This window comes from Podarcis tiliguerta (genome assembly GCF_965153285.1).
Source record: "Podarcis tiliguerta genome assembly, chromosome: 3".
In the NCBI taxonomy this organism is placed as follows: domain Eukaryota; kingdom Metazoa; phylum Chordata; class Lepidosauria; order Squamata; family Lacertidae; genus Podarcis; species Podarcis tiliguerta.
In genome coordinates, this window is record NC_139536.1 from 46,743,709 (window position 1) to 46,814,541 (window position 70,833).

The 70,833-nt window shown below is 44.0% G+C and overlaps 3 protein-coding genes and 1 long non-coding RNA gene across 8 annotated transcripts; 2 read left to right on the plus strand and 2 right to left on the minus strand.

Moving 5' to 3' along the window:
* Positions 1-2,022: 2,022 nt before the first annotated feature.
* Positions 2,023-16,434, minus strand: ABCB10 (ATP binding cassette subfamily B member 10; the record flags this gene model as incomplete). 2 transcript variants are annotated; one of them, XM_083433902.1, is made up of 13 exons in its annotated part: positions 2,023-2,389; positions 3,029-3,063; positions 4,383-4,426; positions 5,503-5,683; positions 5,962-6,041; positions 6,427-6,636; positions 7,842-7,937; positions 8,771-8,906; positions 10,167-10,313; positions 11,589-11,723; positions 13,207-13,409; positions 14,263-14,463; positions 16,080-16,434. In XM_083433902.1, the coding sequence occupies 13 exons, from the start codon at positions 16,432-16,434 to the stop codon at positions 2,128-2,130; spliced, it is 2,085 nt and encodes a 694-aa protein (XP_083290028.1). In that variant the 3' UTR covers positions 2,023-2,127. The 2 variants fall into 2 exon arrangements, with proteins under 2 accessions (XP_083290028.1, XP_083290029.1); XM_083433903.1 differs by lacking the exon at positions 16,080-16,434 and adding an exon at positions 15,582-15,851.
* Positions 16,435-17,135: 701 nt separating this feature from the next.
* LOC310674583 lies at positions 17,136-25,278 on the plus strand. The gene is made up of 3 exons (XR_014509654.1): positions 17,136-17,227; positions 23,804-23,918; positions 25,144-25,278. It is a non-coding gene; the product is annotated as an uncharacterized lncRNA (long non-coding RNA).
* On the minus strand, positions 23,987-36,202 carry TAF5L (TATA-box binding protein associated factor 5 like). Of its 2 annotated transcripts, XM_083433904.1 has the most exons (6): positions 36,070-36,180; positions 34,588-34,695; positions 33,710-33,854; positions 30,452-30,556; positions 28,995-29,719; positions 23,987-25,945 (listed from the first exon to the last, which is right to left on the minus strand). In XM_083433904.1, the coding sequence occupies exons 3-6, from the start codon at positions 33,849-33,851 to the stop codon at positions 25,145-25,147; spliced, it is 1,773 nt and encodes a 590-aa protein (XP_083290030.1). In that variant the 5' UTR covers positions 33,852-33,854; positions 34,588-34,695; positions 36,070-36,180; the 3' UTR covers positions 23,987-25,144. The 2 variants fall into 2 exon arrangements, with proteins under 2 accessions (XP_083290030.1, XP_083290031.1); XM_083433905.1 differs by lacking the exon at positions 34,588-34,695 and having other exon boundaries at positions 36,070-36,202.
* On the plus strand, positions 36,128-53,604 carry URB2 (URB2 ribosome biogenesis homolog). Of its 3 annotated transcripts, none has more exons than XM_083433877.1 (10): positions 36,128-36,570; positions 37,574-37,710; positions 38,677-38,853; positions 40,177-43,540; positions 44,539-44,699; positions 45,708-45,818; positions 47,198-47,431; positions 47,919-48,009; positions 48,756-48,895; positions 52,970-53,604. In XM_083433877.1, the coding sequence occupies exons 2-10, from the start codon at positions 37,585-37,587 to the stop codon at positions 53,165-53,167; spliced, it is 4,602 nt and encodes a 1,533-aa protein (XP_083290003.1). In that variant the 5' UTR covers positions 36,128-36,570; positions 37,574-37,584; the 3' UTR covers positions 53,168-53,604. The 3 variants fall into 3 exon arrangements, with proteins under 3 accessions (XP_083290003.1, XP_083290002.1, XP_083290004.1); XM_083433876.1 differs by having other exon boundaries at positions 36,491-36,706; XM_083433878.1 differs by lacking the exon at positions 36,128-36,570 and adding an exon at positions 36,698-36,790.
* Positions 53,605-70,833: the final 17,229 nt, after the last annotated feature.

Here is a 70,833-nt window from a genome sequence, read left to right on the forward strand (position 1 = left end):
TCAAAAGTTGAAATATGCAGCAATGCATTAAGTTCTAAACCAAGAAGTGAGTTAACTGATGTATACAGTTTTATGTAATCTGATAAAATTTGCAAAGTTAGAAAAAGGACTGTTTACTAGTATTTTAATAATGTTGTTGTTGTTGTTTAGTCGTGTCCGACTCTTCGTGACCCCATGGACCAGAGCACACCAGGCACTCCTGTCTATTTTAATAATAAATACAGTTAAAATTCAAAGAAGTCAATTCCTATGCTTTTGTTTATTTTTTTGTAGTTTTTAGAATGCATAGTATTATTAATTTTGTTCTCTTTACTTTGACAATCTAAGGCTGCAAGCCTAATCCCATTTACCTGGGAATAAGCCCCATGGAATTCAATAAGGTTTACAACCGAGTAAATATAGTTTTCCTCATGAAAATACCAATATTTAACACACACCTAAGCATAAACATGTTTGCTAAGTTATACCCATTTTATATTTCATGACATATTTCCAGTTTTGATGGTGGATAATACTAAAGTGGCTATGACTGCAATCCCATGCACAGTAAACTGGTTTTATTTATTTATACAGTTTTATTCTGTGTGACTTAAACATACAGTGGTGCCTCGCAAGACGAAATTAATCCGTTTCGCGAGTCTCTTCGTCTAGCGGTTTTTTCGTCTTGCGAAGCAACCCTATTAGCGGATTAGCAGATTAGTGCTATTAGCGGTTTAGCGGCTATTAAAGGCTTAAGGGATTAGCGGATTAGCTGCTAAAAGGCTATTAGCAGTTTAGCGCCTTAGAAAAAGGGGGTGGGGAGCGAAAAAAAATCGCAAGAATCGCAAGACATTTTCGTCTTGCGAAGCAAGCCCATAGAGAAATTCGTCCTGCGAAGCGCATTGAAAAACGGAAAACCCTTTCGTCTAGCGGGTTTTCCGTCTTGCGAGGCATTCGTCTTGCGGGGCACCACTGTATCTTTATAAACATATGAACAAATAAAGCTGCCTTATATGAAATGAGCCTACATTAAGATACTTTTGGGCCAAGTGAATACTCTTCCCACCCCGGACTTTTTTGGTGCCAGGTGAATGCTTCCCTGCCCCGGACTATTTTGAATGTTTTTTTTTATGGGGGTGGGGCACTTTGGAACAGATAATGTATACTGGGTTTTAAATGCTGCTTGTTCTGCTTTTTAAGCAAGTGACAGAATGATTTTTAGGGTGCAATCCTAAAGTGGAGAAGAGATTACAAAGGCAGTTTAAAATGTCATCCAATGTCCTGTTGGCATCAGGACAGAACTGAAGACAGAGGCTAATCAGTTACTAGCCTCAGGATTTAATTAAAAAAATATTATCCAATTGGGAAGAGTGAAAGTTTTAGATACACTCAAGAACATGTCTAAATCCTGTCAGTAGGGCAAATATTCTAAAAAAAACCAAAACACTTGAACAAGTTAGGATGGAATTTCTGCCTTCCCCATTTTGTTGGGCTTTTGACCCCTATCAGTTCTAGCCAGGATGACCAATGGCTAGGGATGACAGGAATTTTAGTCCAACAACATATGGAAAGCCACAAGTCCCCCATCTCTGTCATAGGTCTCTGTCTTCCAGCCCAACTAGTAGCAGCTTTTCTATGATTCCCCCTTCAGCTTCCTGTGCTACATCTTATGCTGTACCAGAGGGTTCTCCAACTCCCAGGAACAAATTTGGAGGATGCGAGGGTCAATGGTGGGAACAGGGAACTGGTGAAACTTTCCCTCTGCTCTGATCCACTTTGTTCAATGAATGGATCTCTGTTTCCAACCCCATAACTTTAAAAAAATTCAGAACTAAATGTCGTTTTAATTTCCAACAATGGAAAAATCTGTGTGCTGCCATAACTTAGAAAGCAATGAACATCCATATGATAGTCATCAATCAAAATACAAAGAATTTACAACCTGAAAACAGCTCAGTATTGGGTATCTTCAGAATATAGTTAGTAGTTCTGAATAAAAAGTTTAGCACAATCAAGTTTTAAAATATTTGAAACACGCTGAAAAAATATATATAACATTTATTGTACATAAACTGAAACATAATTTAAAATTCTTGGAAATGTGATACATTTCGATACTCTTTCATAATTTTAAAAAATATTTTTCTTTCAGGATTTCACATTTAATGCAAAACTTTCAGGAGACTGGATAAAAGACTGTTTCTTCATTAGTTTGCTGAAAAGTCCATCTGGGTTTGCAAGCAGTGTTTCATGCTTTCCACACTCAATAATTCTACCTTGGTCAAGAACTGCAACAGAATTAGCATTCTGAATGGTGGACAGACGATGAGCAATAATGAGGACAGTTCTCCCTTCCATGAGCCGATCTAGTGCTTCTTGGACAAGATATTCATTTTCAGCATCCAAAGCACTAATTCAGGAATAGATTGAAGGGAAAAGATGTGATATATTCCCCCACTACACTCTGAGAGCTATTACTTTAGTACAGACTAGTTGTCTAACCAGCTTGCTTCCATTTCATTTAAAAATCTGCCACAAATACACTTAAAATATTGTTATTTCACAAAGTCCACATTCTGTGGACAAAATAATATCCCATTATTTATTGGAAAAGATAATCTTAACCCATTTTGTCTTCAGCAACACAAAGCACCTTTTGACAGATCAGTTCCTACTGAAATTTAATTAAATGTGTTCATTTTTAATCAAATTTATTTTTAATCAAGTTTCAAAATGCAAGGAGCACATCTGAATGGGAGCTTCCTAGTAGGAGAGAAGGAAGTGTCGCAGAAAGAAAGACAGCTCCTCTGATTGTACAAATGAGCACAGCTTATCCTGCGCTGATTTTTGTGATCTCCTGGCCTGGACTTGCTGAAGCATTCCACAGATGTGGTCAGAAACTGTTGGAAACATCAAGTCACAGTTCCTTCCAAACTGCTTTGAAGAAAAATACATGGCCTGCTCTGGCATAAGGTGAGTAGTATAGAAGTATTAAAAGGTCAGTAGTAGAGAAGAAATGATCACTTCTGGGGGGAAATGTTTTACTTACCTCGTTGCTTCATCAAGAAGAAGAATTTTTGGATTCTACAGAACAAAATGAACTTGGTTTTACTTTGACAGTTTTTTTAATTGAAGGTTGTGTTAATGTACATACAATGGAAAAATAAATGGAACATTAGGGAGAATACTTCAGGTCTCTCTTCCTCTATACAAGTGGAAAGCAACTATGAGATCACCTTTATTAACAATGAACTTTTCACTGGTTTCTGGTGGAATTGCTACATAAGCATAGATATGAAGCAGTTAAGTTTGCTGCTTCAATTACATGAAGAATATAGGGAAGAAGCAAACACATTCAGAAGAGCAGCATGCCAATGTCATTCTATGCAAAAATTTGAAATTCCTTGGAGAGCTGACATAAACAATACATATTAACGTATAAGGATGAACTGGAGTAAACATGGTAGCTTTTAATATGCACTATTAGATTATTAAGATTCCTCTAAAGCACAATTGCAAAAATGGCAATGTATTAGTAAAAGGTAAAGGTAAAGGTACCCCTGACCATCAGGTCTAGTCGTGACCGACTCTGGGGTTGCGCGCTCATCTCACTCTATAGGCCGGGAGCCGGCGCTTGTCCGCAGACAGCTTCCGGGTCATGTGGCCAGCGTGACTAAGCCGCTTCTGGCGAGCCAGAGCAGCACACGGAAACGCTGTTTACCTTCCTGCTGGGGAGCGGTCCCTATTTATCTACTTGCACTTTGCGGTGCTTTCGAACTGCTAGGTTGACAGGAGCTGGGACCGAGCAACGGGAGCTCACCCCGTCGCGGGGATTCGAACCGCCGACCTTCCGATCGGCAAGTCCTAGGCTCCGTGGTTTAACCCACAGCGCCACCCGCATCCTCAGTACTCAGTACTAAAACAACAAAAATGTTTTATCACACACTAGAAAAAAAAGATTCTGCTATAAAAGTCCTTTCCTCAAACTTTTTTTTAATTTTTATGTAGAGACTGGAGTTTGTATCTAACTAAATTAAGAGCTATTACCAACAAACAGGAAGGCATTTTACATTATTCTAAAGTAATCTGCAAGCTAACCCTCTTAAAGTGCTAAGCAAAGGTACTACACCTTTGACACCTTAATCAAAATTACTACCTTCCCAGAGCAAAAATGTTGCTCCTGGAAGAGCAATCTATTCCAGACAAACCTGTAGAGCAGGTTTCAGATGGAAAAGTAGCGCCGGACAATTTGACTCTATAGTAAACATCATATAATGCCACAACTGTAACACATTTCCTATTCCTACTACCTCAGTTAAGAAAAGTCTATTTGACACATAAGTTTTCGCTTGTTGTTCTTTCAAGATATGGATATGAGAAAAGCCAATTGGTTTCTGTCTTACCTTGAGAAGAGCTCGAGCAATTGCAATCCGTTGCTTCTGCCCACCTGTTAAAAAATGTAACATTAAAATATTTTTTTTCCTGTTTTTTTCTCTTTATGAAAATTCTTAGTAAAACGCAGGAGGATTAATTGCTCTCCACTAATTCCGCAAGAAGAACTACATTTTAAAGCTTTCCAGAGGAGTAGCTGTATGAGTGAGTTGCAGCAAAAACAACAGTCTTGTGACACCTTAGAGCAGGGGTCAGCAAACGTTTTCAGCAGGGGGCCGGTCCACTGTCCCTCAGCCCTTGTGGGGGCTCAGACTATATTTTGAGGGGGGGGGGAATGAACGAATTCCACAAATAACCCAGAGATGCATTTTAAATAAAATCACACATTCTACTCAAGCAAAAACACGCTGATTCCCGGACCACCCGTGGGCCGGATTTAGAAGGTGATTGGGCCAGATCTGGCCCCTGGGCCTTAGGTTGCCTACCAATGCCTTACAGCAGTTATGGCCAAATTTGGCCCTCCAGCTGTTTTGGGACTACAATTCCCATCATACCTCACCACTGGTCCTGCTAGCTAGGGATGATGGGAGTTGTAGTTCCAAAACAGCTGGAGCGCCAAGTTGCCTTAGAGATTAACAAATTTATAAACGCATAAGTTTTGGGGACTAGGGTTCACTTCATCATTTAATGTAAATGAATCGTAGAATCATAGAGTTGGAAGGGATCCTGAGGATCATCTAGTCCAACCCCCTGCTTTGAAGAAACATGCAGCTGTCCTTTAAGGGGATTGAACCTGTAACCTTGGCACTATGCTCTAACCAACTAAGCTATCCTGCTGTAAGAATAATTTATTTCTTTGTTTATAATATAGTGCTGTCCTAAGTTGCAGGTTGGATAAAGGGAAACTTGTAAACAGTCAGGTCAGAGAGAAATAGAATGCATAAAGTACAGACAGTGGCCTGGTTTGTCACGCTAAGCCAGATTATCAGTCAGTGCAAATGTGTAAGCATGTGGACCCATGGAGAGGAGATCATGGCCTCTTTGCTCCTCCCTGGGATATTAACAAAATTAAAATTATATTTTAAAAGCACATATATTACACAATGCATTTTGAAAAGTTTGAAGTCATACCTGAAAGAAGAACACCTTTCTCCCCCACTAAAGTGTGGAATCCGTTTGGAAAGTTTTGGATAAAACTAGCAGCATTTGCTATCTCAGCAACTCTCTCAATTTCTTCAGTAGTTACTGTAGAAGGGTCCTCTGCACCATAGGCAATGTTTTCAGCAATAGAGCATGAGAAAAGAACTGGTTCCTAACGTGTAAAATACAACATTATTATATGAGTTTTTTTTATATCTGAAGTCTTAATATTTGCTACCAATTGCAGTGGTTAAACATTTTGTACAGCAGTGGATCTATTCCCTCTATAGGAATATAGGATGTATTCCTATATTCTATAGGAATATAGAAGGAAGGGTTCTCAAACTTTTGTCCAAAGCTTAAAATGGAGCATTGCAACAAGAATCTACCTTTCACAAGGAGTGCAGCAATTAGGATAAATATACAAAGAATCACTGCTTCTCTTCTTACCTGACTTACTGTTCCGATTCTATTCCTGAACCAGAGTGGATTTAACTGACGAACATCAACACCATCGACAGTGATGCTTCCTTGAACAAGAGATGGTTGTTAGATAATATTCTAGGAACAGAGGGAGAAATAGGAGGCTCAGCAGAATGAGAAATAATAGCAGAGGGAATGGTTAAGTGACACAGGTTACTGTATGCATGGCCTTGGCAATTATATCCTGACTGGAACAGTCTCCTCCTGTCACCTACTAAAATCACATTTATTTGCCTATGCTTTGGAAGACTTGGATAAGGTTGCTCTGGATCTTAATAATTTGTAATAGTCTGAAGACCCAGGAGGCGGCCACCTTGCTGAAGCAAAGCAAATTCTGCACATTGTGAACAGGAAGCCAGCATTTCTGCATTCTATTCTGAATGCAAAACTGCATCCAACACAATTGCTGACCTAGTACACCCTCATTCTTACCTGAGATTGGATCATAAAGCCTAAGCAGGAGAGAGACAACAGTCGATTTGCCAGAGCCACTTGGGCCGACCAATGCCATCACAGAGCCCGATGGGATGCTAAGGGTAAAGTCCTGAAAAACCAATACTTCTGGACGAGCTGGATATGCAAACTGGATATTTCTGAACTCCAGAGCACCTTTGAAAGCATCCTGGTTTAATACCATTCCCTCTAAAAAAAAATTAAAAATTAAAATTGCAGTAATATAAACACATTTATGACAGAAGAGGAACCCAAAATTTGTCCAAGTAAGATGCAGCTATGTGCATTACATTCAGTCGCGCCATCAAAAAAATCAAAATAAGGGGCACAGGTTATCTACTGTGATTCTTCTTAGAGTTCTACAGATTTGCTCATTTTTAAATGTTATCTATAAGGCAACCTGGACCAGTCTGATCAGAGGAATTGGGCATGAGCCTTAGCTGTGTTCTTTCTGGGAATTAAGTACCTTAGCATTTGCACATTCTGAAAATCCCCAGTGGCTTATTCTGCTTATGGCCTAGCTGGACTAGGTAGTTATTCCCACTTTCTCCCAAGGGAATAGCAGCACCAATAGCAGCACCAAAGACAGAGAATGGGTCACACAATAGGAACACAAGAGCTGGGCTGATATGTTTGGTTCATTCTTCTCATATATTTGGAGGGATGAGAGACAATATACACATAAGGCATGGGTGGGGAAAATGCCTTCAAATTTTGTGTGGGGGTGGCTTCCCTTACTATAAACACAACATAGCTAAGGATTTTCTGTTTTTTTACCTTTTTGAAAAGGGTCTCACTGATCACAGTTGGCAAGACTTTTGCATGTTTTCCTATAGTATATCCTCTTCCCATCTGTGCCAGATCCCTATGGAAACACATAGTGTTGTTTCTATGGGGATGTGGCACAAGCAGGAAGAGAAAACATGGCTAGAAAATTTAGGAGTTTTTCAGGCTGCAGTCGGAAGCCAGTAAGGCTTTTTTTAAAAGTGTGAAACACAGAAGACAAACCACAGACACCTTGTCTTAGAGTACGGAAAACTCACACATATTAATACATTTGCAGGAATTGCTCTTGCCTCTCCCTGAAAGCAACTGAAAACCCACCCTTTTTTTAGAGGTGGGGTTCAAATAGCTCTGAAAAAATGTGGAGGGAATTTCAGTCCCCCACTAAATGGAACAAACACACCAAGGGAAAAAGGAGCATACAGAGTCAGGCTAGAGGTAATCAGCAACATCCCTGGGCAAGTCACAGAATTATAGCGTTGCAAGAGACCCGCGGGTCATCTATATATATGCCTGAAAACCAGCCCTGATGGGAACTTCAGCTGTAAGATGGTGTTCCGGGTTAGAGAGCTCACACCACAGCTTAAACATTTATGAAACAGAGAACCTACCATTAAAAGGAAGTTGTGGCTTTCGATCCATAAGTTCCCACAGACGCCCTCCTGCACCTAATCCTTTCATAAGCTCAGAATAGAAAGAGCTTAAACCTAAACAAGAAAAAGTATTGTTATGTACAAACAGGAACATGTAGGACAGGTAGTTTGTCTTGAAATAGAGTGGCATAACCTCCATGCCTGAATCCTTATTCTAACTGCTTCATGGCTGCTCAGCCTGAAAAACAAGTTTTGCATGTTTGACAGAATAAACTCTGCCAACCTGCTTCTAAACAGGAGATTTTAAATAGCTAGCATGTACAGTACACTTAAGTAAAATTGAAATCTTAAGACTAGGGCGTTTTTGGCAGAGAGCAGTCATTCTGCGAGGGCACTGCCTTTCCCTGTCTTTTGAATATGGTACACCAGCACTGGAAAACTATTTTTTCCTTTTAAGTAAAGTATACTTTAAAGAATACTTTAAAGGACTTTTCAAAAGAATCACCCTGCTGGATCAGGCCGAGCGTCCATCTAGCAGGACGTGAGAGCAATTCTTGCTATTCCCCAACAGTTGGTGTTTTGTAATATACTCTGTCTGATCATGGAGGTTGCATATAGTTAACATGACCAGTAGTCTGTCGACACATTCTCCATGGATTTGTCTCAACTGGTGGCGATCACCATGTTTTGTGGCAGCAAAATTCCATAAATTACTTGTGTGTTATGGAAATAAGTGCTTTCCTTTGTCTTTCTTGAATTTCCTGCCAATAAGTTCCATTGGATAACCCCAGGTTCTGGTATGGTGAGGGATAAACACTGTTCTTTACCCACTTCCTTAACACCATGAATGATTTTATAAACACTTATCATGTCTCTACTTCTAAACTGAGGTTTGCCTATAATATTTTTAACTCGTTATTTTTAAGCATATATTTTATGATCCATACCTCCAATGCTTATGCCAACCCAGAAGGCGTACATTAAGAAAGAAGACAGTTCACCAATAGTCATGTGGGCACTGCCCATCAGTAATCCTCCTTTGTACAGAACAGAGAGCACAATCAAATTCCCAGATAGCCCAGTCTGAAAAAGAAAAAGTAACGTATCTTCCAAGATAATCCAAACCTTCATAGCAGCATCTTCTAAAATTCTCTCATGTTTGAGAACATTTATCTAAAATCTTAATGTCATTTATTGTATTTTTTTTGGGGGGGGAGCATCTACGGCACCCATATTGCCAAAATTAAAAAAGTGAAGACATAAATTATTTCATCACATTCTTCTAAGAGAGTCAATTGGACACCCAACATTCAGTACAACATTCAGTACATGAAGTCTATTACGTTTGGAGTGCATCTTTAGGAATGCAACGATTATCTTCAGTACTTCCAAACTTTTTAGAAGGTCTCCAAAGAAAGCCAAATAAATATTAACTTTAAGCCAAAGGAGCCCGTGCTGGCAGAAGGCACTTCCATTCATGCAAAGGATTCCCTGCCCCCCCCCCCCCGCTGCAGTCCTAGGTCTATTCTTCTTGAGGTTGTTGGGACCTGTTGCAGGAAGAGTTTGGTGAGACCACAGATCAGTGGCAGAGCATCTACCTTGCACAGAAAAGGTCCAACATGTCTCCTGACAAGCCTCAGAAAAGCTCCTGCCTGAAATCCTGGAGAGCTGCTCCCAGTCAGTGCAGGAAGCACAGAGTTAGATGGACCAATTGTCTGGCTCACAAGGCAGTTTCTTATGATCCAATCCATTGCCTGCTCTACCCACCCTGGGACTACGTCTTCTCTTATCAGATAGGAAAACATACACCATGTAGATGTCTTCAACCAATTTTCTTAATACTGTATACTGTATACTAGATACTGTATATCTGTAGTCCCTGTTTACATTACACGAACAAGGAAGCTCACGACAGGCAGAAAGGTAGTTTAAAGGGGAAATGCTGCCATACTCATGCAGTATATATCCTGAATTTCCACTGAATGAGCTCTGATATCCACTCTCCCCCCACCAATGTTCCTATTAAAATCAGGATAGATTGGAAATTCTCTGGAGCAGTTAGTGGCCGAGGTCTCCAAAGAGTGCCTTGGTCACAGTTACTGCTAACAAGGAAAGCTTCTGTAAACAGAACAGAACAGAAGAAAAAAAGTGGTACATGGCCTGAGGTGCAACTCCCAGCTAGATGTGCAAATAATTTTCTGTAGGGGTGTTGTGATACGCTATTTACAGATGGAAAATCTGAGAATGAAGGTGCCTATATCAAAGTAGCAGTATAAATATTCAAGGGAAACCCAGAGACATTACAGAAACATTGTGGATTCCTCACCTTCTTCATATACTTACTGCTCCAAAGAATCCTGCTCGAGCCAACGCTTCCTTTTTGGCTAACTGTAACACACGGTCAACTTTGCTCCTGTATTTCTCCATTTCTTTCAATTCTTGCCCAAAAGCTCGAACTGTTCTCAAATTTCCAATCCGCTCTTCTGCTAACTGCAGTTAACATTTAAAATATATATAGATATAAACCAGGAGGCTTGAAGTTCAAGTGCCCCAAACCAAAATAATAGTAAATGTGACCCCTCTAATTCCGTGGTTCCCAACATGAGCTACACGCCCCACAGGGGGCCAATTTGATTTTTAAGGGGGGGGGAGCAATTCAATAATGAGTTATTAACAGTGGATGGCCTTTTAGACTTCCTCCACATGAATAGAAGTTCACTTTTTGAATAATAAGAATTCTATGTCGTGGGGGGGGGGCGGGGTGCATCAGGATTTTAGAGATGCTTAGGTGGGGCATGGCCAGAAAAAAGTTGGGAACCATTGCTCTAATTGCTTTTAAGTACTAGACTAAGGTACTAGACGTATGCTAGAAGTATTTCACATGTGATGCCATGGTTTAAAAGACATACCTGAACTTTGGCCTCTTTGTGTTCCTGTGTAAAAGGGAGCTGGAACATGATCTAAGGCTAAGCCCCAGTACCACATGGGGCTGGGGAAAAAAGCACTGTACACAGGCCACAGAGGGCAGTTATACAATGGCCTAGTTCATGGACTATTCACGAAGAGTCGGACACGACTGAACGACTAAACAACAACAACAGTTCATATTAAGCTGTAGTTTAAAATAGGTTAACAAGAACAAGCAGTGAGCTGATGCCCCCTGCTCAATAGTGTCTGCTTTGCTCCTCCCCTGCTTCTGTCTTTGCCATCCCACAAAGGAAGCAAACCAGAGGCTGGTTTTGCATTATGTGTGAACCAGCACTGATAATTTCTCTCCAAACAAGCCACACGTATAGGTGTCAAATGAGCCAAGCAGGCACTACTGAGCAGTATTCACCAGCATGCTGCTTGTTCTTATTAAGGCATCCTTTATTTTCAACTATAGTTTAACATGGCATCTGAAACAGGCCAACAACACAAGCTCAGTGCACATCCACCCACACAAAATGTTGATGCAGGCTTTCATTTCCTTAACCTTGTTGTTACGAGGCAATATACACAAACCCTACCATGACACCTACAAAGAAAAGTTACATAGAAAAAAGGACTTCACTCTCAGTTAAAAAGGGGAATAGAAAGCTTGCAACATCCCTGTTGCTTCATCTTCCACAATCCATGCCTGATGTTACCTCGTTTTCCTTAACTGAACCTTTATCAGGAGACAGCTGAGAACGAGTGGGAAATGGCTGAATAATGGCAACGTTCAGAGTGATATAACCTCAACACTAACTTTCAGTATTTTTATTTTAACATGTCGTAACTGACCTGTGTTGATTCTGCAAGGGAATCCTGTGTCATTCTAGTCAGTTTTCGTAAATATCTTCCATAAATAACAGCCACAAAAGCCAGAGGTGGCACCACACTCAGAACAAATGTGGCAAGTTTGGGAGACACAAAAAACTAGAAGGAAAAGAAGTAACCTTGAATCAATATTTTAGTACAGTTAAATAGACTCTGCTAAATCTATAAATTAAAGACATGTTAACACAATGAGATTTCCTTTTAACATTTCCCCCCCCCCCCATTTAACTGCACTCTACTACAGCAACAAATGAATTCTGTCCACTCCAAAAAGAAATATAGATTATTCACAAGCAAGATGGGGAACAACTGCTTGTTGTTTTTATCAACGACTTGGATGATGGACTCAAGGGCATCCTGATCAAATTTGCAGATGACACCAAACTGGGAGGGGTGGCTAACACCCCAGAGGACAGGATCACACTTCAAAATGACCTTGACAGATTAGAGAACTGGGCCAAAACAAACAAGATGAATTTTAACAGGGAGAAATGTAAAGTATTGCACTTGGGCAAAAAAAATGAGAGGCACAAATACAAGATGGGTGACACCTGGCTTGAGAGCAGTACATGTGAAAAGGATCTAGGAGTCTTGGTTGACCACAAACTTGACATGAGCCAACAGTGTGACGCGGCAGCTAAAAAAGCCAATGCAATTCTGGGCTGCATCAATAGGAGTATAGCATCTAGATCAAGGGAAGTTATAGTGCCACTGTATTCTGCTCTGGTCAGACCTCACCTGGAGTACTGTGTCCAGTTCTGGGCACCGCAGTTCAAGAAGGACACTGACAAACTGGAACGTGTCCAGAGGAGGGCAACCAAAATGGTCAAAGGCCTGGAAACGATGCCTTATGAGGAACGGCTAAGGGAGCTGGGCATGTTTAGCCTGGAGAAGAGGAGGTTAAGGGGTGATATGATAGCCATGTTCAAATATATAAAAGGATGTCACATAGAGGAGGGAGAAAGGTTGTTTTCTGCTGCTCCAGAGAAGCGGACACGGAGCAATGGATCCAAACTACAAGAAAGAAGATTCCACCTAAACATTAGGAAGAACTTCCTGACAGTAAGAGCTGTTCGACAGTGGAATTTGCTGCCAAGGAGTGTGGTGGAGTCTCCTTCTTTGGAGGTCTTTAAGCAGAGGCTTGACAACCATATGTCAGGAGTGCTCTGATGGTGTTTCCTGCTTGGCAGGGGGTTGGACTCGATGGCCCTTGTGGTCTCTTCCAACTCTATGATTCTATGAAATATTTCAATCCCTGCTGTTCAGGGATACATTTAGAGCCATACTGCACTGTTATCACTCACTACAGACAAATGACTCAAACCCCACCCAAGTTGTATGCTCCATTTGCATCACAAGTCACAATAGAAGGTAGAATTAAAACAAAACAAAAAATATATCACCAGATATATTTAAAGGCATTCTTAGTACAGTATATGTGTCCTGTATCAAACAAAACAGCTTCACAGGTAGACTCCTGATCTTTGCAACCTCATCCTAAACACTCTGAGCCGGCAGAATACACACACAGAGAGACAGAGAAATAAACAGAGAGACAGAGAAAGAAACAAGAGGCACATACCATCATCCCAACTGCAACTGAAGCCTGAGCGCCAGCTCTTAGCCCATCAGAAAGGTTTTCGGTGACTGAACGACCCAAGAGTGCAGTGTCTGAAGATAAGCGATTAATCAGCTCTCCAGTGCGGGTTTTGTCAAAAAAAGCTACTTCTTGTTTCAAGAGAGAGGAAAACATTGTTGCTCTCAGCCGTTTCACAATTCTTTGTCCTAGGAGGGTTAAGAAGTATGACAATTCACTGAATAGATTTCACATATAAAAAACAAATTAGCAACTTCACTAATTGCAAGTCATTTTGCAACAGATCTTGTATAATGAGAAGAAAATGTGCTTGGACAGAATGGTGTGCTTGTGTGTGTGCATATAGGGAGAATGGAGGATATGGGTTGTATTGTTTGCTACTGTTAAATATTTGGATCAAAAATTAATATTCATTTAGAAGATAGAGTAGTTTCTGCATAACTTAGGAGAAGAAGCTTATCTTTAGGCAGAGAAAGGCAATTCATACTATTACAATGTTCCAAAGAAATTTAATTGTGCATTTCAGAGTACTGTACATTGTGAAAAGCAAAGGTAGTTCTACTGACCCACACAGGGGGAAATCTCCAAAACCTATACTGTAGTTGGGTTGGGCAAAACCTTTATTGGCACCAACAGAAAGTCTGTGGATCCATCAATGGCCCTGCTCTGCTTCCACCCTACAATGCCCTGTTTGGGGGCCTTACATTGGCTGCTTCCAAACCACCAATCCTTTGGGCTGGCTTGGATGAACCCAGGGGAGGGAGACCTCCGACTGTTCCTAACCCCTTCCAGTGGAGGGTAGCAGGCTTCCAGACTGGATGCTGTCAAACAGCTGTTTTCATACCTTGGAGCATATACATTTTCAGTTCGTATAATAGGAAAGGAACCCAGAGACCAAAGGGTGGGGAATCTGTGGCCCTCCAAATGTTTGTGGCTTACAACTCCCACCATCCCTAACCACTGGCTTTTAAATATGCAACTATCAGTCTGGAGCTTCTTTCAGCCACTTAGAAGATCATTTTAGGTATTCATTCCAATTACCTGCAATCTGCATGAGGTAGACACGGATTGCATTGGCAGCAGCACCACATAAAAATATTCCACTCAGCAAGGCACAGAGGTTGGTTAGGTTGTCAGCAAGTTCACCAGTGGGATTTGTGTAGATGACATCAATTACTCTCCCCAAGAAAAAAGGAGCAGACATTGTGATGACACTGGAAACTGTCAGAAAGCCAACAGCAGCTAGGGGAAAATATAAGCCGTTTAATAAATGGGGGGGGGGAATGATACAAGGATTATAAAATTAACATTTTATAAAATACTTCAGCTTCTTATATTTTAGCAGTCTAACTGGAGAATTCTTAGTATTAAGAACATAAGAAGTGCCCTGTTGGATCAGACCAATTGTTCATCTAATCTAGCATCTTGTTCTCACTGTCGCCTCCCATCTCCTGGAGTTTCCAAAAACTAGTACTCAGAAGCATTCTGTCCACAATAAACATGGATACTTTGTGAAATACTTATATGAGACATCAGCTTAACATCAGGTGCCTAATTTAAAGGGAATCTGTACAGCAGATATAAATTAAGATAAAGTGGCATTTGAAAGGGTTTCCTCATAGTTAACCCTGATGGACCACAGCCAGTCCAGGATAACATGTAACAACTTGTCACTGCACGATATAATCACTCAGGCTACACAATATTACGTTGCACTGACACTCACGGCCAGACTTTGGTAATATGGCACCCTGAGCAAGGACAACATTTTGCGCCCCCTCAATTTTGAGTAGGTACCCGTATAAATATAGGTGGTTGTTGTTGTTGCTGCTGCTATTGTTCCCCCTCGGCTTGGCACCCTGTGCTGGGGAACTGCCCGCACCACACTAAATCCAGTGCTGCTCCCACTGAAGGTGGGGAGAAGCAATACAATGACGCTGCCTAGACAACAAGGCCGACATTCTCTGCCTTCCTACAGCATATTGCATAGTACGTTGCCCACTTGTAATACATGGCAAAACTTCTGCATTGATCCAATTTTTGTAGCATGCACTTTTGCATCACCACTTCGAACAGAATATGGACACACAGAAGTATGTTCCGCTAAAAGTAATGCAGTACTGTATTCAGATGTTCATCCCATGGCACACTATACTTTTAAAGCATCTTCAGAACACATTCTTTCCCTCAAGGAATACTGAGCACTGTCGTTTACCCCTCAGAGTTCCCCACCTCCCTTTGCAAAGCGTCCCAAACTACAGGATCTGGAACCTTTGAGGAACAGACCGTGCTTTGCACACGCTCTAAAGGCATCATGCTTATGCAGCCATGGTGGAAGAAAGAGAATGAGGACAGCTCACTGTTGTAGGATGGCCAGCTAATATAGAAGTGGATCGACCCAGCTTCCTGCATTTCTGGACTCTCCCTGGGTGCATGGCTAGAGGGGTTGTCACGATGAGCTCTTGCACATCAAAATTTACCACCACATCCTTGTGGATGTGTCAGAAAGGGAAAGAGAACACAACTGTAGGACCTGTGGAGCGGGGAAGAAAGATTAAGCGCCAGAAGTCCGGCGTTTCGGAGAGATAAAAAGCTACATAGAGTCAGTTCTTTATGGTGGGCATTTGTGGGGTGCAGCAGGGGGGTAGAAGAGAACGACCTCATGGGGGGGGGGAGCATTTTCTCAACTCTCAGCCATTTAGTGGGTGGAGGCCAATGAAGTGGGAGAAAAAGAGAAAAGGAAGAGCCAACGAAGCCTGGCAGGGCATGGTAGTAGCAAGGAGCGCCCTTGGCGCCCCAGAGCCCTCCGGGAGGCGAGCAGGGAGACGGTCCCGGGGCAGCAGAGGAGGAGGAGGTACCTGTCAGTCTCCAGCGCTCGGGATATGCCAAGGCCAGGAGCCTCTTGGCGTCCGAGACCTCGGCGGCGGGCCCAGCAGCCGGGGGAAGCGCGGCTCCCGGGGGATCGCCCGCCTTCTTCCGCGAGGTCCCCGCCGAGGCCGCCCACGAGGACGCGGCGGAGCTGGGAGCCGAGTGCAGGGAGCCGGGCGAAGGAACAGCAGCGTCCCGCCACCTGCCCGCCGAGGGCGACGCGGCCCACCCGCCGCCGCCACCGGCCGCCGCGGCGCCTCTGAGAGGAGCCGGAGTCCAGGGCCAGCAATGCAGGCGCCGGCGCCGCTGCAGCAGCAGAGGGAGGCGGGGAAGCAAGCCTGCCATGGAGCAAATGGCCGGGGGCCGCGCGGAGGTGGCGGCTGCTGCTTGCTGTTGCTGCTTTCTTGCTGCGGCGCCCGGCGGGAGAGAGCAAAGCAGCGCCTCCTCACAGGCTGCGCCGCCGGCGCTGCCCCATAGAGCGCGGCCCGCCTAAACGGGGCCCAGCCCGGCCCCTCCTGCTTCTGCTGGGCGCTGATAAGGCTCTCAGCTGAGGCGGCCTCCGACCATCCCCAGCCGGCAGAAGCGACCCGCCCGAGCGATCGCGGCGTCCGGCGGCGCCCTCTACCGCTCGCGGCCCGGACCAGGGCGTAGAGGCCGCCGCCGCTGCTCGTCCAGCCTGTGCCGGGAAGACAGGGAGCCTCGCTGAGAAGCCCGCCTCCCGCGCCCCATGATCACCACGCTGTTAACGAAAACGGGGAAAAAACAACAACACACTATCACTCTGCCAGGTTTTCAGTTAAGGTTCCTGAAACACGCTAAGTGGCTTTCCCCCCCTCTCACAAAAAGCTTATTGGAACATGTGCAGGGTGCTGCTCTCCCCGGAACTACACTAAACCAGGTTTTGGACTTGTGGCTGCAAGCCTATGTACACTTGGGAGTGAGAGAGTCCAGGGAATAAAACTGATCTGCATGGTTGTTGTTTTTTACACAAAAGGAGGGTAGGAGGATTTATTGGTTTTCGATTTTTTCTTGTTTTTATTATGTATTTTGTGTTCCTATCTCTACTTTCCAGTGAACCCAGTAAGCATACATGGGTTGTAAAAGCCAAGAAGTTTCCATCACTGTGTACAACTTCCAGGTAAGTCTGTGTCTAAGGTGAGGTTCCTTTTTAGGAATGTCCTGTCATTTTGGCTCAGATCTTCAACTCAGCCATATGGCTCTTGGGCCAACCACTACTACTAAGCCTACCCTACTTGGTAGGTTTGTTGTCAAAACACCAAGCAGGTGCATAAGCGGATGATAGATCCATGTACGCTGCCTTGAATTCCTTGCAGAAAAAGCGAGATATAAATGTGGTAAATAAAATTATCTCTGTTTGGTACAGTGGTACCTCGGTTCTCGAACGTAATCGGTTTCGGAAGACCATTCGAGTTCCAAAATGTTCGAGAACTGAAAACTCAATGCGGAAGCCTCAATTCAATTGAGAAAATTGAAAAACATGCAGTGGAATCTGTTCGACTTCCAAGGCGAGATAAAAAACAGAAGCATTTATTTCTGGGTTTTCGGCGTTTGGTTGGGTTACGAAACATTTGTCAACAGAGACGTTCAAGAACTGAGGTACCACTGTATGTAACTTGTTCAGTGTTCTGATGCCTGCAACCTAAGAACTGGCTGATAAATTCAGATCAATACAGAAGATTCATAGAATTGTAAAGTTGCAAGGGACCCTGAGGGCCTTGTAGTCCAACCCCCTGCAATGCAGGAATCTCAACTAAAGCATCCATGACAGATGTCCAGCCAACCCCTACTTAAACACCTCCAAGGAAGGAGAGTATCACCACCTGGGGGAGTTGGTTCCACTGTCGAACAGCTCTTACAGTCAGAAAATTCTTCCTGATGTTTAGTCAGCATCTCCTTTCTTGTAACCTGCATCCATTGGTTCAGGTCCTAAACTCTAGAGCAGGAGAAAACAAGCTTGCTACATCTTCCATGAGACAGCCCTTTAGATATTTGAAGATGGCTATCATATCTCCGCTCAGTCTTTTCTTATCCAGGCCCTTATTCAGTTCTTCCTCAGTTCAATACTTAAGGCTGGCAAGTCACAGAAATTTAATTGCCATTTTGACAGTCCATTTTTATCCATGTTTATTGGGAAGCAAGGTATGCAGAGGATTGCATCCCTCAGAGTACAAGAGCCTCCTGTCAAAGTATGAAATGGGCATCTGGGCCTACTTCTGAACCTGAAGCCTTGGGCAGGTTTCACCAACCTGGTCCCCTCCAGATGTTTTGGACTACAGTACAACTCCTCCGTTCCAGCCAGCCCCTAGGCAATTTAAAAGATGGAAATCAATTAAAGAGAAGCATACAGCAGGCTCAAGTTAACCTTCATGCCCTGCTTTTGTGAACTTTTCAGAAACATCTGTCTAGTTACTGTTAGAAACAGGATGCTAACTAAATGGCCGCTCTGTTCGAGACAGCTGGGATGTCATATTTTGAAGATTTTATACAGCCTCTGTTTTAGGCTAGCCCCTCCTTTATAAAATTCCCGGTCTTCTCTGATCTCTACCAGCAAGTTCCCAGAACGAACATTTCTAAGGCTATGTCTTGGAGCTATTAGGATAAGAAAGGATTTCCAGTGTATAAACTGGGTTCATTGTAGAGAAGACAATAATTAAATTTCAAAGACAAATAGAGAACCACAGAGCCTAACTTTATATAAAAATTAAAAAATGATTGCATTCCTTGCATGCACCATTATTTATTTCTGATAAATACTAGTGTTAAGCAGCATTGTCCATTTTTTTGTGTGGGGAGGCAGAAGGCATGATTATTTCAAAACACCGCAGCAAAGGTGTACTTCTAATCCTGCCTGTTTTCTTTGAATTTTATATATGTACCTCTGTATGCCTGCACCACTCTCATTCCATGCATGGAAAATTCATTCAACTAGAATCAGGAAACAGAAATGCTCTTAGAGCCTTTACTCCTTGTTAGTGCATTTTTGTGTGTACTTCCCCCTTTGGAAGAGTAAGATGCAGCCAACTGATAATTCAAATAAAGAAATCACAACCCTCTTGAAGCTGGAAATGGGAGGTCTTAATTCAAAGCATCTGGACAGGAAGGGACAAACCAAAAATCTGGCACATTTCCCTTTTCTTTCTGAAATATTGCCAATATCATAGTAATAAAGAGTAAGGCCCGTGGAAGAAAGCACTAGATTAGGCTCCACTGATTAAAAATCCCCCGCCAGTCTATTATAATTGAGATATATATTTGATTACAATTCTACCAGCTTTCCCCTTCTATGGTTTTAAGGATGATATTTTCTGGACTCCATAAATTATTTCAATATGCTGTTTGTCTTCTGAGCATATATAGAGTTTTACTCCAAGGAGAACAGGTCTTTCAAAACAGAGGTCCTGCTGACATGCTCCTTTGTGAAGAGAATCATGTAGCAACAACCAGTGCTTTCCCCCCTAAAAAATGTTTAGGGGTACTCTCATTTTGACTCAAGGAAACCACCATTTTATAGTTCAGATCAGGAAACATAAATACAGTAAATGGACAAAAGTACAAAGATTCACAAACTGTTTAGGGGTATGCATACCCCTGCATTCCCCCCAGAAAAAAGCACTAGCAACAACCCATTTATGAAGCCCATCAGGGGGCTACTCAGTTGTGTCCATCCTTTTTTTAAAGGGGTTTTAAAAAACACGTTATCCTGATAATTTGCTTTGCTGCATCAGCATTTATATGTGCCAACAAATCACTGTCATAATCTTCCATCTTAAGAGTAGTGCCAAAATTATGTTTGGACATACGACATGTTCAAGCATGATGCCCCCATGCCAATAATAGCCAATGTGGGTAGAAATGAAGGAACTAGAGGTGTGCATGTCACAATATGCTTGGGGTCACCCGTGACAGAGTCTTGCATCCAAAGCAAACAAAGCAGGTATCTTCAACCTTTACGGATCCACGACCCACTTTAAACCCATATATTTGTACAGTGGTAGGGCTCCAGCTGCAACCCACCTTAGGTCAAGCTGCAACCCACTAATGTGTTCTGACCCACCAGATGAAGACCAGTGTCACAGAGGACATTCTCCTGAAGGTGAATGTATGCTTTGGGAAGCCAGGAAGATTGTTGTTATGGCCTGGCTTGGCTTTCGTATTATCAGTGGTAACAGCACATACTGTCATTCTGAAAGCACAGTTGCATAACTCGGTACGCAACATGCATAATACAGTGGTACCTCGCAAGACGAATGCCTCGCAAGACGAATGCCTCGCAAGACGAAAGAGTTTTTTGTTTTTTGAGTTGCTTCGCAAGACAAATTTCCCTATGGGCTTGCTTCGCAAGACGAAAATGTCTTGCGCCTTTTTCTTAAAACCGTCAATGCATTTCCTATGGGAAACCGTGCTTCGCAAGACGAAAAATTCACAAGACGAAAAAACTCGCAGAACGAATTAATTTCGTCTTGCGAGGCACCACTGTAAATCAAGCCCTATAAAAGCACATTTGCAATTAACAGCTTGACTTTCTGTTTCGGGGTGTGTGTTGCACCTTATAATCAGGAAAACTAGATGGCAAAGACTTGGCAGTGGCTGTAAAATTATAGTTGGTTAACAACCCTACTTTCAATCTACTGTAAGGACACCAACACCTCCCCCCATCCATATTGCAATTAAAAATTATAGTGTGTTTTTAAAAAAATATAAACTCTACAATATATTAAAACAGATTATGCAAAGATGCATGACTTACATAGTATTGAATGGAGTTTGGTCTCAAGGCTTGGTTGTTGTAAATTGGTACGAAGGTAATAAAATTGTGCAACTGTCAACCTATGCCAGCTACAACAGCAGATTTTGCAAGGCGTTAACTTGTGTACGTATAAAGCATAGTACATTATACAGATTTAAGAACAGTTATAAAGCCCCTTAGCTTAGAATTGCTTTCTTCTTTTGCTTGAAAGTCTTAGGTAGACCACAAACTGTTCAGTACCTGAAAATGCCAGGTTTTTTCCTAATGGATCAACCAATACATAATTTTTTACATGTGATAACTAAAAGGGAAAGGAAATCAATTTCCCACCTACAAAGCCTGTTGAAAAATGCTTACCTTGCTCCACAAATCTTTGCATGCAACCAAGGGATATGCATGTAGAACTCTATGTAAAACAGGCGATCAGCATGATGGGAAATCATAATTGGCATAGAGACTTGGTTTAAACATTTCTTATCAGTATAAATATGTTCACCCTCAACTACTGAGGAGTTTCTGTACCTGGAGGGCTATTAGTTTGTGAGTAAGCTGACAGCCATTCCTACTATGTGTGGCTTCTATCCAAAAACATTTTTTTAATTGCAGCTGAAGAGTAGTCTGGTGGGACAGACCCTGGCAGAGATTATTTATGCATTTAATGACACCATCACACAGGAGTTCCGTAATAGTACAGTTTTAGAGCTTGGCTCAGTACAAGCAATGTGACATCCAATACAATGGCAGCCATTTTATGTGCCTTTTAAAAAAACAGCATTAGCAACCCAGCTGCAACGGGGTCAAATTAGGCCCTAAATAGTTTGAGAATGTTTTCTCCAAGAAACAGAACATGAAGCTCAATATCCAAAAAAGGTATATCTTGAATGTGACGAACATATAATATTTGTGTGTGAGAGAGAGGTGGGTGGGGAAGAAAATACCATATTTTTCCATGTATAAGGTGCCCCCATGTATAAGACGACCCCTATTTTTCGAGCCCAAAATTAAGAAATAAATATTTTAAACATTCCGTGTATAAAACGACCCCCAATTGTAAACTTCAAGAAGACTGACTACCCGGAGAGACAATACCCCTGTGACTCAGGACAAATAGAAACGGTAGAGCAGGCATAGGCAACCTCGGTCCTCCAGATGTTTTGGGACTACAACTCCCATGACCCCTAGTTAACAGGACCAGTGGTCAAGGATGATGGGAATTGTAGTCTCAAACCATCTGGAGGGCCGAGTTTGCGTACGCCTGCAGTAGAGCATGTCCTCCAGTGCCTGCATTACAGAGACATTCGTAAGTACCCAGGGCACACAGGGCAATTCTATACCTCCCTGCTGCTCTCAGATACCAATCTTGCTACAACATACGATGTTGCACAGCAGCGCTCAAAACTTGTCGGAGGATGACCTGTGCCACAAACCAGATTTAATGAACATATCAGAGTGCTCTGTAGATTGATTGTCTTTTATATAAAAACCTTTTATGCTCCTCCACACCCACTCAATGCTCCTGTCCCTTCTTTTAGACTCTTTTAAATTCTTATAGCTTTTTATATTTACCTTCTGTTTTAATACCTTTTAGCTTTCCAAAACGCTTTTCAGATTTTAAATGACTGTCTATGACCTTAATAGGGGCGCGGGTGGCGCTGTGGGTAAAAGCCTCAGCACCTAGGGCTTGCCGATTGAAAGGTCGGTGGTTCGAATCCCCGCGGCAGGGTGCGCTCCCGTTGTTCGGTCCCAGCGCCTGCCAACCTAGCAGTTCGAAAGCACCCCCGGGTGCAAGTAGATAAATAGGGACCGCTTACTAGCGGGAAGGTAAACGGCGTTTCCGTGTGCGGCTCTGGCTCGCCAGATGCAGCTTTGTCACACTGGCCACATGACCCGGAAGTGTCTCCGGACAGCGCTGGCCCCCGGCCTCTTGAGTGAGATGGGCGCACAACCCTAGAGTCTGTCAAGACTGGCCCGTACGGGCAGGGGTACCTTTACCTTTACTATGACCTTAATAGAGATTTGTATTGTACTGAAAATATTTTAACATAATTTGGAAAGGTCACAAACGGTAGTCTAACTTTCCAGAGCAGATTTACAGGGGGTTGTATGGATCTGATGGGGGAGGGCATTGCTGAAGATGGCCTCCCTCCTCTTTTTGTTGATAGAAGCCTGCTGTTAGAGCAGCAGCAGTTGGATACTACCCAGTAACTTTTGCCTGATCCTTTCTATTAGAAGTTAGAAATAATGTGATGCAATTTATATTGTTGTTTCTTTTCTTAAAGCCAGCAACCAAAGAAATTATTTTTAAAACGTTAGTAGCGGCTTGCAAGATTTGAACCAGCTTGCTTCCCAGTGCCAAACAGGAAAGCAAACACCAACATACTGCTAACCAACCTTACTGTTAAGAGCCGGGTGATCTGCTATGGTTGAGACTTGGGTAATTTTTATCCCTGCTATGGCACTCTGACCTCCCCATTCCATGTGCCACGAAAAGGAAGACTGCTCCCCTAACCAAGTGGGGTGGGTATGCCTGGAAATAGAGGGGCCACAGCTTGGATTAGGCCTGTGTGTTTGCACATCACCAAGTTAAAAGGTTGCGTTTTATCAGGTTTCCGCTTCTGGTTTTTCCCCATATTTTAACAGCAAGTATTTTTTTTCTTGTGGTACTGCATTTGTAAATTCTTGTAAACTGCCCTGAGTAGGGCATAGGCATTAGAAAGGTGGTACATAAATGTTTATATAAGAAATTACAATAAATGTAGACCATTTGATCAAAATTTGATTTAGAACAGAAACACTCTAGGCTGAAATTTTAACTCAAGTACCTGTTTTTTTGGTGTCCACTGAGAACTTGGTTTTAACATTCTAAGAAAGGGGACTGAAATGCCTGGCTCTAACACATTCATGTGTTAAGAGTACCACTTACCTGCTATTTAAATTATGCTTGAGCCCGTAGACAGACACTGCTTCTGTAAAAACTCAGGGGACTGAGAACATCAGTATCATGCACCTGCAGGAGAGCTCACCTGCCTGGCTCATGCAGCAGACAGGTGCAACCCACAAGGTAAAAACTTTTTATCTGTTTATGGAAGTCTAAAGCCCATTCAGTTCCACGCAGAGATACTAAACCTCTTTAAACTAAATGCTTTAATAGAAAAAAACCAAAAATACAAAATCTCTTTCCGGAAAGCAGAAATATTCAGTCTTCTTAGAAGGACAAAATTTAAGAGTATGCTTTCTCCAACCCCAGGTTTTGCATGCTCACACACTTGTATGAAAACTTCATGAAACAACTTAATAGTTCAGTAATCAGTGGAAAACATTGGAAGTTGGCAAAGCTGCATCTTCTCACAATTAATAATTTAGTAATACTATTTTTTTCACATCGCCTGCACACCTTTGCCCATATTTATCTGCAGAAAGTATTTTTGGTGAGGTGAAATGTGTCCCTTTCTATTAGGAGTCCAAACATGCTACTATAAAGTCAGCCATATTTTGCTAGTTCTTTTCGGAAGGCAAGCTAGTAGTTATCACCCCAGCCATCTAGTATTCTGCATCACCATCACAGTGCAACCAGATTTTGGGGGGGAAGCCCACAAATTTCTGATAAAGAAAGAGCTAAAAACATTATATCTAATGGAAGATACCAAATCCAAATTGCATCTTTTTGCAGCCACTGTCACATTCAAATCACGTTTTTATAATTCAACGATAAAAATAAAAATACTATGCCTTTTATATTAGCAAGCTGGAAACCTGCCTCAATGTTATTTCAAACATTATTTTAATGTTACTTCTGTTTGGGAGCAACCCTATAACAAAATACATTTTTCTTTCCAAGATGATGGCAAAGATTCTTGTGCCACAGAAACTTCGGTGGGGAAGTAAGTAGGTGGAGCTGAATAGCTAAAAGACAGACATATAAACTCCCGTAACAGTTAAGCAGGACATGCCCGTTAATTGCAACACATTCAAGTCAATGATCTGAGTTGCTTGGACTGAGTTTTGGCTATCCCTTCAGAAAAATATGATGTGTAGTTGGTTCCCACCCACCCCCAATAGCTTCCTGCCCTTGCAGTGAAGTTCTCCTGTTGTTCTCCCTTTCCTATCTTTTTTTTTGCAACAATACAAGACATCTTCAAGTACAGTATTTCCATCATTCTGGACATGTCCACCAATGGGAAAGAAAACATTTTTTTTCACAGTCAATTATATATAATCTTAGTTTATAATAGACTCTGGATTTCAACAACACACCCATTTTTTTCTTTTTCTTTTTTTAAAAAAAGGTTAATGTTCCTGATTCTCTTGTGCAATTCCAGTCACTAAAAGGAGGTTACAGGCCATGAACTGTACACTCAGTACATTATTTATCTGTCCAGTATATACACCAACCAGTTCACTGGAAGAACCATCGACGGGAGCATTGCAGTAAGTGTTTCGAATATCCCAAACCCGAACAGAATTATCCATTGATGCAGAAGCAATCAAGCTACTGTCCGGACTGAAAGTAAGGCTGGTGATATTATCCGTGTGCCCTCTTAGTTCTTTGTAAAGCGTGCCAGATGCCAGGTCCCACAGCTTTAACCGCTGGTCTTCACCTGCTGAAGCCAAATACTTACCATTTGGAGAAAACGCAAGCGACAACACAGGGCCCCGGTGACCTGTAAACAGGCGCACTGTGTTTCCTTGCTGTGTGCTCCAGAGACGCACTGTTTTATCTGTGGATCCTGTTGCCAAGTAGTTAGAATTGGGGTGAAACTTAATGCAGTCCACGTCTGCCAAATGGCCTGCATATATCCTCAGTGGGTACGTCCGATCAAATGACCAGAGTCTTCCTGTGCGGTCATGGGAGCCGCTGGCAAAGTACAAACTACAAGGACTAATGTCCAGATCCCACACAGGGTAGGCATGCCCTTGGTACAACACAGTGTTTGTGAAACATCCAAGGTCCCAGTATCGGATGGATGTGTCTTCGGAACATGACAGCAGTCCTGAACTGTCCGACAGAAACCTTGTGCTATACACTGGTCCGCAGTGCCCTCTTAGTATCTTCATTTCTGTTCCCACGTTATTATCATCATCCTCACCCTGCAAGGAAGAATAAAGAAGTCAAGTTTGTCCATCTCTTCAGAGGACATATCGGTGAACATTTGAGATCTACACTCAAGAGTAGCAATAAGAACATACAAGTCAACAGAGGGAAAATTTCTGGGACCCCCAAGGCTTCACCAGCTTTAAGGGCAGCAGCAAACTATAGAATAGGAAACAAATTGGAATTGCAATATTTAGATGTTTAGGACTACCAATTTACCCAAGATGGTAAATATTCTATTGCAAGTAATGAAGGGCAAACTTATTGCAAGATGGTATAGACGGCAAAAGATACCAGTTAAAATCAACAGCAGTGCAAATCAGTGCCACTAAAATTGGTGGATTGTAGACTGGTGCCACTCTGTGAACCATTGGCTGCTGGTCCCTGCCAACTATGTCATGACCCACCACCACCATCATCTTAGTAGTTGCTTTTATAACAAAACTAACTAAAAGTGGCAAATTTTCTGGGACTGCTCTACACTGTTCCCAGTCTGCAGAAAAGAAGGAACAGGACCAGATAAGACCCAATTAATATTTTAAAGGACAATGGAAGGCTTGCAGTCCTGCTTATTATACAAGCAGTCTAGGATCTGAAACCTCCCCTTTAGGTATTAATGGGGTCCCTACCCCGTGAACAACTGCAGAAGCACCTAAAATCAGTGGTTATAGTAGTTTTACCACCAGCGCTGTTGCTCTAAAAATGTTTTAAAACTTTTCTAAGAGACATCTCCGATTGCTGCAGCCTTCTTACTCCATCCACAAAAGCTGCAGCTGGTATTCACTGAGAACTGTGTACAAAAAGCAGTAAGCAACTAATATTCTGCTTCTGGATTAGATTAGCAGCTGGATGAATAGGCATTAAATTACATTCAGAATGGCAATAGTCCCGTATCTTTGCCTGTAGATTCAGGCTGGAAATACTATGGCAGAAATAGTTATTTACTTAATTTTTCTGCAGTTTCATCTTTTCAGAATAAGATTTGTAAGTAGTGCAAGCACCAGCGAACCAAAGCTTTGCAGCAGCCAGGGTGAAATAAAATACCCCTTTACTTTCAGTGATTTTTCAAGACAGTAGATACTGTACAACTGGTGGAAAAACTACATATCACTGAACACTGAGTGTAAATGTCTTCTATAGTTACTGTGGCTCAGTTATTTTTCTTAGCTTCAGAGTTAATGGTTTAAATTTATAATACTATTGTTAGTTATTTTATAGTGCTGTATCATTTAAAAATTAGAAAGGTGCAAGATGAGAAATCTGTTAAAAATGGTAAAGTCTTGTCTTGACTGCAGGCACTGCATTCTAATTATAATTTTAGAAATGTACTCCTTACTGATCAAAAGGAAAGAAACTCCATCTCTCTCTCTCTCTCTCTCTCTCTCTCTCTCTCTCTCTCACACACACACACACGCACACACACACAATCCCTATTCCAACTAGGTTGCAAAAACAACTTTTTTTGACTGCAAACTACTGTGCAGAAACGCATCACAGCGATCCAGGAGTGGCCAGAAAAGAGGATGGAGTGGGGTGTAGCGGACTTATGTGCCCCGCTATTGCACTTGATGCCTTGGAATGCAATCCCTGTGCTAACTGGCGGTTGCCTGTACTGTACTGCAGAATATGAACACGTTGTTATACCAACTGGAAGCCCAGCAGCATATAATATTTGGGAGGGTTTCTCAGGGGCCACAGAATCGTGTAGATTTTTGATTCCAGCAGTGGACTGGGGGACCTACTCTTGGAGAGAGAAATCTAACTGAACAAGCCTCCTACCTCTGCTTGCATTAAGCGGTTCCCCCCTCCTTTTTTATGTTGAAACAGCTCACAGATATGCTGGTAGAAGATGTGAACCTATAGCCACCCAGAGCGGGTGGGGAAACCCAGTCAGATGGGCGGGGTATAAATAATTTATTATTATTATTATTATTGGATCCAAAGCCCCTCTATTCTGCTAACATGTTCCAAGAAGTGAGGAAAACTGGGGGTTGTACCCAAAGCTAGTCATCCTCAGAGTAAAACCACTGAAATTAATGGACACTGCCAACATAGGTCTATTAACTGCAATGCATCTACAGTGAGTAGAATTTACTTGCCCTTTGTCCATGCGGTGTTCTCCTCCAAACTACGGCTGTCCCACACTTTCCCCCTTTCATAGATTTAGAGACTCCTATGCTTTGAAAATCCAAATGCTACATCAATTGCACAGAGAATCTCTGGATTTAGAGAGGAGAAACTGTAGGACAGCAGTTGTTGGAGAAAACGGTAATTAAAGCATACACAAGGGGTTTACAATCTGCATTAAGCCAAGGTATCAAGTGGGTTCTGCCTGGGAGCAATGGGAGAGAACTGTTTTTTTTTAAAACAACAACAACAAATGGCTATAGAAAGCCAAAGGTAAGAAGCCGGGCCACTCCACCTTTTGACCTGCTGGCAGGAAACAGAAAAATGTGGTTTATCCCTGCCCTATCACCTACAGCATCCACTAGCTATCCTTAGAGGCTTATATGCGCTTACATACAGTTTTCTCCTTGCCTCATGCAGTTTGAACCCCATGATTACACACCTTGGAAGTCAGGGTGCATTAATGTACGTGCATTAAGGATGAAGCAGCTGTCCATAGGAAGGCCCTGGAAATTCCTAGCAAAGACGTAAATACATGTTCATTATAATAATAGCTGTCAACTTTTCCCTTTTCTTGTGAGTAATCCTATTTGGAATAAGAGAATTTCCCTTAAAAAAAGGGAAACGTTGGCAGATATGATTCTAATGGTAAGAAGCAACGAAGGGCTGATCTGTCACATTACAATCAGCACAACGAAGAACAGCGACTAACCCTTGCCTGAATCTTTACCCAGCAAAAGTTGTTGCTCCTTATCACTTTCACCTAGCAGTTACAGCTGATGGGCAGAAGGAGGTAGTGTGTTTTTTTCCTGGCTGGAGGCTACAGCAAGCTTTGAGGATCTCTCATGTAAAAAATCATTGCAATAAGAACATAAACCAACTCCACCCAAACGTATACTGATAGCAAGATACTCTGACCTCCTCATCCAAGATATCACAAGCCAGGTGGATTCGGGAGACGTCTACCAGATGGGGCTCAGATTTCAGCTTCTTGGACCGCAAGCTCCACAGCTTTACACAGGAATTGTCAAAGCCAGCTGCAAGCAGCTTGCTATCTGGCGAGATCTCTGCAGTGTTCAGCAACTGTTCAGTGTTATAGAACGCATAGAAACAGATGGTGGTGAGCGAGGGCGGTCCATCTTTGACTCTTTTAATGCTATCCTGCAGGATGTCCAGGGCTGCCTCGTTTTGCAGGATGGAAGCAGGCATGTCGGTGGGCTCCAGGCCATTGCTCTCACTGCGTGAAGAGCCACCACTACCATACAGCTGGTAGTCCATCCTCTTGGCTGGCTGCACATCTAAGTGAATGTGCAAGGAGAGGACTTTGCAAAGAGCATTGTTATCGTCACTCTGGAGGTAGCGAAGGAGGAAGTTGTAGCTGTCTTCTTGAAGGCGGATGACATATTTGTTGTCTAGAAATGCCCGGAGCTGGAAGTTGGATAGGATGTCTTGCATGGTTAGTGTGGTCTGTAGCTGCTCAATGATCTCTTTTTGGCTGGCATTCTGCAAGAACATCCCATGAAAGCGACTATAGAAGCTGTCCACTGTGCTCTTCAGGCCATTTTGGACCATGTTAAGATGGAGGTAGACAAAGAGGGGATACAGAAGAGGCATCACTTCATGGCTGTGCTGGGAATCTGAATCTAAACATAAACACATAAAGAGAGAGAGGGTTCACGTTCTCGGCAGATGTTTTTATGAAAGCAAGATAAAACATATTCTAAGGGCACTTGTGGCTTCTCTTTCTGCACATCACATGCCATTCAGTGCAACTTTCACCTCATCAAAGGATATCCAGCTGCTCTGAAAGTCCTAAAAGACCGCATTTGCTTTGCTAAGCCACACTTCATTTTTAATTAGGCATGGGGCTCTCCCTCAAAGAAGAGCTTTAGAATACAACTAGCCCATTTCTGTTAATGCATCATTTAGGAACACATACATTTAGGGACATGGTGTTGACCTGGGAGTGGAGGAAAACACACAGACCAGCAGTTTGGGAAGTACCATAACATGCTATGCTTTCTCTTCTTTTTTGTACTGGCTTGCTTGTTTTCTGCTTTTTGGCCAAAGTGAATCCCAATGGTAATTTCAAGAGTACATCTGAATATATTATTCCATGTCGAATGTAAAACTACCATACCCCATTCAGCCACCTTCCTGGGACCATTTTCTGACTCTATTCAGGAATAACCATCAGGGCCAGCATAACCCATTCATGAGAGTGAACTTCAGGCATTATATTTACAAAATGGGAGCCTCTCTCCCATGCACCAAGGATGCAGAATTTGTAGCTTCACGACTGAGGACGCAAAAGCCATTTGAAAAGACCCAGTGAGGGTCAGGGGAGATATAGCACATATGTTAATGAAACTCACCTGTAAGAAAGTTGCGTAATCGCCCAAACTGTACTTCATATTGTTGTGGCTCTGCTAGGCAGGGTGCAGCAGAGATAATGTTGGCACTACCTGATTCAGACTGAACTAAGGGAACAAACAAAGGTTTTAAAAATAGTTTCTATAAAGCACTGGAAGCTGCAACACAACACACCCTTGTTCTTACACTGAAACACACAATTGACAGATAAGTTTTTTTAAAGTGCCAAATCACCAACATCATTGGAGCAAACAAAATGTTTGTGCTAGATGATCAAAAGTAATCCTACACTTGCTGCACATATATTAACTTTTACATTCAAGACAAGATTTGTGAAGTCACTGAAGCAGTCTAGTACTGCTTGCCTCCCTCCCTCCCATAGACATCTTGTGGGCCAGTGCGAGAACAGAATGCTGGACTAGATGGGTTATTGGTTTTATCCAGCAGGCTTTTATTATGTTAAGTATTATTCCTCCACTTGTTCATCTCAATACCACAAGCAACAGGGCTACAGCTGCTCAAATATTTTATGTTTGTGACAAAGGCATTTCTAGACAAATATCTTCCCTTTTAAATCACACACTGGAAATGGGGATACAAGTGAATATGTCGCCATTTTACTTGCATTTTGCTGCGACAGGAGTGAATTCATTACCTGTAGGTGAAATCACAAACCAATGCCACAGAGATTTTGTATCACCTGGCATCACTTCAAAAAAACACTTTATTTCAGACTTTGTTCACTCGTAAGTCCAGTGAAGAGAAAGTTTTTGATTATGGAGAAATCAAACATACAAAGCCACCGACTGGCATGAATCAGACCTTCCTACTTTTTAAAAAATAAAAATCCAGCACAGAATACTTCTCATAATTGTGATGTTTCCCTCACACTTGCACCTTTTCTCAGTGTATTCAAGTTCTCAGCAATCAAGTTCTCAGAACCACCACAAGTCACTTAAGCTCTAAAAGTCTGGAGTAGTTATTGATTTCACTGTTAAGTCATTCTAGGGATCTAAAGGATTCTGAAGCGAACTTTTGAGGCAAAGCTACTTAAAAGCTGGCAAGAATGGAAAAGACTCAAAGCGTATTACCAGTGAGCCTGCTACAAGTAACTTGGCACTACATTTTAGAATCTGAGAATTTTATTCATTAAATCAGTTAGTATTTTACAATTCGCATCAATACAGCCAACATTTTGCATGGCCTGACAGAATTTACCTTGTAAGTAAAATAATAAATGAGATTTAAAAGACTGTCTTAGTTTTAAAAACTCATTCTTTCATTAGTTAAAACAGAGAGACAGCCCCTCCTCCTAGAGGTAAATAGATACGCACACCTCTGTTTGCGTATCTTTCAGGATGCGAACGCAGCAAACCTGAAAGTATTTTTCCAGGTTTTGCCATGTGCGCATGTACAGAAGCGCTCTACGTGCCACACACATAAGCGGCACCTCCGGTTGTGAATTCCTCTGGGTACGGTCGGACCTCCGGAACGGATCCCATTCGCAACTGGAGGTACCACTGTATTCAATAATTCGCTAGAAATAAGGTAATAAGTAACTTTGTCCATGTGATCAGAATGATCCAACTGTCTGTGTACTTCTTTTTTAGCTGAAGTTAGGTCTTTTGCTTCTATATCACCCACATTCCTTTTTCATCTATCCCTTTAATTTCCCTCATGAATACAAAAATTCAGTGGAGGAGAACATGGGGCCTTCCACATGCTACTGAACTACAACCCCCATGATCCCTGATGTTGGGACATATTGGCTAGGGTTGATGGGAGCTGGAATCCCATTTGGAGGGTCACAGGCTCCTCACCCCTGCATTAATGCTTCTGTATTTGTTACAGTTTTGGCCTAAGACCTGGAAAACAAATGCAATGAATAAAGTGCATCAAAAGCTGGTTCTGGAACTTAACCATAGAACATGATTTAGTGCAAGAAGGTAGCATTCATATAGCTCCCACTCTTTGCCACAATTCTATAATATTTAGGGGAATATAGGCCTATTAACAAAGCAATCTTTGTGTGTGTGTGTTAAACAAGAAACGATTGCCCTTATTTGACCCTCTGATTTGTACCAAATCCTCAAATTGCTTCAAGAAAAACAGTGTCCAGATTTACAGTTTTTGCGATTTATTTCACTAGATGCACAGGAAACAAATGAAGTAAATGGATTTTCTGGATGAACACATATGCTAATAGTGATTCCAAAGCCACATGTCCAAGCCTCATGTGATGCAGAAGCAGCTGGTTGGGCATTTCTTTCATGGAAACGTAATACACAGTTCAGCATAACTCCCAAGAAGGAAGGAGTATGAGAACCTACTTCTATAGAATGTCAGAATCCTGAATTACCAGACCAACAGTGCAATCATACGCTGGTCTGCTCAGAAGCAGGCCCCACTGAGTTCTATGGAACATGGTTATAGAATTGCAGCCTTAGCGCTTTAATGCTACATTCTGTGTGGGCAATTGTGCTTTGAGGTATTAGGTACTTCTAAAGTTATTTGTATTAAATATAACTTCTAAACAATTCAGTTATGTCTCTGTGGGTCTCCTCTGAATTGATTAACTTTAACTGGGCTTTCAATTAGTCGAAAAAAACTGCAAAAAATAACACACTGCTCTGATGCTTATTGTAAAACATCTAGAACCACAAAAAGTGTCAGGGCTGTAGAGTTCTATATATAAAAGTTGAATTCATTATTTAGCAGTTACAGTTCTCGTCTTGGCAGAGATGAGCTAGAGAATGTCTAAATCATTTAGCTTCATCTCAGTGAAAAGGCCGTTCTCCTTAAAAACCCCAAATTTACTTATTTTAACATGTCCGTTAAAAACACTTCCCAAACATATTTGGCAGCCAAATCATTTCAAAATATTTGGAAATGGCAGCATTCCTGCTGTACGTTTCATTTTGATTTGTCTTATTTGGTAAATTGCCAGATCACCTCCTTGCTTGCTTATTTATTTGCTTCCCAGCCTTTGGACACAAGTGGGTATTACAGTATCATGAAGTCATTCATGCTTCAGTCTGTCCCCAATTGATTGCTTAGAAGTTTCACTCTTTACTAACTATAGATTTGCACTTTACTATAAACCAGAAGTAGCCAGCAGGGTGTCTGACCAATGTTGTTGGACTACAGCTCCGCCAACAAGGACAAATTTTAAGAATGATAGGTTTGTAATCCAATAATATCTGGAGGGCATCATGTTGGCGACACCTGCAATAAACTCATTAAGAAACTTTAGTAGGTACCTGTTAGATTAGCTGCCATTTCTTCTGCAGTCTGGCATAAGCGAAGCCCTTGTTTCAGAGGACCTTCCGAGTCTACATACTGCCTGCGTTTGAGGTAGCAGGAAACTGCCATCTGAATCTGTTCTGTGCGTACACGTTTCATGACCTCCAAAAGAAAAGGAAGCACATTTCTTAAAACATGATTGTTGAATGAGAAACCTGTGGGAAACTGACACTCATTACGCATTCCAAAAGCTGATACAGTAGAAAATGCACACCTTACTTATTCAATGAAATATCAGCTTATCACTCAGATCATAAAGCATCAAAGCACAGAAGTTTGCAAGGACTGAGGTTCTTTTAGGATTGCAGAGGTTTAGGTGAAAATGGTGCATGTTTCATTAGTGACAACTTCAGGGTTCTAATGGCTGCTGTTCACCTTCACTTTTCCTATTTTTATTCCCAAGCACAACAGCAGTGTTTTTAAATATTTTACACTTAAGCCCACTGGAGAAGCACTATGCCATAGAACCCTCTTAGTGATTAGCGTACTGCAGTTAATAATCAAATGTGATTTTATAAAATTCTACTGTGCACTCTTAATACTATTTTCCCTGTCAAACATATGAAAAATGAAAACTTAATTTCAGTTTTGTTTCACTTTTCCAAGTTAGCTGTCAAAGGTCAGCTTGCTTAAAGGTTTCTATTTCCAGATCATTATTTTATTTGACACTCTGCCCTACCTTTATATCTAATAGTGCATAACAGCAGTCATTCCTGTTGAATGGAACATTAGTGTAGAACCTTAACTTTTGCCTCAAGCATGGTTGAAAGGCACAGAGTAAAACTCAAAAAAAAGTGTGTAAGTGAAATAGAAAAGCATTCTGGGCGTTTGTTACCTGCTAAAATCTCTGCTCACTCAGAGTGATTTATTACATGCATATCTTGCATTTTCTTTAGGAAGATCAAGGCAGCATCCCATCGAAGCACAACAGACCCAAACCTGCCTAATTTCAGAAGGGCATCTGCATTACATATGTACATTTGGACCATGGTTCTAATGTAAAAGAGGAAAACACAGAATTGCTGAGGGTTTGTTAGCCCCATTGGGAGCAAATCTGATTTCAAGTAATAGCTCATAAAATATTGTTGAACAAACTTGAAGTTCCAATGAAATAACTTACAGTAGAACTCATATTTTACCACTACTAGTTGACCTTCCTAATGTATTTTAAAAGCATCACCATTATGAGGTTCCTTGAAGCTTTTCATGCAAAATCAATTAAGGTAGTAGCATCTGCAGAGTTCTAATGTTCACTTTTGTTCCACACAAATGATCTACTACTCTACCAATTGTATTACTTATGGGGGGGCAGGGGAGGAGAAGAAACCCCATGAGAGGTATAATTATGCCTTCAGCACTCCTCTACAAAGGCAAAAGAGATTTTAGGCTGAATTTGCAATAATTAAGAAAATACAGTGTTTTCCCTTTGAGGATCTGAAAAATACATGCAATTTTGGAAATGTAAAACAAAAATCTTTGTCCACCAAAGTGTGTATATGCAAGTGAGTTATAATTCTCTGATTACTATCAGAGACAAGTCAGCAATGACTGACATTCTGCTTCAGACATATGGTATAATACCAGCTGTATTTTTAAAATGATGTTTCAATTGTGTACTTTCAAAGGTGGCACAACATTTGATCATACAGTATACCGTAGCTGCTATAATCGCTGCTGATAATTGCTGTAGTACATAGCTATTTCATTTGTAAACTCTGCATGGAAAGGATGGATATATCTTGCTTATCCAGCCTGATGAAAAATTCTGGAGAACTTGAAAGCTTGTAACATTTGGGATTTCTTTTTTTAAATTCTCATGGACCAAACTACCTTGTGCATTAGCCTGTATAGCACGGATATTCAATCGAAGCCACAACTGTAAAGCAAACGAAAACTATTCAGAGTAACTCAATACAGGACGCCTCACGCGTTTCAAGAACTCGAAGTCCCCTTTTGCTCCAAACTTTACCCGATCCAAGCTGCATTCGGCCCCAACCCCGCTCTTCCCATTTCTGCCAGGGGGGGAGAAGGGAGGCAAATGGGAAGCTGAGGAGGAAGGATGCACCGAGGCAGATGGAGCCTAAGGTCTTCCTGCCGGCAGCTGTATGGGAAAGGCAGAAGCGGCGTGGGGATGGAGGGGGGGGTGGAGAGGGAAGGGAGAGGAGAGAAGACGACGACGGCGACGCCTCCACCCAGGGAGGGCCCTTCCGCGCGCCACACTTGGCGTAGCCCGTCCCGCCGCTCCACCCGCCGCTGTTTGTTGCTGCATGCCGGGGAAGTGGGGCCGGTCGGGGGGGGGGTTGAAAGAAGCACTCACTGAAGCATCGCAGGCAGAGGAAGAGAGAGAGAGGCGCTGCGTACGCGCGCGTGCCTGTGCGTTTGAGCGACTCCCAGTGCAGGCACGAGACGGAATTCCTGGGCTCGCGCCGTCAGTCACTTGCTCCCAGTGGCGCGAGACGCCGCCGACGCCGCTCGTGCGGACCCCGGCGCGCGCGCCTGCAGCACCTCCTCGCTGCTGGGTCTTCCGCCAAGGAGGCTGCCTTGGGCGTCCCGGGCCGCTAGCGCTGGGGTTGCTCCTGTTATTGCCGCCGCCGCCGCTGCTCCTGCTGCTGCCGCCGCGGCTCGAAGGAGCCGCTCCATGACTGACGGCACTGACACAGAGAAGGAGGAGAGCGGGGCCGGGGGAGGAAGGCGAACGCGCAGGCGCGGCCTGCCAGCCAATGGGGAGGCTGGCCCTGTCGGCGCTCGGCTAGTTACGCCTGCGGAGCTCTTTTCGCTCTCGCTCTCTGGCTCCGGCAACTCGCTGGTTCGGGGAAAGGTGACGCCGAAGGAGGAGGAGGGGGGGAATCTGAGGATGTGCCGGAAGAAGCAGCACGTGCGCGGAGGGACCGGGAGAGGGGGCGGGGCCAGGACGAGAGCGTGGTGCTGCGCTTGAGAAGCGTCGCCATCGGCGCGTAAGTCCCGGGCGAGGGGGAGTTTTCCGTCCGCGTGGTGCTTTTCGGCGCAAGATGCGCGTCTGAGCGAACGGGGACGTGAGGGTGCGATCCTCTGCGTGCGTTGTTGCTGTGGCTGTTTAAATAAGCAATTCTCATTGAGTTGAGTTTAGTGAGACACTTTTTTTTGCTGCTACTGCTACTCTTATTTTTAAAAGGAGAAGTTGAGGGCAAGCGAAGAGAGGAGGTACAGACCAGATCGCAAGTGAAATATGTTTCATATACCGAGCCTGAGACTATACTGAATGGGCTTCACTGTTAAGAAAGCGTGCGACCTTAATAGCACGTGTGGCACTTGGTTGTGAGGGATCTGTGTCAAAGTATTTAGGATGTTATTTTGAACGAGAGGTGCCAAAATTTCAAGTTTCCTTGGAAGTCCTGTCATTGCCTGCTTCTTGATTTTTCATACGGTACGGGCAGGATGTGGTTTCTTGGTAGTGAGGGCTGGATCTGCATTGAAGTCCGGATGTTAATGGTGACCCTTTTGTAGTTGCTCCTTGAGAACCATAAGCAACCCATAACCTGTTCGGAGTGTTTCTTCTGTGATCCTGGGGAATGAAAGGCAATCTTGCTAGCAGTTGCTATGTTTGGGGAAGATGTTGCGGTTAGTGACATCTAAGGCTGCAATGTGAAATAGGAACTTCCTGGTTCACAACTCACACTCTTAACCCTACATTAGCTCACTCTTCATTGATGGCACAAACTAGAATGAATACAGAGAACCTATGTTAAGGAAGTGCACCTGCATAAAATAATAAATTGTGGACTAGTAGCGCAATTAATGCATACTTCAAGTGTTCCTTCTCAAAATCTTTTATTTTATTTTAGATACTGTCTTCATGGCTGCAATTTACTCTGGCATTCACCTGAAGCTAAAAAGTGCAAAGACATCATGGGAGGACAAACTCAAGTTGGCTCAGTTTGCATGGATTTCTCACCAGTGCTTTCTTCCAAACAAAGAACAAGTAATGTGTTTTCATAAATGTACCCCCTCCCACAAAAAATGTTCCAAATTAATTTTGTATATAGAATGCCTTGGTTCAACAGAGATAATGTTATTCAAGCCATTTTTTCATATCTAGCTAATACCCATCTCTAACTGGAAGTGGCAGGGAATACTTTGGTATTTCATTTTGTTCAATTTTTCATAAAAGGCTGTTGCTGTTATTTGTTTATTTATTTATTACCTGCCCTTTACCCTAAGGTTCAGGGTTAAAAACAGTTTAAACAACTTACAATCATACAAATAAGATTTATTACAAGAATGCCATCTTTGGTACATTACTGTAAATATGTGTATTCTCTCAAGGAAATCTGGGTTTCAGTAAATATGTAACACCTAGTTTTTGTAGCAACTATACTGTCTTGTCTTTCCAAATAATGTTTTTTACACGTCATGATGGGGGTACATTCTACATTTGGATTTCCAGAGTATTAGCACACCTTGATTGCTATTTTATTTTATTTCCTAAAAGCCCCAGTTTAGACATCCTTCTGATCTCAGTGGGAGAGTTAAGCTTGTGCTCAGTTCTCTTGCACTGAAACCAGTGGGACTTGAAAAGAACTTTACTGCTCCTGAATAGTGCTTTGAGACATCAAAACCCTCAGAGTTTATACCAGGCTCATTGCGCAAGCAGAAGTTGCTGCCCAGTCATTGCTGACAGGACTCGTTAAGTGAATCCTGCCCATAGTTCTGGAGCATATGCAGAATTCCAGCTGAACTTGAACTTCTTGTTAGCACTCTTGGAAACTTCCATGAAACTCCAGAGTAGCTTACACATGGTTTCTAGGCATTTCCCCCCCGTCTGGACAGTGCATTATGTGTCCTCACGCCCCTTCTTTCCTCCCTCCCTCCCTCCACCTCCACCCCCTTTATCTTTGAAATATGTAGAATGGCTATTATTAGTGTATAAATATATTTGTGAACACAGGTCTTGCTGGATTGGGTGTGCCATACCCTGGTTTCCTGTTCCAACAAGAAACTTGAATTGCCCAATGATATTGTTGAGAAGCTTTGGACGTACCTGGACAGCATCCTTCATAGCAGGAAGCTGCAGAGTCTCTTCAAGGATGGAAAGACAATCACCCTACGTTTTTCAATTGCACAGGTAACTTGATGTGTAGATATGTTCAGGACAGTATGACCCTGTTTATCAGTGGGTAGTGTATAGTCCATGCTGGGCCTTTCTGACTGTCCCACCTCTTCCGTCATAAGTTCCCCTCTAATTTTCTCTGGTAACTTCCACTAACTGTTGGCAGCTGTTGCTCACCCTGACTGCCGTATTCCTCTAATATTGCAAAAGTGCATGCTGCCATGGTTATATGTATTGGCTGCAGCTTGTATGTATATATAATCCTTGTGTGCGTCGCGCAAGAAACTTGGTGTGGCTTCCAGTGAGGTCACAACTGCTTTGTTCCTCCCTGTTCTTTTTAAATCCTGTTTTGTACTGGGCTAAGACAAGGTTTGACCTAGCATAAGGTTCTCCTTATGAACCACAAACTCTAGCCCAAGATTCAGCCTTACCTTGATGTGTAAACAAGGCCATCTTGTGTATATTTATTCAGAAGCAAATCCCACTGAATACATTGGGATTTAACTCCCAGTACAATAGGGTTTTACTCCCAATAACTGGTTTTATGATTATAACTGTATAACAGATAGTTTTAGGCTGTAGCCCTAACTAATCTTGGGAGTCAGCCCCAGGGAAGTCAATAGGACTTGCTACTGACTAGGTTAGCACTGTGCTGTCAGTCTTTTATTGACCAATAAATTCTGCAATCATGCAGGAAAATTAGCTCTGTAATTTTTTGAGAACATACTGCTTTGAACAATTTAGAACAAACATATTTAGGACATTAAAATATAGAATGTTTATAAGAACAAAATCTTTTCTGGTCACTTTTGAAGAACCTAATCTAAAAGGTCACTGAAACAGGATATGCTGCAGAACAGCCTAGATGACGTTTAGAAAAGAGATTTTTTTCATTCTGCAGAAGCACAATGCAGCTTTTAGAGTCAGTGTCACATATGACTTTTAGAAAGACTGCATACTACGGTATCCCCCTCATCCACATGTTAGGGGTCTTTAGTTTGGCTGTCAGCAGGTCCTGGCCCCTCTTTTGTCAGGATCTAAGCTCTAGCCTTACAAGGAGCCTCAGTGGATTATTTGTCTTAGGGACAACAATATTTTTGTTGGAAGGGACAACAATTCTGATGGCAGAGAGAGGGGGGGGCAAAGAATAATAATAGGTGATTTATTACATGATACATAAGCTGCAGTAAATATCTGTAACTCTAACCAAACGTCATGTAAGAAGACACTTGGTGGAGAGCTTCTGACCTTCAGCTCCCCTAGCTATTGACCATTAGAGTATCATTTCCATGTAGAAGATTGACCGTGAATTGTCTTTGCTTCTTGTTTATGCTCCAGGTCATGAATGAAAAGCTTTCCACCTCTTATGCCCAAAAAACCTTGAAGGACGTTGGCACTGTGCTAAGTTGCTGTAGTGGCATCCTGTCTGTGCCCCCTCTCTCGATAGTTTACACTGCAAAATTTGAGCTCCTGGTGGACCTTCTGAGCAAGTTGTCTTGTCTGGCATGTTGGCAGTTGTCATCCGAAGAGGCTGTGTCACCCCAGTTGCTTGAAGTCCTCCAGCTGACCTTCCAGCAGTACCTCCTGATTCAGAGGCAGCAGGCCAATGCGAACCGTGTATTTGGGCAAGTGACTAAGCAGCTGCTTCAGCCGTGCCTGCTCCTGAGGCATTTGCTCACTAGTGGGGCATGGACACAGGCGGAAGACGGCCATCTGCGTCAGCATCAGAGCAAGGAGATCCGGAACAGCATAGAAGCCCTGCTGGTGGCTGGTATTTTCCGGCCAGAACTCTTGCCGTCTTACAGTGAAGAGTTGCTGCCAGAGAAGGAGCCTCACGCCGTAAGAAAAGGGGGTTTGAAACATCTCCTGCTGCCGGCCAGCACAATCCAGACTAGATTAGAAGATGCTAGCTTTTGTCCTCCAGCTCTTCATGGGAAAGTGGTAGCAAACTCGGTGCCTCTGCTCTTTAAGCTGTTCCTAGAATCCTACAATAAGGCTGAAAACCACCTTGTCTGCTTCCACATGCTCACCAGGCTTTATCGCTGTCTAAGGATTTCAAACCTGCAAGAGGACCTTTGGAACAGCCAGTTTTCTCCGTCAGAATGGACCTCGGAGCTCCTGGCCATGGAGCAGCTTTTGAACTCGGTGCTGAGCAACGGCATCTATAACGTTGCCGCAGATAGGATTCGACACAAGGAAGTGCAGTTTCACTTTTACCGCCAGCTGGCACAGATTCTGGTGAGTCATTCCCAGCCTGCCATCCCTGCCTGGTTCAGGTGTCTCAAGGCCTTGATCTCCTTAAATCATTTGATTGTGGAGCCTGATTTGGACGACTTGGTGGCCTCTGCTTGGATTGATGCAGAGGTCTCTGAGCTGCGTACAAAAAAGGCTCAGGAGACACTTGTCGCGACTCTCTTCCACACTTACGCCAAGCTGCGCCAGTTCCAAAAGCTCTTTGAAGAGGTTTTGTCCGTCATCTGCCGTCCTGCTGCAGAGGAGCTGAGGCTCCCGGTTCTTCCTGCAGGCATCCGGGCCAAGCTCTGCGAGTGCCTCCTCGATCTGCCACCCAATCAGATCCTGGACATTGTGGCGCTCATACTGGAGAAGTGCCAGACTTTCCTTATACCTGATGTCAGAGGAGACTCTGACGTGGCCTCGAAGCTCCAGTCCATGAGCTCATTGCTGCACTCTGTTCTGTTCCATATGAGGAGCTTAGATGATTCCACCCCGTTGCCTGTTGTGCGCCGGACTCAGAATCTGATGGAGACGATGCAGAGGGAGGTGATCGGAGCTTTGTTTGACCTGCTGACAGATTGCCAGGCAGAAGAAACGGAGCTGGAGCTTTGGGTAGAGAAAGTCGGTGGCTCTGCTCTCCTCTTTGCTTGCACTTGGGTAGCGGTCAATACCCTTTTCAGTTTAAATTGCCCAAAGTATGCCTCCCCGGCAGGCAAAACAACCTTGGCTCTTACTGATTCCACCGTAAGCAACTGGGACTTCTCGGCTGTCCTCCCTGGTTTGGATACGCAGCGCTGGGAGAAGATCACAAAGCTCTTAAGCTGTTCCTGCTCAGGGAGCAGATACTGTACAGAATGGCTGGTGCTTCAGAAAATGAAGATGATGCTGATGCAATCCAGCTCTCAGACAGAGGCATCCCACCAGGCTTTGCAGTGTGCTGGAGCTTTCATCCTTCAGTCTGGAAGATGTTGCACGAACGGAGAAGAGTCAGAGCCCTGGGATGGCAATGCAGGCGCAATAACTAGCCTCACTTACCCTACCGCTCATTGGCACCTCATAGTCTCCAACCTTCCCATCCTGGCCCCCTATCTATCCATGAGTGATACATGGTACGTTGCAGGTGTGCTCCTGAAAACACTGTTGGCGAACCAGACACAGGCAGCCCCTGATGGTGACGGCAGCTCCTTAATCACCGTTGGAAAGGTGTCTACAGATTTGCTGCATAGTCCTCTTCTTCCAGAACTGCGGGCAATACACTCCTCTTTCCTGAGCCACATAGTCCAGCACTGTGCGAGCATCGTTGCCAACCAGTCTCTTCAACAACTGTCTGCAGAAGATGTGCCATGGTGTGAGTTTGACCCTTCTGGTCGCGGTGCCAGCACAGGGCCTAGCAGCGAACCTTCCATGTGCTGGACAGCAATGGAGAAAGCTTCTCAGGTTATACTATCATCAGCAAAGGGGAGGGATTATGTGACCTTGGAAGAAGAGCACCTCAATAGGCTTTTGGGTTTGCTGGATATAATTTCGGCATTGAATCTGGACAGCCTCTTTCCTCTGGGCCACACGCGGTGCTTCCTTTTGCTGTTATCTTTGGCTGCCAACACCAAGGCAAGCGTTGCTTGCAGCGAGGCCTTGTCTCTGAAGTTCAGGACAACCTGCTACCGTCTCCTGGCCTGCCTGCAGACGGGCAGGAACGCAAATTCGTCCTTCAAGGTCCTGCATGCCAGCGATGTTCTCGAAGCCGCCCTCTCCTCTGCATTTGCAGCGTGCAAGACTTCGGCCGGCGTTTCAACAGCTGCTCCGTGGGATGAATTTCTGTGTGGGATCCAGGTCTTTTTGGAGCACTACCTTCAGTTCACTCTCGAGAGGCGGCAAAGTGTGAAGCTGAACCTGGAAAAGTTCATGGCGTTCCTAGCCACTTGCAAGCCGTGTGCAGCCAGCAGTGAACATGCTGAGAGTTGGAGTCCTGCTGCTGACCAGCTCCTCTTGGTGGCAGTAACAGCACAGTGTCAAGTTCTGACTTTGCACCTCCAGCACCTCCAGCAGCAGGGGAGCCATCAGGCTTCAGGAACGCTGCCTGTTTTGCTGGAACAGGCAGTGCTGCAGACGGGAGCAACCATCCAGCTCTGCCTTAGAAATCACACAAAAGGCCAGCCGTTGCCTTTGGTGTTCCTGCCGTGCATTACGACCCTTCTGAAAGCAGATTCCTTTCTTGCGCAGTCGGCGACGGGGGAGAACGCGCAACAAAGCCCCGCACAGCCGAGCAAAGGCCAGCAGCTGTCTCACCGCGAGTTGTACCAACGTTTCTACATTCAGCTCTTGAGAGAACTTGACTTGGCTGGTGGCAACGTCCAGTTCCTTCGCTCCGTGCTGCAGTTCCTAACTGCCTTCTGTTCCATGCCCGAACTGTATCCTGCACAAGCAACTTCCATTGCTGCATTTCACTCCATCGGGAAACTACTTGCAGGTAACAACTGGTTATCCCTCCTACTCTCTCAAAGCTTTGTTACACATGGAAGCCTTAAGGGAGTCTGTGAATTACAGTGTTGGTACAGACATCCAGCTTGGGGATGGGAAACCTTGAGCCTTCCAAAAGTAGATGGACTACAACTCCCCTCAGCTCCAGCCACTGTGGTCTACAGTCAGTAATGATGGGAATTGTAGTCCAGCAGCATCAAAGAGCCACAGGCTCCCTATCTGGATGATAGCTGCTGCTTAATAGCATAGCCTTACTTGCTGTCGTGCATTGTCTTAGAGCCACTTCACTCTGCAAGATCCCATCTCTTTGTTGTACTAGGTAAGGAAAATCAAGGAGTTCAGAATCAAGGTCATGTGTCAGGAGAAGCCCAGGCCACCCAGTCTCCTTAGCCTCAGGCTTTTGAAAGGAATAGGGATCCTACCCACATAAGAAGCACTTATTCTCTTTGATGGAAGCTTGTGTGTGATGAAAGATACAAAGAGAAGCCTAAGGAGTAAACCCTACACAAATAAAGAGTGGAGTCCCTAAGACGGTTGGATGGTGCCTTGTACTCCTCCTTCCAGCAGTTCCTGCAACCAAGCTGGTGCCAAATGTATTGTTCTACTTTCCTTTGGACCATATCAGTGAGGCTGAGGGGAGTCTTGCCATCTGAGCAGCCCAGGACCTCCATATACACTGCCCAGGCTTGCGTCCCAGAGAGATCATTTTGGTGCTGGTAATGCAGCAAAAATAATGTGGGAGGCAGCAGTTATGGGTCTCTACAGCCACAGCAGGCACAGTGATTCTCCAGCAGTTTCATTTCACCCTCAGAGAGGCACTCCATTGTCTCTCGAGACAGATGGATGCCAAGAACTTCAGCAGAAGTTCAGAAAAGCGTTATGATTCATGCAAACCCATCTTGTGAATTGTTCTTAAAATGATTGAGAACCCAGCAGCCTCCAGCAGGCCTGGAGTTTGGATGGTAGTGTTGTCTTTCATTATTGCAGGTCCCGGAGTCACCGTCCAAGTGATTCGAGATCTGGAAGTGCAGCTGACAGAACTGATGGCCCAGCTGGTGGAGAATTGTACCCCTGACGACTTTTGTGCCATGTTGAGGGTGGTGCTTGAGGGATTAGATGTTCGCAATATTTGGAAACAAAATCATGAAGTAGGGGGAAATTATTTACTTCTCTTTTAAACTTCTCATATGCATCACAACTGTTCGTTGTCCATTACATAGCAACCATATGACAGCAAGCACTTTTTTTTACTACTCTTATGTGGAAAGGAGGTATCAGAATGTGTAGCATTGAAACTGACATGTTTGGGCATCTTGGCTGGCTTCTACAGAATCAAACTATTTAATCTCAGGATGAGGAACAACCTCTGGTCTTACAGATATTGTTGCTCTCCTCTAACTTCCCTTGGTATTGGGGATGATAGCAATTGTAGTTCACAAACATCTGGCAGGCCAATTCCTGATTTAAGCAGTGTTGCCTGTTCTGTGTGGCCCTGGCTCTCCCAAGATCTCAGGTTGAGATCTTTTCTCAGGTCTACTGCCTGATGTTTGCTTTCTCTGGAGATGCTGGAAATTGAAGCTGGGACCTGCTGAGGACGACACGTACGTTCTGCCCATTGAGTTACGGCCCTTTCCCAAAAGTGCTTTAGCCTTTCATTTGTAAATACTGTAAATGGGGAATTGGACCTCTGGTACAGATTCTACTCTGTTTACGTGCTAATATCTCAACTCTTGAAATGCTTGTCCTTGCATTACTAAAACCACACGCACAAGAAAAGTATTGGCAGAGTTGGGGGTAACCTGTGGGGGTTGCAGAAATAAACATATATTTAGGGAAAGGAATAATGCCCTAAAAGAGCCCAGTAAGGACAGCGTTCAGTGGCCACAGAAGGAAAAGCCTGAAAACCAGTGTGTCTGTGTGGAGAAAGATAGGGAGAAATGGAAATGGAAAAAGGAGGTCTGAGGAAGAGACACATTAAAAAATATTTTACATGTCTAGAAAAAAATGTATAACGCAGACTCTGAACTCTTATTTTGATGGACTTAAATTTTATTCATTTCCATGGAACTGTGATTATACCTAACTTTCCCGGGGTTGCACCCTTTCACCTTCATGTCTCCTGTTTGAAATGCAATGTTTGTTTTTATTTTGTGCAGGAAGCATTGTCGGCTGTTACTCTAGTCAAAGTGCTGCTTGGCTGCCCTTTAAGCAGAGAGAAAGAGAAAGCGTTCTGGTTTTCCAGTCCGCGGATAATCACTGCTTTAGTTGTGAGTATCTCTGCAGCCAGAACTGTGGTTCTTCGGAGCCTATCTGTGCTACTGACACCAATGCACTCCCCACATGCCTTTTATTCCCAAGGAGTGTGTGGTGGGGAGCTGGTGTTGTTGATCGGACTCCAACTCCCATCATTGGCCAAGCTGGCTGGGGCTGATGGGAGCCGGAGTTCGGCAGTGTCTGGAGCACAACAGGTTCCCCCCCCCCCCGACGTGTACATGAGTAGATGGAAAGTGAGGAGCTAGACTTGTTGGGGCCATGCCCTTTCCAAGCTTTAGTTTTGCAACATGGCTAGGATTTCTACTCTTCTGCATGGGAGTGATAGCACTCCACCTCCAAAGAATCATAAAGGGAAGGGGGAATTGTTTCTCCAAATGGGGAATGGATGAGTGTTCCAGACCTAGGGTTACACAGTGGGAGAATATGAAGCCACTCCGGACATTGGAGTGTGTTAAAGTAGCACTAAGGGGACGTTCTGTCAGCTCAATGATTTCTCCTTGTGCAAAGGAATCTTCACCCCCTCTCCCCACACAACTCTCCCACTTAACCCTCAAGAGCGTAGCAGATTTGGGCACAGGGTAGGATACGTGTCAAGGGAGGAGAGGGGGAAAATTATATTGTGTATGCAATGAATATATATTTATATGAATTGATGAAGCAGTTGCAATTCCAGCAGAAAATAGTAACCCTCCTCCTTTTCACTTAAAAAAATAAAAAATCAAATGGTTCAAGTGCCCCAGAACTAAGATACCATAACAGGGGAGTGCATAGCCATCAGTAACATAAAGCAAAAATGGAAAAAAGTTAAGTATTTACAAAGTGGTACAGAGGGGAGGGGAATTGCTGGCCGCATCAGAGTCGTTCAATAGGTTCCTGTGATGCAGGTACAAATAGAAGTTGCAGGAGCAATAAAATGTGCCTTCTGGGGAAACATCATCTCTCCGAATTTCAGAACATCACTCATCCAGTGCTAGGGAGGTGTAGTATCTCAGCTGGTGATGTGCAGCCTTGAGATGTTTGGTGTGTGTTTGTGTGTGTGCATGTGCAGAAAACAGAGTTACCTCTATTGAGCTAGAAAGAAACGGTAGCACAGAAGGGCCGTCGATTTCTGCCTATATTGCTTGGTACGTCCTTCTGCCATAAACGTACATAAGCTTTTACAAAATCAGATTTCGGGTGTCTTGGATACAGAACCATGGATCTGCATTCACATACCAGTGTTACTCCTGTTGGAGAAAACCACCTGTGCCTCCAGAAGCTCTGCTTCATTGTTTGATGGCAGCAGAAGCTTGCCAGGAAAGGACACGGTAGAGAAACAGGGGCACACATCCTTTCCTACAGCTGCTGCTTCTTTCCTTCCTTTTTGACTCAGATGCAAATGAAAGAGGCATCTCAAGACCCAAAGCGCATACCCATCCTTGCCGTACCTATACTGGAGACAGTGGCAGCCCTCCTAAGGCAAGGAGAAGGCGTTCTCTCTAACCCGCATCACGTCACCCTGGTGTTCAATATTCTTCTGACTGTCCCTCTCGACCAAAGGGAGTATGGGAACATCTTCCTGGGAATTCACGAGGTTCTCTTTTCCATCCTGCAGTGTCATCCTAAGGTAACGAAGGAGGCAGAGTTTGTATGTTGATTTTGATGTGTTTTTATTATTTTTCCTAAGGTCTAGAAGTTGCCGGGCAACAACTCCCGTCATTATGATTTTATTAATTCCATTTCTAGCCCCCCTTTTCCCATAAGGAGATCAAAGTGGCAAGCATAGCATTCGTCCCCATTTTATCCTCGCAACCACCTACGAGGTAGCTTCACCTAAGAGAGTGTGATTAGTCCCAGGTCACCCCTTGAGCTTTGTTACCGGCTTGTGTACTGAGAGGGGCAGATGGAGGGATATTGCATCCAAAACTGGATTGTGAGTTTTAGGCCCCATTAAATATTTTTATGGTTGATTTTCTAGTAGCTTGTCACCCGCCCCGTGATCATACTGCGATGGAAGGGTGGGAGATAAATTTAGCAAATAAATCTGTTTTGAAGTTAAAACACGGATTGCCTTTTGTTCCAGTGCTTCAGTGTTGTATTTAATTGGTTTGCAGGTGATGCTCAAAGCAGCTCCATCTTTCTTGAACAGTTTCCATAGACTGGTTATTTCAGTTATGCACGAGGGGAAACAGAAAGGAGACAGAGGTCTGGTATTTTATTTGTATCTCCTTCTATTCCTATCCTGTGTGTAAAACGCTTTTGCATAGTGGAGCCAGCTACATCTTGCAAGATTCGAAGTTTAGCAGCACAAACTGGAAAATGTCTATTCCAAAATATGTCTCATTTTTGCTCAGTAGGGCTTACATCCTAAAAGTATGCATCCTAAATTAACCAGTGTCATGCAGTGGCTTTGTGTGATAGTGCTTATTTATGGAAAAGTGAATGATATTCGGTAGTGGGTGGAGGCAATGATCACACCAAGAGCCAGTAAGACCTCACTCCTTGGGGTAGAAGCCTATCCCAACGACCACAACATAGAGGGAAGGGATGGTACATCAACCTTTGTCTCTGGTCTCTCATTGGCTTTTCCTGATTGGTCAATCACCTTCCACTGGAAAAAAGCTTGCCTGCCTCTGGTGTATGGGACCGCAGCTGAAGTCCTTCCGTGAACATGCAAAGTCATGTTTCTTTCTATTCTCCTTCACCGCACACTAAAATTTGTCCTGCACAGGTCAGGAGGGAGTTCCTGTTACACAGTCTCATTGTTTTCATATGCATACTTTCTATTCAGCCCCTTATTTCCCTCATTTTGTTAACATTTTATAACAGGCTGCAGAAACAGTTGTGTTTGGTTGATTTTTGGTTTGTTCCCGTATTTTACAGGGGGGTGGGTGGGAGAATCACGAAAGGATTAAAAAATAAAACTCTGACTTTAAACTTTGCTTTCCAAGGGATCACAGATGAATTTGAAGTTATACTGAAGTGTGCCCACTTGGTGGAGCGGATGTATACTTACATTGCTGCAAAAACAGAAGAATTCACAGTGTTATCTTCCTTCATTGTGGCCCAGTATGTAATTGAACTGCAGAAGGTAATAATCAGCTATTTACTATTTATTTGTAAGAATGGAAAAGAGGAGAGTATAATGATTATATGTTCCTTGTGCATCAAACATCATAAATAGATTGCAAAAATATTCTGGAGCTTTAAGAGATGCTTGCAATTAAGGTAGGTTTTTATTAGAATTTGGAAACTAGCCACCAGCCATGACGGCTGCCTAGTACCACCGCTAATGGAGGTGGCCTATGCTCAGGGCTTGTGAGAACAGGATGATGGGATAGATGGGCCTTTGGCCTGATCCATCAGGGCCTTTTCTTACATTCTTAAACCTCCGTTTAAAGTGGGGTTTCTGATTCTCATTTGGAGGTGAACTTTGGTGTGCAGTTACCATAGTTTGACTGGTTCAGGACCTTGGCAAAGTGTGGTTACAGCAAACCAGACAGTGCAGGGAAGGACCCTGCAAGGCTGAAGCCTGTTCCTGAGGTCGGAACCTGTGTCTTTGTTGCTGATATACTAGCTGTTCTTTGGGTCTGCTTCTTGGCAGGTGCTCTGTTGTCTTCTTTCTCTGCCTTCACCCCCTCTCACTAACTAACTAACAAAATAAAATAAAATAAAATTTATACATACATACATACCCCACCTATCTAGCTGGGTTTCCCCAGCCACTCTGAGCGACTGACAGCAGAATATTAAAAACATGATAAAACATCAAACATTTAAAAACTTCCCTATATAGGGCTGCCTTCAGATGTCTTCTAAAAGTCGGATGGTTATTTCCTTGACGTCTGATGGGAAGGCGTTCCACGGGGCGGGCGCCACTACCGAGAAGGCCCTCTGCCGGTTCCCTGTAACTTCGCTTCTCGCAGGGAGGGAACCGCCAGAAGGCCCTCGGAGCTGGGCCATGGGGTGGAGACACTCCTTCAGGTATACTGGGCCAAGGCCGTTTAGGGCTTTTAAGGTCAGCACCAACAATTTAAATTGTGCTTGGAAACGTACCAGGAGCCAATGTAGGTCTTTCAGGACCGGTGTTATATGGTCTCGACAGCCACTCCCAGTCACCAGTGTAGCTGCTGCATTCTGGATTAGTTGTAGTTTCTGGGTCACCTTCAAAGGTAGAGCACATTGCAGTAGTCCAAGCTACTACAAAAAAAAATCCATCCCTTTTAACATACAGTTCATTAACCAGGTGTTTCATCCCTAGATTACATACTAATTTGAGCACCCTTTTTTCCAGTTCAGGGAATAAGAAATGAAGGAGGATTCTGAATTTTGTGTGAAAGCAAGCTCTTCCCCCCAGTTCCCCCTCCCCCATTTATTTTTATTTAAAATATTTCTATACTGCTCTTATTAAATGTTGCCAGGATAGTCCACAGCAATGCAACAAAATTCTGTTGAAAATATTATAATATACATCAGAATCCATGGAACACAAGCTGAATAGCACTTAGGCTCAGCATTCATAACCTGCTAGCACATGGGTGAACTGAAATGCAACCATCGGAAGAAGATGGCACTTGCTTTATTCCAGACAGGAGTCAGTTCCGCAATTTGGGTGCCATACGGGCAGGTCTTTGTTGGAAAAGCAGTTCCTTCAGATATCAAAGTCCCAAGTTGTTTAGGGCTCCATGCATCAACACAAGAACCTTAGATCTGCCACAGTAGCAAATTGGCCCCCCGTGCAGGTTTTGTTCCCCCCCCCAAAAAAGCACGTCACATGCTCATCTTAGGTCACCCTGCTCAGCAACCTCACCACTAGCCGCAGCTCCTGAAGCAGTTTTAAGGGCAGCCCCTCCCCCCATGGAGCACATTGTAATCATTTATTTGATTTCTTTCTTGCCTTTCACCATAAAGTCCAAGGGCGGTGACAGCAATTTAAAATACAGTCTGCTCTGCGAACGTTTAGCATCAGCATGGCAGCTTGCTGCAGTTTTTCCAGCTTTAGGGGGAGCTTTTTCAGGAGGATGCCGTACTTCAGGTGCAAAAAAAAAAGGCCAGTTGTTGGCTGCTGGAACCCCATTAAACAGGTACAGTGGTGCCTCGCAAGACGGAAAACCCGCTAGACGAAAGGGTTTTCCGTTTTGGAGGTGCTACGCAGGACGAATTTGCTATGGGCTTGCTTCGCAAGACGAAAATGTTTTGCGATTCCTGGGTTTTTTCCCCCGCTCCCCACCCCCTTTTTCTAAGGCACTAAGCTGCTAATAGCCTTTTAGCAACTAATCCGCTAATCCCTTAAGCATTTAATAGCCGCTAATAGCGCTAATCCGCTAATCCGCTAATGGGCTTGCTTCGCAAGACGAAAAAACCGCTAGACGAAGAGACTCGCGGAACGGATTCTTTTCGTCTTGCGAGGCACCACTGTACTGTCAAGGAACTGCCATCGGCTCAGAGGCGGAAGGGGGAAGGGCAGATGGATTACAGAGAGCCCCCAAAAATCGTGGGAAGCAGCACTTCCTCAGCGGAGGAAGGAAGCCCCGCCTCTAGTGGGGAAGAGCTGCAGGGCTCAGAGGAGGCAAGGCGATGCCAGGACACCTTGCCTCAGCAAAGCGGGGAGGAGGGAGGTCCCCCTTTACCCAAGCCTTCCTTGCGCAGTAGGCTTTCGCACAGAGAGGGGAGGCATCGGCTGGGGATCAAGAGACTACTCTGCTGGGGAAAGTTTAAGGACCGCCCACTCTCAGATTCTGCTAGTGATTGAGCAGGACATGGAATAGAGGCGTTCTTCATTGTAAATGTTTTTGCACCAATAATAAAGCCTTTGGAAAGACCAGTGAGGGATCTTGCCTGACCGCTCTCGAGCAACCACACCGATAGGCATAACAGGTACATATAAAGATGAACGGTTTTTCTTGGTAATAATGATTCCCCGGCCATCTCGGATGATGCGCATTGGTCATTTTGTTCTTCGAAGGCAGCTTCCACTTCTGCAGCAGTGCTGAAGCTGCACGAACTGTCACAGCGATTAGAAGTTCACTTCATTAGGAAAGAGTTTATTACTTGCCTGGGGAAGAGAAGGGAAGCCTGGATTTTAATGACAGCCTCTAGTTTAATTTCCATTATTCTAGGAACTGAGTGCGACAGGTCTGGAAGCATGAAGCTAATTTGGGCTTTTGGCGCATGGAGGGAGGAAAGGAGAGAATCTCTCTGTGGCAGAAAATAGCACAATCTCCCCTTGGGGCTAGAAATCTTGGCAGGAAGATGCTTCCAGGGTGACATTTGAGTGCAGAGATTGTGCCAGTTTGGGGGAAGGCTGGAAGGGAACAGCCAGCGCTCAGGTGTGGAAGATTTTTATAGCCAGTTCTGATGATTGACAGGCTTAGAAGTGCTTAAGAGGATAATAGATAATGAGTGCATATCCTGCCTGAGGAGGTGACAGTGGAGGAAGAGTGTGTTCGTGTCTGTTTATCTGCATCATCACTTTCAGGGCTAGTAACGTCGTAAAGCAAAGCTGGTTTAATGAAGTGAATGGTCTGTTCTGCATCTACTGTCTTCTCTATAAAGGACGGCCTTGTTCTCAATTTTTGTTCTATTATTCGTTACATACTGATGAACTGCATGTTTTGGGTATATCGTCTTGAATTTGAAGGATGATTTCAAAAACAATATACCACTGAGTGAAACCAACATCACGGCCTGCTCCTCATACCGGTCCTGGGCGATATATCGATATATCACCCAGGCCTATTGCTGAGAAGCTGCCCCAACTGGCTGTGACTTGGCGGCTCACCTGGCCTGCTGCCACTGTAGTTCACAGCGCCACCTGTTGTCAGCCAAGCAAACTGCTACATGACAGCTGCCTTAGTGAAGTGTATCATAGGAGAGGTACGTGCTAGGTTGCCCTGTGACAAAGTTGTCGGGGTGGCTTACAATAAGGAATAAAAGCAAATTTAAATTCAATGGCAAGAACACATGCAACAATAAAAGTGTACTATATTTTGGTGTTGAGATTTTCCAGTTTTTCAGCAGGTCTTACAAAATTTCAGGTTGTGTTTTTGTACATCAGGTAACCTGCTGGACAGATAATAAGCTACTGTATTACCTTAGAGCTTTTACTTATGAGTGTTGTGTGTATTTAATAACACGTTTTAATGAGTCATTGTGTTCCCTCTAGGTGACTTTGCATCCAGCTGTAAAGAAACATCTAACTGAGGGGATTTATCACATCCTAGATCTTTGTGTGGAGCGTGATATCAAGTTCTTAAATGCGTCCTTACCAGTGGGAGTGAGAGAAGTTTTCAAGGAACTGTATCACGATTATTCTCACTACCACAAAGCTCTAAAGCAAGGGGATGAAAAGTACACAGCATGAGCTACCTATTGTCTACCTGCTGCTTTGAAATCTCACAGAGGACTGTCTTTCAAGGTGATGAGCACTTGCTGTTCTTAAGGTTTGTGTACTTAGTATCTGAAATCTAGAGGCTGTGTTCATCTGGACAGGTGCCCATAGCAACTTCTGCTGACAGATGTATGCTTTCCTAATGATTGCAAACATGTTTTGAAGAAGAAATTGCTTACTCGGTAAAGAGATGCTGGAGTCAGAACCTTCAAGAGACAATGCAGTCTTCTTTTGTTGTAGGCCATAGGTATTCATGTAGAACAACATGTGGAAATAAATCATGTTTTTGGTTTATATGATTTTTATATTGAGACCAAGAAAACCACTCCCCGCATTGTGCTGTAATTGTGAGAGCTTGTTAATTAATTTAATTAATTAATAAACCCAATAATTCTTTCTTTTTTAAAAAATTAAGAGTTGTGGCTCTTCAATACACTTGACACTGCTCTTAATATTTCTGATGTTATTTGCTATCTACATGCAATTTTGCCACTGGCCTGTAGTGAGCAGCAGTTGTTCTCTGATAAAACAGGACTCTCAGACTGGTGTGCTACCCAGGGAACATAGCTCTGTGGTGGCTGCACCTTCAGAATCTCCCAGGTAGGAAAGTCACCTTTCTTAGCCTTTCTGCATATCCCTCAGCATTCATGGTAATGATGTTTCTACACAGCTCCACAGTCTAACCATCTGTGCATACCAGAGATACTAATCTTCTTCATGCTTCCATATCTGATTATTCTTGGATAGGACACGAGTCAAGAACGCTTGGATTTAACAAAGGCTTGCCCTCTCCTTCAGCATTTGAGTCATCCCCTCAATGTATAAACAAATCCGAGAACTGACGTGAGTCAGGAGGTTGCTGTCTCACCAGCATAACACACCCCAAGGGTTCAAGGAAAAAGGGCAGCTGAAGGAGAAATAAATATAGCCTTACACAGTGTAACGTCTGAGGCAAATATGTTTGTTGTCTAGTCGTTTAGTCGTGTCCAACTCTTCGTGACCCCATGGACCAGAGCACGCCAGGCACTCCTGTCTTCCACTTCCTCCCACAGTTTGGTCAAACTCATACTGGTAGCTTTGAGAACACTGTCCAACCATCTCGTCCTCTGTCGTCCCCTTCTCCTTGTGCCCTCCATCTTTCCCAACATCAGGGTCTTCTCTGCTCATGAGGTAGCCAAAATATTGGAGCCTCAGCTTCAGGACCTGTCCTTCCAGTGAGCACTCAGGGCTGATTTCCTTAAGAATGGATAGGTTTGATCTTCTTGCAGTCCATGGGACTCTCAAGAGTCTCCTCCAGCACCATAATTCAAAAGCATCAATTCTTCGGCAATCAGCCTTCTTTATGGTCCAGCTCTCACTGCCTTGCCATGGTGATGGGGCTTGAATAACTCAGAGAAGCTATGAGCTATGCTGTGCGGGGCCACCCAAGATGGACAGGTCATAGTGGAGAGTTTTGATGTTATCCACCTGGAGCAGGAACCGGCAAGCCCTGCCAAGAAAACTCCATGGACAAAGACAAGAGGCAAATACATACCAACAATTAATTTATCTTGGAACTGTTTTTGTGGTCTTCCACTTTCTCCATGGCCCACTCTACGCTTACAGCAAAACAAAGCGATCAGATCACAAAGTGCTAGAGTGGACTGCACAACTGCAGGCTGAAGGTGAAAGGAATGCCATTTTCTTATTAAAAAAAATGTTTTACCCTATTTATCTTCAAGATAAAACCAAGAAAGGCTAGCACATTAGAAAGGGTGGCTCTTGCCTTCTTGTTGGGACCTTTTCAGATGGAATTGTTGGCATCAGTCCTGTCTCAGGAGACAACAGAAGAGTGTGCCTTTGGGGGTAAATTCTAACAGTTGGGGAGATACAGCGCCTCCTGTGGCTACAGAGATTAATGCGGGAGAGACAAGTTTTGTTGCAGTTGGGGCAGATGAAGGTGTCTGGTTTTGCTGCTACATGTCACCATGACGTTCCTTCTCTTTGCGCGTCTCCCAGCGGTCACTCCTCTGGTCACTGCTGTGGATACATGACCTGTCTGCCTCCAGGCACTGCTGTTGTCTGCAAGGGATTCCTATACAGCGGGGTTAATGCTGCTAGCCTTCACGTCATGTTTGCAGACATCTTTGTAAGAGTTGCTCTGCCAACAGGCCTAGTGCTTAAAGCCATCTCCCCTTAGAGCACATCCATAGGGATCCTGCCATCTTCCATTCTGTGGACATGACCCAAGCCAGTGCGTCTAGGCATCACTGAGATAGGAGTGCAAACATGCTGGGAATGTGGGATTGGGAGAGCACATGTCTGTTTGAAACTCTGTCCTGCCATGCAATGCCCAAAATCTTCCTGATGCAGCGTATATGGAAGGCACTAAGGTGTCATTTTTGGTGGTTGCAAGTTGCTCACGACTTGCTTGCATAAAGCAGTGTGCTCAATGCTCCAAGCCTGGTAGACTTTTATCTTGGCACTGATCATTAGCATCATGTTTTTCCATACCCTTTTGGAGATGTGAGCCGTTGTTGTAGCTGCCTTGCCAATACGCTTGTCCAGCTCGGTGCTGATGGAGAAGTTGCTGGTTATGATGGAGCCCAGGTAGATAAAATCACCTACCACTTCAAGCATGTGGTCACCAAGTGCTGATGCATAGAGTGCTGGCAACATCCTGGCCCAGGAGGTTGGTCTTTGTCAGTCTGATGGGAAGGCTGAATTCCATGCAGGCTTGGGCAAAATGGCTGATGAGTCTTTGTGGAGCTTTCTTGGAGTGTGGTGTCGAGGCTGCGTCATCTGCAAAACAGCATCTCTTGGATAAGAACCCGCTGCGTTTGTCTTGCCATGGAGACAGGCCAAGTTGAACAAACCCCATTGCTCCTTGAAGGCATGGAGAGCAACAGGAAGAAGAAGGTGGGTGAGAACACAGCCCTGTTTCACACTGCTCTTTATAGGGGAGACATCTGAGGATGAACCATCATACTGGAAGGTGCTGTGTATGTTCTCATCTTGTGGGTACACAGGAGAGCACTCTGAGCTTGTGTTATGGGCTACCTCATTGCAGTCTTCATCACGTTACATTGATACTGTTTTTAATTTGGTGATGTGCTGCTAATCATAGCAATATGGTTGGCTGGCTACCTTGAGGCGGCATACAGTCACTTTAGCTGTTCTGTGATCAAATTCTGGGTCCTCTTGGCATCGACTTGTCGGGAAAATTAATTCCTACATTGGTCTTTGTGTGGGTAATTGAGAACTACAGAAGACTGGCAGAGGACCATAGAGGAGCTGTTCTAGGACAACACAGGGCAAATGGAAACAAAATAAGAGTCACACAGCTGATATTTCCTCTGCTGTAGAACCTTCATGTTGGGTGGCCTTTGCAATATAGCAATTTTATCACAAGAGGGAGCCATTGTCAAAAGTTCACTGTCCGGCTGTAGCCTTACAGCGCCAAAGGACATTTCTTTTTTTTTTGTCCTTAAAAAAGCACACACACATTTATTCTTAAAACATCAAGAGACTGATAGATGACCTGATTTTGTTTAATCATTCCCTAAAATTCCAGCTACATGACAATACCCATTTGAAGGGACCTTGAAAGGGTGTGTGTGATACATTTGGATAAATCTGGCAAAACAGCCGTGCTTTCCCTCCCGGATTTCAAATCATGTGAGTGGTGGCGGGCATGTGACTCTTTTAAGTGTTCAAGAATTCCTTTCACAGGCAGATTTCTTTGAAGTTGTGGTTCAGTTGCTCTGCAGAGAAAGGCAATTCCTTCTTCACTGAGATGCAGTGACTGGGAAATCATGGCTATGAGCCTCAAGTATGAGCCAGAAAATCCCTGGCTGAAACCTGGCATGTGTCACAAGCTCACAAAGTGTCCTTAGGCAAGCTGCTGTCATCTTGGCCTCAGCTCTATATCAACAAGAAGAGGATAATGTTTTGGATTTTTATTTGTTTTTAAAGTTTACAATCCACTTTTCTTTCACTAAGGGCTAACAACATAAAAACAGAAAACAAGACTGCTTTGTTAAGGAGTTCCTCTCAGATTTCTGTGAGAAGGTCTGTCCCTTTGGGTTGCCATGAAGAACATTTTCACCCCTCGATAAACAGGCAGTCCTTATCTGCGCTTTTTCACACACCACTCTCTGAAAGGCTTCAAAACACTTCACAGATTTTCAGGGGGGGAGAAGAGGACTGCATCCTTGTAGGTGAGGGTCTAAACCACTGAGCCTCTTGGGCTTGCCAATCAGAAGGTCGGTGGTTCGAATCCCTGCAACAGGGTGAGCTCCCGTTGCTCTGTCCCAGCTCCTGCCAACCTAGCAGTTCAAAAGCACACCAGTACAAGTAGATAAATAGGTACCGCTGTGGCGGGAAGGTAAACGGTGTTTCCTGGTGCTCTGGTTTCCATCACAGTGTTTTGTTGCACCAGAAGCAGTTTAGTCCTGCTGGCCACATGACCTGGAAAGCTGTCAGTGGACAAACGCTGGCTCCCTCAGCCTGAAAGCAAGATGAGAGCCGCAACCCCATAGTTGCCTTTAACTGGGCTTAACCAGTTGAGAACCAGTTGTACTATGAGAAGGCTCACAGTACAGGCAAAATGTTTTTAATATAACCCCCCCCCCACACACACACAACCAGCATGCTGGGTTCCTGATCTCCTCTCTGGCTACGTTTAACAGCAAAACCAAAGCAGCGCTTAAGGGCGAAGCTACATGACCCACAAAATCTTGTGTAGTTTAGTGGATTGCAGATTCCTTCCCTGTAGCACTGATGGAGGGGTGTGTGTGGCCTTTTTAGGTCCACAGGAGAGCAGACGGAGGGAGAAGAACGAGGGGACCTTTTTCATGTTGTCAGCGTGTGTTGACTCCTTATACAGCCAGCCCTGGAGTGAGAAAGGCAACGTGAGATGGGTTTTGCGAGGGAGTTTTCAAGTGACATGTGTGAGTGGTTACCCATTTTGGATTCTTATACCCAGATGAACAGTGGGTGTTCCATGGGCAAGGAAGCAGAGAAAAATAAGCCACTTGAACCGGAAAAATACAAAACAAATTCATGGCACAGCTGCTCAGCAAAAAAAATATAGGGAGCCCAGGCTCATCATCATCATCATCATCATAATAATACTTTTATTTGTATCCCACCCTCCCCGGCCGAGGCCGGGCTCAGAGCGGCTAACATCATAAAAACAACCCAATATGCATAAAAACAGGCATCAATTAATTAAAATACATCTTAAAATTAATTCAGACAAGTTAAAATCTGGGCAGGTGGCAGTATCACGCCTCTTTAAATGGTCATGACTTCTCCCAAGGAATCATAGGAACTGTAGTTTGTTATGGCTGCCAAGAGTTGCTAGGAGACCTATATTCCCCTTTAAATATATTGCGCAGATGGGACCTGACTGGAGCTGTCCATATTGTTTTGTGACTGTGCAAACAGAATTTGCAGATAATGGCCAATGCCTAGTTTAGGCAAGCAGCTGACTTCCAAATCATATGAACTAGAGAAATCTATTTCTTTGCCTACTATGCCCATTGGGGATGGATTTCACCTACGGAGTGGAGTGAAATTTGTCTGATCTGGTATACCACTGCTCTGCACAAGGTGCAGTTATAAGTAACCAAATGTGTGTATCAAATGCACTTGTGCACAAAATTCTGGGCCAATTCAAAGTGCTGTTTTCTGAGAGCAACACTAGACCGGGTCCTGAAGATTTATCATCCCAAGCACCCAGCATACCAAACTGACATCTTAAGGGGGAGATTCATGCAACCACCATTTTGTTTTTATCTGCAAGATGGCAATTTGGTGTTTGTTTTATTAAGGCTCTCAGATTTGTGCACTGAAGCACACAAAGGGCTTGTTCCTGACCTGCCTGTACAGTATTTGTTTTGTTTTGCTGAATTTATATACTGCCCTATACCCGGAGAACTCAGGGCGGTTCATGGAACAAAATATATAATTAAAAGAAAAGCAACAACCCAATAACAAAACAACTAAGATGATCCCAAAGCAGGTTGGGCATTTGTCCTTTAGCCTTCACCTCTGTCGTGTAAGTTATATCCTGGGGAGACTGCTAGTCTCCATCTAGTTCAGCACTGCAGTCCACAGTGGCTAGCCAGACCCCTCTGAGGATGCCTCAAGACCCCACCTATCCTGCCAAGCCACGCCCACTGCATCTTCCCTTGGCTCCACCCACCCAAACTTCCTCTTGCTTGCTACATCCTGGCTCAGGACGTAAGGTTCTGGGATAAAAAGCATCTGCATAATTTATCCTTCCTGATCCTCCAGGGCTCTAAATTGTGAGGGGCACCTTCAGAAGCAGATAAGGCTTCCTGCTGCAAAAGTTCACCTTCCCAACATATGGAGGGTGTCAGGGCAATGATGGCGAGCCATGGGGCAATGTGGAGAACGTCTAAATAGGCCTAGTAAGGTTATCAGCAGAAGGTAAATGAGCTAGAGCTTTCAGTGACTGTGCGGTGTTTGAACTACCAGAAACATGGGTGTGAATCACCAGGTTTTTGTGGGTGTACACACTTGTTCCACAGTACCTCTGTCCATTGCACTTGCATTGCTTTTACAGAGCTCCCCACGCCCAGAGTGTTGGCAATGGCCAAGCAGGGGCCCCAGCACACATCCTTTCTCAAGTTTCCTACCTCACGTTTTCTCATTAAAATGCATTCATTGACTCCTTGCCCTCCTCGACATGGGGATTCATCTTCCCACTTACTTAAAGCTGCCTTAGCCTCTGGCTGAGGCCTTTCGAGAACGTGGGAGTGTTTCCAAGGGAGGACAGGTATGCAGATGAGAATAGCTATTAGCTAATTTCCATATGCTGACATTTTCAACTTTGGCAACTAATTATTTAATAGCCTAACGCAGAGAGGAGAAGATACAGTATGTGCCTCTCGGGGATGCATCCTAGGGAATAAGCACACACACACACACACACACACACAACGCCAATTGCATTGTGGTGAGCCATGCTGTAATGTCAGAGCGATTTTTAAAGCCCATTTGTTTTCTTTCTCAGTTTTAAAACAAGTTCTTTTGCTGCTGCTTTGGGGCATATCAGGTCTTTACACCTCCGTCTATTTTTGGATCATGTCTGCACAAGGTATTTTTCTTCTCGCATGTGTGGGGTTTTTGTTTAGGCGTACTCTACAACCAGACTCCAGCATGAGGCATGCAAAGGCTATTATGCAGTCTCCTAATAGAAGAGAACCATGTGGATTCTGCAAAACCTCCATACCACTTTGCTCTGAAACAGCAGTCATTGTCTTTTGCCTACTCTGCTGCTTATTGACCATGATTCACAATCAGTTGGCATCAGTTGCATGGAAGATGTTCCATCTAACCTGCCAAGATAAACAGGTCCAGAAGCTTTGTGGGATTCCCCAGTAGATGCTGCTTGCTTTGGGAGAGGAAACTGCTTGAGGAAGGCAGACAGCACTGTCCATTTAGATCCCTCATCCAAAAGGAAATGTGCGGACGAAAACCACATAAAACATCTGCAAAAAGCAATAAAGAGAATGAACCCAGAGGAGATACTCCACAGGCTGCTTGATTGGGTGGTGCAGTAACATAATTCGGAGTTTCATCAAGAGAAATGGGTTAACATAAGAAACCTCTGAATAGTTGTCATGTGACTTTGTAATTTGCCCATTTCTGCTTGACAACACCACTGGCAACCCTCAAAAGTCTAAATTCTTGGGCTACTTGTGAAGTCTTATCACCTGGACACCAAAACCAGATAATATTTATTAATTAATTAACGACTACTTCTTTTTTTAAAAGAAAGCAACAGCCCCAAATCAGCCCTCCCCCCCTGCTGTTGAAGACACCGCCGGCTTAGACATTCCTTCACCCTGAGGAGTGAGTCTTAAGGAACATCACCATAAATTAAAAGCGAGCTCTGCTGCTGGCTTCCATCAACTTCTAAGGCCAGAATTTCACCCTTGGCTCTTGTGGCCTTTTTAATCTTCAAAGTGCTTACAAACATTAATGACATTAATTAAACGCTCTCTCCTTCCTTCCTGCTAACAAGGTTTATTAAGCTGAACACATTTTTTCTCTCCTGTGGGCATCTCTGATGAGCAATCAAATGAATAAATTTATTTCTAAATTTAATAGCTGAGTTGCAAAGAGGAGCAGGAGCTGACAGGAAGAGGCGAAGACAAATGACGATCGGCTGCTGTCGGAGAAGTTCCTGGGCTGCCCTTGTTACCCTTCTGTCATCCGACCCCATTAATCCTATGCATGTTCAGAAGCAAATCCAACCCTACGCTGTGGGGTTTTCTCCTAGATTAAGGTCCCACCTGCACTATATATTTAAAGCAGTATCACGACACTTTAAACGGCCATAGCTTCTCCCAAAGATTCTTGGGAGCTGTAGTTTAAAGGTGCTGAGGGTGGTTAGATTCCTATTCCTTCACAGAATTACATGTTGGCAACTAAAAGCAGGTATTTGCAGGTGAACAAAAGGAGTGCTCTTTTCCTCATTACACGGGTGCTTGGCTCTTGGTGGGTGGGTTTCAGGACTAGCCAGTAGGATGTTGCCTTGATTCCATTAGCATACGGGGATTTTTTTTGGCTACTGTCCTTCCAAGAGCTCCTTAACCAGAGACCTAGAGGGCCAGGATGTTATCATGGGTGATGTTTGATCCTGCAAATGCACCCTGTCCAGCTATTCATGTGCACAACTCCCTATATAACTTTGCTATATTTGGAGCTCAATAAATCATACAAGAGGCAGGTGTGGAAGGCTGCTGCCATCTGGGTTAGGGTTCCCGGTTCCCGGGGACAGTCGTTGGATTTGCAAATCTGTCCCCAGGAAATGTGGCAGCAGCCTCAGCAGCCCAGCGCCAGCCTGTTAGCACTGCTTGCTGCCGTGATGCCCGCCATTTTTCCTGCGCCATTTTTCCTGCGCCACAGCAGTGAGCATCTCCTGAAGCCAGCCAGAGCCAACTGCACTACCAGGCTGGCCCCTCCTGGGCAACGGCCACCCGCCTGTGACTCCCAAGCCTCCCCTGATCTGTCAAAACAAAGGGGGAAGGCTCGGGAGTCATGGGTGGGCAGCGCGCCATTGCCAAGTTTTTTAAAAAACCTGTGCATTTATGTTTCACAGGGTGCGTAAGAAGGGCTTTGCACCTTTATACAATATGCATATGTGCTTGGGCCCAGGGTCTTTTGCATCACCAACCCCACTACTGACTCCCTGTTGCTACTCAGCTTCAAAAAACAAACAAACAAACAAACAAACAAACAAACAAACAAAAAAACCAATGTCCCTGGATTCATTGGAAAAAAAACTGGTAACCATAGTCTGGGTGCAACCAAACCATAGCATAGTTCATGTGTTCAAATTTAAGCTGTGAGCTTCAGGGTTTGTTTGTTTTTTGAAGTTCACACATCTTTCCAGTTTTCTATATTTCCTATTATTTGGATTTCTGTGTCCCCTCTCCTTGGACAAGTTTATTTGTAATGTTTTGACTACCTGCCAAAGAAGCACAAAATGTAAATGAAAGCAGAACACCTGCTATTTGTACGATGTTTGTGCCTGAAGAGGTCTTTGTTGGTCTGTGAAGTGGTGTATTTGTTCCTCACTCTGAGCATTACTGTTAGGCATCCGCCTGTGATGACAAAGGTAACTGCATTTGTTTATTTAATGACGGGTGAAGTGATTGCTGTTTACACTCTATAACATTCAGGCTCTTGTGGGTTGGAAGATGCTATTAAATGCAAGGTTTTATTATCAAGGTTCTTAATTACAAGCCAAATCTGAAAATCAATATTTACTGCCTAGCTTTTCACGATATAATAACCTGCCATGGTGTTCTCCTACTAGTCGGGGGTTGTCAGACACTGTCAAAAGTTGAACTGTGAGTACTGCCAAACAGGCATATTTCCCACTACCTGTACTCAATAGCACTACTACTGGTGGTATGAAGCAACTGCGGGTAGTTCAAGCTGGGATACTGACACCATAGAGCCGAGTCCTCCTGGTCGCAGAAATCAGGAGAGCCGATCCCGTTGCCCGCTATAAAACAGGCCTCAACAGTTTGTGACTTTCCAGACAGAAAGTACTTCACCAGTGATGCATGGCGGTTTGCCAGATGCCTGTCAACGCTGCCACCCCTACAAGCAATCAGTGAAAACAGGAGGTTCATTAAGTCACACAGGGTTGCCACACGACTGCAAGAAAAATGTGGTTGTGGATTGCAAATGCCATAGTGCAGCTGATCCCACCAGGGCTTGCTGTCAGCACCATTCAGCTGACTGGTGCTGACAGCAAGCATCACTTTCTAAGGAACACTTGGGAGTGTGCTTTAAGGCTCCCAATCGCTCCTTTGCAGCCATATCTACCTGCCATTCACTTGACACTGCAGATGTCAGGTGGGTATGGCTGGCTCTACCATTAGGAAGAGTGGGGCAATTGCCTCAGGCAACAGATGCTGGAAGGCGGCAGCAGCAGCAGCTTCCCCCTCCCTTCCCTTCTCTTGAGCCCCTGGATATTCCATTCTGCTGGTGATCAAAGCTATGTGTACCACAGGCCTGCCATATGCCCCCTTAAACTAGCCTGCTGCAAGATTCAACTGCCATTCCACTCAGTTTCTGTACATGGCATGGCAGGGGCCATCTTGTCCTTTGCCTCAGGCAGCAAAAGGTCTTGAGCCAGCCCTGTAGGTGTGAGGAAGTAAAAGCGGTTTGAGGAAACAGGGACAACTGAGACCCCTGCCTGGCCTAATTTGGCCAGTGAGCTGGAGATTCCCCACCTCTGCCATAGGAATGGGTAGGGAAGATGGCTAAAGAGAAGCTGAGAGTTCTAGAACCCAGGGTTTTGGCTCATTCCCCCCTTTTTTGAGAGAGTGGAAAGGCATCGATGGGTCTGAATGGTTGGCCTAAGGAATTGGCCAGAGATTCATTCTGGAAGAGGCTGGTTTGTCTTTCTTCCCCCTGACCGGAGAGGATATAATCTGGGTGTCTGGATTCAAAGAAGAACAGAATGGCAGGTTTGGGAGACACACAGAAAGCCTGAGCTTTAGACTCTGGAAGCCAAGAACATTTGGGAGGCTGACCTTATGTTCCCCCTGGAAATCTGATGTACATTCGGGACACCTGTTGGACCTGCATGACCCGCCTCTATATATTGGTAAAACAAAGGAAGTTTGTATCATAAACACCAGCAAGCCTCCAGTGACCTCATTCAAAGGAAACCCACCCAGGTTCTGCACTGGAACTCCTGAAACCTCTCAACCCTCAGAGACTGGTTTGTGTGCAACAGCATTATTCACATGAGACAGAAATACTTTTATCTGGCCAAACAGTCTTGGCTACATTTAAATCAATGATCATGTTTCCACTGAGATCTCTAATTCACATGGGCTTAGTCAATTTCCTGTGTACACATAATCTGGTGCTAAAAGGCTGCTATCCAACTCAAGTAGGGAGACATTCAACAGCCAGGGCATATCCAAGACATTTAGCTGACCGTAGCACAGAAACAAATGTGCTCCCTCTTAAGTGGAGGTGCACAGAATCATGGGAACTGTAGTTTACCCCTCACATAGCTACATGCCCCAGCTCCCTTAACAAACTACAGTTCCCAGGGGTTTTTGGGTGAAGTCATTTGCCCTAAATGTATGGCATGTACACAGCTGTCATTAAAAGGGGATGGGGTAATAGTAGGGAAATAGGAGGCATGCAGCTTTGTTGGGGAGCCAGTGTGGTGTAGTGGTTAAGAGCGATAGACTCGTAATCTGGGGAACCGGGTTCGCGTCTCCGCTCCTCCACATGCAGCTGCTGGGTGACCTTGGGCCTGTCACACTTCCTTGAAGTCTCTCAGCCCCACTCACCTCACAGAGTGTTTGTTGTGGGGGAGGAAGGGAAAGGAGAATGTTAGCCGCTTTGAGACTCCTGAAGGGGAGTGAAAGGCGGGATATCAAATCCAAACTCTTCTTCTTCTTCTTTTCTGAATCAGAGTTCTATTTTGGATCCTGAGCTGAATCAGGCAGCCTCTGAAGTGCTTTAAACTGAGTCATACTCTTTTCCAAAGCCCTGAATCAGGGTCCAGGCAAATCTTGGGTCAATGCTACAGACAGGACTACAGTTCCTGTCACCACAGAATTGTAGATTTGGAAATGACCTCGAGGGTCATCTAGCCCAACTCTCTGCAATGCAAGAATCCTGCTTGCAGTTGTCCCTCAGTGGGCTCGAACCACCAACCTTCTGGTTAACAGCCAAATGCACTGACCCATTGCACCACCACCCCGACCATTGGTCATCCTGGCTGGAGCCGATGGGAGCAGGAAGGCACCAGGTTAGGGATCACAGGAGAAATGTGTTCATGCCAGAGCCTGCGATCAACAGCGAGGCAAAAGAGAGGCACTGCTGCAGATAGGCCTGCTGTGTTCTGCAGAGAGACTGAAGCTATCTGGTGCTAAGCCAGCAAGGCAGACAGATTGTAAAGATGAAGGCCCTTCTTTCTCTCTCCCTCCACTCCTTGGCTTGCCTGAGAAAGAAAACCAGCTGTGGAATGAGCAAGAGCAATGAATGCCCTGGCAGACAGTCAAGGCCTGCCTGCTCCAAGAATCGCCCTGCAGACAGTAGAGCTTTCATAGCATTGTAGGAACTAGGAGCACACGGAGTGCAAAGGTCGAATCAGCAGGCATTAGCATCTCATCAGAAAAGAAACACTGACATACAAACAAAGATGGCACTCAGAGAGCACACAGATATTTTCCTTCTAGAACAGGAATTTTGGGCACTGATGCCAGGAGTGGGCAGGGCAGGGCTGGGCTGGACTTTCTTGAAAAGTTTCAGTTACTGTATATGGCATTAGTCTTTATTTTGATTCAGCCAGTCCTGTGATCAGCTTCACATCCCTACAGCTTGACTGTGCCACCCCCTTTTCAATGTTTACCTCAACCACCAGCTTGACAGGTGGTCTGAGACAAACGTCTATTTTTTTCCTCCTCGGTTTTTCCATCTGCAAAATGGGAATAGTAAGAGCCCAATAAGCCATTATTCTAAGCATGCACCTGCCACCATATTGGCTCCCCTTCCCCCCATCATGTCTCTAGCATACGTCTTGCGGTTAAGTGGCATTATCCCCCATGATGCATTATGCCCATGATGCAGGCAGGTGGCAAGAAAACACAGAACGCTGTGCTGAAAAGCCTTAGCTCAGTGACAGATCATCTGCCCTTACGTGCAAAAGGTCCCTGCTTCATTCCCTGGCATCACCAGTTAGGGCTGAGAAGGACTTCTGTCTCAAACCCGGGAAACACTGAGCTAGACAGACGAATGGTCTGACTCCATATAAGACAGCTTTCTATGTCAAGAAAATGGGTTCAATCACAGCAGGGAACCTGCATTGCTTTTGTTTGCACTGGCATTTTTATTCTTTCATATTTTAGAGGCGGCTGCAATTTTATTCTTCGCTTATCCCGCCCTGGAACCTTTTCGCGACCTGGCTGGGGTGGGAGGAACACATATTCCTAATAATCAAAGAATTAAAATGCAGTTTCCATTTGGGCGTCCAATACCTCCTTTCTGGGCTGCTGTTAAGATCACAGAGAGAATGCATAAGGAGCATTCCGGGGCATGATGTGCACTACATAAATGCTGCATTTTGTTGCTGTCAAGCTGCAGAGTGAAATCAAATTGCCTTTGTGATGTGCTCTTTTGGTGACATCCATCCAAGTCAGAAAGAAAATCCATATGTTGCATTGCTAAGCAGGCCGGAGAAGCCCGAGAGAGCCCTGGCGGGGAGGAGGGACATATGGGTGTAGCCAAGGGGGGCAGGGGAGGCAGCTGCCCCCTCAAATCAAATAAATCAATAAAAATACTTGACTGAGGTTCTACCCCCCCCCAACATGAAGCCTGGCTATGCCCATGGAGGGACACCCCATAAGAGGGGGGTGGGTTGGAGCCAGGCCCAGGGAGGAGGGGAGACTGCCTGTCTCGGTTGAGCAAACTTTTAACACATCTTTTATATTTAGATACTGTTTTAATTCCAGTAATGTTCAAATGTTTTTTTAAAAATGTTTGCCCCCCACCCTTATAATCTATAAGCTGCCTTGAGTCCCTGTCAGTGGGAAAAAAGCAGGATACAGAGACACAGATAATAACAATCAAATATTTAGGTGTAGTGTTGAAAGCATATCTTAATCCTATTCTTTTGAGATTCGTATCTTTTAAATATGGAAACAGTAAGAGCTTTGGTATCAGCAGTTTCTCTTCTACTACTTTGTCCAAAGGAAGGGCAAAAAATACCATTAAGAAGCGTAGAGGGAGGGAATCCACACCAGTGAAATACTGAGGCAACTTGCCTCTGACTAGAAATGTTCTCAATAATAAAACAGATGAAGATACATGCAGTAAAAGCAGGAATTTCCACATCCCATCAGTCCATTGTATTATATCCTAGTGGGCCATCTTATTTTATGATGGCAATTGCCTGGCTGTTCTCCTGAATTTCCTATTATGTACAGTATGGCTCCCCCTTCCCTTTCTAAGCATAGGACAAAACTGTTTTATGAAATGTTGGGGGGGGGAGGGGAGAGAGGCAGGATCAGACACCCACTGAACTGTTGCCAGCTCGGCATAAGCACATATATAAATTAATCAGTTTTTTTCGGGCTGATTGCAGCACATGTGCGGTTTTGATTAGAGCCTGGATTTAAGACTTGGCTGCCAAAAAGTCTTTTACAAGGAGAGGCTTAAGGCCTGCTCCAAAGAGAAAGAAAAAGTTCAAATAACTGGAAGACTGACAGAACAGTGCTGTTTGCTTTGAAAGCTATGTATTAAAAGAAAAAAATAAGGGGGGGGGGGTAGTAGTTGATAATGGGGCAGAATTGCCTGGTTAGAACGTGCCCTTGAACTCCATTCATTCTTCTTGCATGCCTAGACAGGGGATGGACTGGGATGTTTGAGTTTGTGTAGAAACGAGCCCACTGTACAATGCCTGAATTCACATCCAATCCTCTATCTGCTCTTGCTTCGGCCCCCACCCATCACCAGTATGTGGCCCGTGGAAAATTGTCTAGAAGGGAATGTGGCCCTCAGGTTGAAAAAAATGATCACCACCCCTGCTATAGCAGCTGGTGTCTGTGTGTGATCAGGGCCATGAAATGTGGAGGAGGGGCCACTCCCATGACATAGTCCCATATCCCTCAACTGTCCTGATTAAATTGGGGCATCCTGTTTTTGGACTCTGTGTTCTCACGTGAGAGAACAGAGCCCAAAAAATATATGTATAACATCACGGTGCCCCAAAGCACGTGTGACTCCTCTGGGAGCGCGGCCCAGAAAACACGCGCCCCAGTTTTTGGTTGCGATGTTTTTGGAAGGTATAGAGTCCTGATAACAGTCCTGCCTACCTCCAGCTGCTATTTGGCATTGTTAAGGTTGTAGCACAGGAGGAAAGGGTTAATTCCCCTCAATTCAAACATGGTCCTGATCCTATTCAGTACCCACCCACCCCACCCCATTAGCAACTATTTAAAATAAATAAAAAGAATCACACAGTGCCAAGCTATGTCTTTAACCTAAAATGTAGTTTGGCCCTGTGTCTTGATGGTGAATGTCTGCAGCACTCTATTGCCTGCAAAGCACTTTTGCTGCAATTATCGAAGGAAAATTTGTACAGTGGTACCTCTGGTTAAGAACCTAATTCGTTCTGGAGGTCCATTCTTAACCTGAAACTGTTCTTAACCTGAGGTGCACTTTTGCTAATGGGGCCTCCTCCTGCTGGTGCACCACTGGCGCGCCATTTCCGTTCTCATCCTGAGGTGAAGTTCTCAACCCGAGTTACTACTTCCGGGTTAGCGGAGTTTGTAACCTGAAGTGTCTGTAACCCGAGGTGTCTGTAACCCGAGGTACCACGGTATTCCCACAAAAGCCCTATGAGTACAGCCAATTTACAAGAGGGCAACTGAGGCTGAGGGAGCGTTGCTTGCTCAAGTCTACCCAGACTGAGAATTTATAAATTGAGCATGAATTTGGGCTCCAGATCTTTGTGGCCCACTTTGTAATTAGACCCACAACTTTTTGTAGAACTGTAATTGACAAATGCTGGGGGGGGGGGGGAGTTAGTAGTAGGTGGGTGTGCCAGAGGTTCAAAAATTACATCATGTTTTTTGAACAAATGCTACAGCTCTCTGTTCCTTTCCCTCATTATCCATTTTAAATATGTTTGCTTGCAGCTGGTAGCTCTGCAATCTTAGCCCCAGATTTGCATTTCCATAGAAACAATCTTCCTCCTCCCTGGGTTCCTCTTCTTAGCAAGTCCTATTTTGCTTATCCTCTTCATCTATTCATTTACTACCTACCTACCTTGCTTCTTATTATGCTGTTCCAATTCCCCTGCCTTTTTCGTGTGCCACCACAGCAAAATATTTCTTCTGTAATCCTATTCCACTTATAGTCTTTATCTTTGTAACTGTCAGAATCCCCCGGCGACTTGTCCTTCTGAAACAGGGAGGGAGGGGAACAGAAATGGATGTTGCAAACATTTCATCCCGTGTGAAATGTGCCCCCAATTTGGTGGTCTTTTTTCCTTTTCTTCTGTTTTTTGCACCCTTTCACGCTAAAAGGTGTAAAACGGCTTGCAAGGATGTGCATGTCATGAGGAAGAGGGAAAACTCCAATTGAATCATGAAGGGTTGACAAGTTGGAGCAGAATGGGGATGCACACCTGAATGTTGAACAGCTGCACTGCATTTTTCTCACTGGGATGTTTTCTTGGGTGCACATTCACATTGCCATCTGCTTTCTTTCCCAACTAGCTATGCAAAACTCATGCAATCAGAGTTCAAACCAATGCTCAAGGTGGCCTACAACACACATTCAAAAATACATATCTGCAAGGTAAGAAAAGTAGTCATAAACAATAAATGAAACATCGGAAATATACAACCCAACTGAACTACTTCCACATAAATCACAAGATCTAAAATAAGGTTACAAAAAACCAACAGCAACAACTTTCCCGCAAACCTGCACAAACAACACCCCAGGCTATAGACATACAAGGACACACTTTGTTTTGCTGGGTAAAAGTCAGATCCAACAGAATTAAAATGCATCCTTTCTAATTTTCATGTTTTTTACATGGCATCCTCCCCAAAATCCATCAAATTAAAGCTTACATCACAGGGCTGGGGCATGGCAGCACCACAGAAACATTGACCCAAAGCTCAGATCCTCATGGGTCTTCGTGATTTTTACATATGATGACTGACCAAACAAAAAAACAAATCAGTGAATCACAGAACACATCTACAGACACAGAAGCAACTTTGATTATGGCTTTGAGGGGATCCTTTCTAAAAATTCTCCAGCATAGCTATGAGGGGTTTGGATGCTTTCATTTCCATTTTAGATTAACCACAGCTTTTTATGACAATCGAACCCCAAATTTGGAATGTGGTTTATATAGTTGATTTGTTAACCACAGTTTAGGGCATGGTTGTAAGACTAAACAAGAAACTGTGATTAATTGAAATTGAAAGCTTCTCTTCCTCAAGACTGCACTGGGGAGAAGAGGGGAAGTGGACTTTGCTAGCCCAGGGGTGCTAGCAAATAATAAACTATAGTCTATGATGATGTCTGAACACAACTGTTGTCTTTTATACATGTCTGGA

Bases quoted from the DNA above. Each gene is read 5' to 3' on its own strand.
- TAF5L (XM_083433905.1), bottom strand. From the start codon at position 33,851: ATGAAACGTGTACGCACAGAACAGATTCAGATGGCAGTTTCCTGCTAC. The intron at 29,720-30,451 runs GTGAGTTTCATT...GTTTATGTTTAG, and splicing joins ATTACGCAACTTTCTTACAG to ATTCAGATTCCCAGCACAGC. The intron at 25,946-28,994 runs GTCAGAGTATCT...TCTTCCTTGCAG, and splicing joins GTGATATCTTGGATGAGGAG to GGTGAGGATGATGATAATAA.
- URB2 (XM_083433877.1), top strand. From the start codon at position 37,585: ATGGCTGCAATTTACTCTGGCATTCACCTGAAGCTAAAAAGTGCAAAG. The intron at 37,711-38,676 runs GTAATGTGTTTT...TTGTGAACACAG, and splicing joins TTCTTCCAAACAAAGAACAA to GTCTTGCTGGATTGGGTGTG. The intron at 38,854-40,176 runs GTAACTTGATGT...TTTATGCTCCAG, and splicing joins TACGTTTTTCAATTGCACAG to GTCATGAATGAAAAGCTTTC.